At 41.4% G+C, this 72,089-nt stretch overlaps 2 protein-coding genes across 6 annotated transcripts; one reads left to right on the forward strand and one right to left on the reverse strand.

The window, feature by feature from the left end:
• Window positions 1-1,413: 1,413 nt before the first annotated feature.
• On the reverse strand, window positions 1,414-9,206 carry Npy5r (neuropeptide Y receptor Y5). Of its 2 annotated transcripts, none has more exons than XM_021219888.2 (2): window positions 9,083-9,206; window positions 1,414-3,608 (listed from the first exon to the last, which is right to left on the reverse strand). In XM_021219888.2, exon 2 carries the CDS (start codon window positions 3,595-3,597, stop codon window positions 2,197-2,199), a length of 1,401 nt encoding a protein of 466 aa, XP_021075547.1. In that variant the 5' UTR covers window positions 3,598-3,608; window positions 9,083-9,206; the 3' UTR covers window positions 1,414-2,196. The 2 variants fall into 2 exon arrangements, with proteins under 2 accessions (XP_021075547.1, XP_029388011.1); XM_029532151.1 differs by having other exon boundaries at window positions 2,158-3,605; window positions 8,999-9,127.
• An 8,790-nt stretch (window positions 9,207-17,996) lies between these two features.
• Window positions 17,997-27,257, forward strand: Npy1r (neuropeptide Y receptor Y1). Of its 4 annotated transcripts, none has more exons than XM_029531972.1 (6): window positions 17,997-18,026; window positions 18,248-18,339; window positions 20,203-20,338; window positions 22,105-22,274; window positions 24,528-25,369; window positions 25,480-27,257. In XM_029531972.1, the coding sequence occupies exons 5-6, from the start codon at window positions 24,674-24,676 to the stop codon at window positions 25,930-25,932; spliced, it is 1,149 nt and encodes a 382-aa protein (XP_029387832.1). In that variant the 5' UTR covers window positions 17,997-18,026; window positions 18,248-18,339; window positions 20,203-20,338; window positions 22,105-22,274; window positions 24,528-24,673; the 3' UTR covers window positions 25,933-27,257. The 4 variants fall into 4 exon arrangements, with proteins under 4 accessions (XP_029387832.1, XP_029387831.1, XP_029387833.1 ...); XM_029531971.1 differs by lacking the exon at window positions 17,997-18,026 and adding an exon at window positions 18,045-18,112; XM_029531973.1 differs by lacking the exons at window positions 17,997-18,026; window positions 22,105-22,274 and adding an exon at window positions 18,045-18,112.
• Window positions 27,258-72,089: the final 44,832 nt, after the last annotated feature.

The following is a 72,089-nucleotide window of genomic DNA, read 5'->3' on the forward strand; positions in this document are numbered from 1 at the left end:
TGCCTGTGTATTTATTTTTGTCCTTTGCTGGTGTTGCTTTGCGTCTCACCTAGCAGCAAACCTTGAACTTGGTTGCCCTGGAGAAAGCGAGAATGCTTACTGCCTTAAACGAGCTCATTGTCTTGCCAAGACTCTTCTTTGTCCACAATGAGACCTTAGTTTGATCCAAACACTGCAAGATGGTTTGCCCAATAAAAGCCTGACTTGCAAAGATAAAGCTGGTTGCCCTAAACATAGCTGTACTGTAAGCTACATACAGGGGGAGAGAAGCAGGAAGATATGGTGAAAGACATCTTACGAGGAAAAACAATTAAGCAGAAGCCCTTAGTGTTAAAAATCAGGAGGGGAAGGAAATCCAAACCAAAGGTAAATTTCTCCCCTTTTCAGTAGTGATATAAACACATGGGGTAGAGGGGAGGAGATTCACGTAACTCCAGCTAGAGGGGCATTCGTGTAAATCCAGATGGATTGCAGGGAAACTAAAAGCACATGGGCTTTGGTCGTATTGGAAAGTGTACAAAGGGAAAAGAGAGGAGAATGCTCATGTGCAGATACAAGTCAGATACTGAAGGGTGGTGTAGAGGACATGCTGGTAGTATGTGTCCTTTAAGACCCATATGAGTGTTTCATTAGTTCTCATGAATCTCAGGGATGATTGTAAAGTATCCAACAGTTCCCAGGCGTGACCAAAGATGATGTCCCAGTCTCTTGGAAAATATGGTTAAGTGTGAAGAAGACTCAATACTAAAATTCTACTCTGGCTTGCTCTAAGGCTCTGACTTCACTAAGAGATTATACATTACACACCAGAAAAGAGGGCGGTGTGACCTCAGCTGAAGCCCATCAGAGACTACCTTGGGACCAAGTACCATTTTTCCCACCAGAGAAAGCACAGCAATTTCTTCTGTGCATCTGCATCTTCAAGGAATGAATAACAGTGCAGAAAGAAGCCCCTTGTAAAGATTTGGGGCTTTTAATTGAGTAAACATAAGGATTACCTGTTCCTTGTCAACCTAAAGGTAGGTTTCCTTGTAAACCTTTTAGGTAGGTGGGTTGTTTATTTTATTGTTTTGCCTTGTGGTTAGCAGGAATCAATGCAGGGGAGTACTTAAACCAGTTATAAGACTGAAGACATCAATATTATTTGTGCATCTGGCTTATATGTGCCAGTTATCAATTATTTTTATAGGAGAACTTAGCCCTGGAAAAGAGCTGGAGACAGGGACAGAGCATTTGCTAGAATGCACACAGCCTTCAGTTCCATCTCCAGTTCTGCAAATAAAACCAAACAAACAAATAACTGAAAAAACAAGCATGCTCAAATGAAGAAAAACATCAGATAGATACATTTGTTTTCACTTTCGTCAGGCAACATGATACCTAATATGCATATGACACAGATACAACACGAAGTTAGTTGTCTCTTTATTTTATGTTAACAAATGGTTTGCTATTCATACCATCTATGGACTTTTAAAAATAGTCTTACAAGTTATTTAGTAATTGGAAATACACTCACCATTTAGACTTCACATTTTAGAACATCAAAGATGTATATGAAAAACAGCCTTTATTTGACAGTGTTTAATGTGATATAAATCTGAACAAAAGCTAAAACCTTTTTGTATTTGATAAGTTAAATATTAGTAGTAGAACAGCTGGATTAATCTGACAGTTTTACCAGTCTTCAATAATAGGAGTGGATCTTTCTCCTATAAATTTATAATCATGTTTTATTCTTACATCTGTAATAGAGTTCTGACTTTTGAATATTTTTGTACTTTTACAAAAAATGTGAAGAAGCCTGTGAAATAGAAATGAAGATATCTAGATAACAGAAATTCCTTAAATTTGTGGTTAAATATTCTTTGGGACAACCTTTTCACTTCTTACATTTTTGTACAAAATAACAATTGGGATAGCTATAACTTTTACACGAAACCAAAGACACTCAACTTATTACCAATGACATGAAATGGATGGTAATGTAACTACTTCAAAACAGAAATTTTATTAGATCAACATTGACTCTGCACAAGTGACTGAATTAACCATATTATAACATTGAAATGATCTTACAGAGATTACAAACTGGCATTCAGAGCCAGAACACTTTTATGCAAATTATGTATCAATTAGCACAGATGTATTGTGGGCAGTCTCCACATTTCTTCTCTCCTCGGTGCATGGAGAGAATCATGACATGTGTAGGCAGTGGATAAGGGCTCTCAAGTCTGCTTTGATACCATTATTAAGGAATCCATATAGGATCGGATTAAGACAACAGGACATCATGCCTAACAAGTGACAGATGCAGTACACCAGCTTGAAATGCCTATTGGAAATCAGGTTGTCATTGAAATCGGTCACCACGTGGAAGACGTGGAGTGGCATCCAGCTAACAGCGAACACTAGTATCAATATAGTCAGTCTGTAGAAAACACTGCGAGATCTCTTTTTTATTCTCGTGAGGGAACGCTTGACTCTCATCTCCTGAGCATCTGAGCTTTCTTCAGGTTTCACCTCAAAGCAGATCGGGACCCCTGGAATAACCTTACTGGATGGTGACAGCTGGCTACGGACCGAGCCTGGGTTTTCTGGAACGGTCAGGTGCTTCTCCTGGGAAGGCCCTGCCGGGGCGGGTAAAACGCACGCCGTCTTCTTGCTGTACCTTCTCCTGTGTTTTCTGATGAATGAGTAGCTCCACTTTTGAGTGCTGGGAGGTTTTGCCTGATCCCGGCTCTTTTTGGATGGATGTAGAGTTAAGTTGATCATCTCATTTTCTTCGAGTCTGTTTTCCTTGTGGGACAAACCACAGCTTATACTCCTGCAGACACTAGTATGACTTACTGTTAAACATACTAGAGGCAGGATATACTGAACTAACAATAAAGAGATTGTGAACGCAATTCTGTATGAATCAGAGGGCCATGACTCAACACACAAATACTTGCTGCTTAGCAATGCTGAGCCAAAGGTTTCCTTAAGTTCCACAAGACTGTGAAACACTGGGAGGGGGGAACAGATGGCAAAGCCCAGTGTCCAGACAGTAGCTATCAGGAAGTAGCCATGGTTTGCTGTTAAATTGTTAGATATAGGGTGCTTTATCATATGATACCTGACAATGGCAATTGATATTAAAATCAGAGTTGAAACCAGAACTGACACACACTGAAGGAATGGCATGATATGGCACATGGCTTTGCCGAACATCCACTGATCCAACAAGACAGAGGTCAGGGTGAAAGGGGAGCAAAAGAGGACAACCAGAATGTCGGAGAAGGCCAGGTTGCCTATGAGAAAGTTCACTGTAGTCTTCTGACTGCGCTTTTTCATAACAGCCATTAAAATAAGTAGATTTCCCATAAAACCGAGAAGACTTACAAATGTATAGAGCCCAATCAGAAAGTATTGCAAATCGTCTACGCTGCCTCTATAGTCCTCCCAGACAGGAAAGGCAGTGTTCCGAGCAGCAGAACTATTGTTCTCTGTGCCTCTGTAGTCCTCCCAGGCAGGGGAGGCCGTGTTCTGACCGGCAGCGGTATTGTTCTCCGTGACAAATGTCTTGTTAAAATGCTCTTCAAGTTTAACCTCCATACTAGAGTCTGCTTGGAAGAAGACAGTGTCCATTAGCAGCTTGAAGAACAATCGCACACTATGACTATAACGTACTCAGAACAAAGCTAAAGTCTAGACCTTGCCCCCATTTCCTTACAAACCTCTAGGGTCATAAAGGGCCAGTAATTCGGTTCTATGTTTGGTACAAATTGAGCAATAATAATGACAGAAGACTTAACCCTATCACCAGTTTCACACACAGTTAGCTCTACACAAGTCACAAACTTTGTTTCTCAATTTTATTTCAGAAATAACATAAGGAATGGCAAAGAAAAATGCACAGAAAAACTTCATGGTATATAATTTATAACAGCCTAATGCTATTATTCTCTAGTCAAAGTGTCTAAAATATGATATTAGCCTATAATCTTACCTTTTAAAATTCTTTTCCTTCTTATCAAGATCAAACCTAAAAGTCGGAATCCTGAATTCTTGTTTTTTCTTACTCTGAATCTCAGAGAATATTGTAACTTAGAGACAGAAAGAGCACAAGGGCCAGTGTACGTCGGGGAGTGGAGTGCTGACATCAGAGCATGACATGCTTGCTGCTCTCTTGAACTCTTAGCAATTACAATTATCTGCATGAATTCGCTTCAAGAATAGGCCCGCCCACATCCCACTGAAGAATGAAGAGAGGTTTGTAGAGCACCAACAGTATCTTAGGATTGATAGGCAGTTAATGGTTGATGGGAGATGGAGAAACATTTTCTTCAACTGTAGCCATTAGTAATATGCCCTTTATCCTGCAAACAAATCTTCTCTAATGCCTTTGAAAACTCACTGGGACACACACACACAGACGTGTGTGTGTGTGTGTGTGTGTGTGTATGTGTGTGTGTTTGTGCGCGCGCGCACGCACACACTGTAGGAAACTAGAATGGGAGTAACTGAGTAAAAGGAAGAGAGGAGAGAAAAGGTATTGGGGTAACATATTCAAAATTTGGTGTGTGTGTGTGTGTGTGTGTGTGTATTTACATATATATGAAAATGTTAAAATGAAACTTATTGTTATGAATAATTACTATATAATAATAAAAACATCCATGAAGTTACCCATCCTAAAGTGTCCCGTGCCTGCTAAGTTGGATATGCTCTCTTTAGAACTCCTGTGATAGAGACATTACGGATATCTGACACTGGTGTTGTAGTCTACTTCACGTAACCGTTGTCATGCCTCCAGCTTACTGTATTTGCTTCTAAGCAATGCAAAGGACAAGACGCCCCTTACTCTCCCCACCACTTACCACAGAACATGGTACAGTAGATTTATCACTGAATATCAAATATTTGAGTATATAAAAATTCAAACAAAAATCTAGTGATCAAAATGTGATCTAGTTCATGCAGTGTTTAAATTTAAGCTCCCCGTATGTACAGCATGATCCCAGAACCTAAGTGAATACTAAATTCATTCTGACTTCCAGTTTTCAAATAATTTCCTAGTGAAAACTCAACACAGCAATAATTCATTAACTCTGGTAAGTATATATTGCTATAGAACTCTAGATAGATAGATAGATAGATAGATGTCAGATAGACAAATAGATGATTGATAGGTTATATATTGATGGAAATGTGATGATTGATGATAGATAGATGGTGATGAAAAGAAATAAATAGATGGTAGACAAAGGCTACATTGATAGATGATTGATTGATAGTAGAAAATTGATAGATGATAGATATATTCAACACATAATTAAGAAAGACTTTTATTACATATCAACATATATTTACCTACTTATTCCTGCAGCCATAATTGAATGTTAATAAAATACTAGTAAACAATGTTCTCATTTTCTGAGGGTCCTGATACAAAATGTTTCCAAGCTAAGAATGCTTTTTTTTAAATAGATATTCATTTTAAACTAAAACTAACTTTGTAGCCTAGCAATATTCACAGTTATTATTGTATGAGCAAAGTTGGACCATTTTTCCAACAAATTTCCATCACCAACTCCACACTACTGAGATAACTTTCTAAAGCTAACACACACCTCCAAAAATAAATTAAACTAAAAGCTCCAGACCCCGTTCATTTCTTCCTAGACACTAACCTATAATTTCCATTGTTTCTGACTCAAGGGAAAGAGGCTAGCTGGTATGAAAGTGACTCCCATAGTCCCTGGATCATTCCGGTCACCATATGAGTAGGCAACCCCCTTCAGCGTTGGGGTAAGTCAGTGAGCTTTTCTAGTGAAAGCCATTTGGACTCCTGCTTCAGCCGTTTCCTGAGTTCTGATAAGCGCTGGCCTCTGTGTGCCTTGTTTATGATCCTACTTTTCTTTGGGATGTGAGTGGTCTGTTTGTAAGGATGCTCCAGCTTAGCTGGGCACTCACTTTTTTTTGAATCAACCCTTTTCTCTTAAACTTGTGTGGTAGGTCCAGTAGCCGCTAATTGGATTTTTTTTTTCTGTGACCAAAGCAAGGATAAGCAACAAATTGGACAGAGACATCTACGATGGCTTTGTGCTTTCTTACTATATGACATTCAGAATAAAATTGCTGTCAATTTTTTAGAGAATAAAGAAATGCAGCAAGGTTTTTTTCCTGCAATAAAAAAAAAAGTGATTTTGAAGGGCTGAGGCTTTAGTTCTGCTTCTGTAGCATGTGTGAGGATTGGGTTCAGGATGCAACATAAACACACACATAAGACTATACATGTATATAGTTTAGGGTCAAAAGACATACCATCCCCACAAAAAAGGGTCACATATCTTTATTAGTTTAAATTAAGTTTAGGTTAGACTAGATTAAATTCGATTTGATATAGAGAAAGGTATTCATTATTATGATAGTGAGAAGCTTAATAAAGCATATCAGACATATTAGCTCCTGATAAATATTTGCTACTAATCATTTTTGAAAGGTAGCTTACTGTTCCCAGATTTAAAATAACTGAAATGAATGGCTCTGGGAGATTCTCAGGATACAGTATGACTATGTGTGTGTATATCTATGTGCATGAGTATATAATATATTATATATATATTTCATATATATATATTATATCCTCAGATATCAGAACTTTATATAGCCTGCAATGAATTATCTATATAGGCAATAATGATAGTTTAGCACTTCAACTACTTAGATGCAGTATCTTCATTGATAAAGACACATAGTCAACAGGAAACTAAAGCTGCAGAAGACATTTTTAGTTAAGTAAAGATGTATGCCAGACTGCATATTTTTTACTAGAACATCTCTATTTTAGATGTGTGAGAATTAATGTTGAATTTATTAAATAACAAAAAGCTATCCAGTTTTTGGTTTTTTTTTTTTTTTTTTGGCTGATCAAAGAAATAATGTCTGAAGAATTCATTGGACAGCGACAAAAAATGGATGATAGTGTTTCTTTTATAAATTATTTCTGTACTTTAGGAAAGTAAAACCATAGGTAATTTAAATTGGAGACCACTTTAATGGATATCTGTGTAAGACGAGTTACACCTTGCCATTAAGCAAGTGTTTACTGAGCACCTAATATGCTCAGCCTGCTGTTCTGTGTGTGAAGGTGGCTACATCATCTGCCTGTCACTCATGCACATCCACACACATGTCGGCTATGGTACTCTCAACACGAGGTACCTTCTACAGACCTTAGCTCCCTTGAAGACATCTCACCAACAAATTATAGGCACTTCAATGTGTGTGGGAGGACACATTAACTGCTTTCTTTAAAACTGCCTCCTTACAGTTACAGGACAGTTTAACCACTAAGAAGCAGTTTTGCCCAATAAGACAGACATAAATCATCTGGTTTCCAGTTGAAAACGTGAAGTAGAGGAGCTGCTTGAAATCTAAATAAACAACAAATCCAAGGATTGCCTAGCTTACACTTACCCCTCACTTCTTCCTCTAACAACCAAATGGGTCACAGAACCCTCAGTCTATCCCATCACCGCAATAACCGACTCCCACAAGTTCTATCCAGCATAAATACTTCATAGGTGATGAAAACAATGCCATAAGAGGTTTTAAATTCACCCTAGCTAACTTTAGAAGGTGTGAAGGAGGGGGTGCTTTAACAATTACATAAAGCAATATTTATTATTGCAGAATGTTGCAAGCCACGGGAGTTCTTCGTTTCTACCCAGCTCATATCCTGTTCTCTTTCTTAGATGTCAACCTTTCTCACTGTCACAAGTTCCACATGGAATGCTGGAATGTTCCTGAGGAACACTGTGTGTGTGTGTGTGTGTGTGTGTGTGTGTGTGTGTGTGTGTGCGCGCGCGCGCGCGCGCTCGCGTGGTCATTGTAAGAATTTATTGTAATTTTCTTATAAATTGGTCTGTATGGAACACCAAGACAAGTGAAGTCTGAGTAAACTTTAAAGGTTTTGAGAGCGGAGCTGAGTTAAGTTCTTTAAAGTACTAATGGGAGAAAGGAGAGCGAGCCAAGCTTAAAGAGAGACTGATCTTCGCACTTAAATAAGGTTTCACTCTCAGGTTAATTCCCTGCTTAATAAAAATGTGTATCATTCTCGCAAAAGAAGCCAATCACTCAGAAGAATCGGACACATGTAGTTCTGCCTGTTTGCTGTGGCTTTGCAGCGATGGCACAATTCCGTGACTCCACGTAGTGTGTGTTGTTCTGCAAGGCAAAATTCTGCAAAAGATGGCCCTGGACAAATAAACACAGTTCTCTTCAGCTAGCAAGCATGCAAGTACCCACCTCCCTTCTTATTCTCTCTCTCTCTCTCTCTCTCTCTCTCTCTCTCTCTCTCTCTCTCTCTCCTTGAGACATCTGGAATTTGAAATGCACCTTCATTTTCTTTTTTTTTTCTTCTTCTTCTTTTGGCTTCCATCTAACAACATGTCCTTTGAATAGCGAAACTATAGGTCTGGAAACTTACAGATAAGAATTCCTTTTTCTTTCCCTTGGAACCCAGGTGTGTGGATGGCTATTTCCTGCTAGCAGTTGACTTACAAGCCACCTTGCAAAACCCAAGTGCACAGCTGTCTCCCTGTGTGTGGCCAGCTGTGGGACAAGAAGGCAGCTGAATCGCTGCATCCTAGGCATCGCCAGAGCTCAGGTAGAGCTGATAACCTGCATGGGCACCCCAGTCGGCTGTGGTTCCCTTACCTCAGACGCCCACCGAACTGTACCCGGGGTTCCCCTAAGCCAAAGCCAGGACTGAGCTTCGTCCATCCCTCCTTCCCATACTAGGGACCCTGCCGGGATAATCCGATAGGGTCTGGCAAGAGCCTGCTCCACCGTGAGTTTGGCACCGGAGGGACCTGCCGGGCGAAGAAGGATTCAGCTGCAACCGCTCCCCCCCCCCCCCGCTCGCTCTCCCTTCCCGCCGCCTGACAACTGCGGTTTCTCCACCTCCATCCCCTTTCTCAATCTGGCTGCCTCCCGGTCCGCAACCCACCCTCTTGGAAACCACAAGATGCTCCAGAACCCAGGATAGGGACGTGGGCTTCTCGTAGGGACAGGCGAGGCCTGGAGTGGGTACCTCGGGATGCCCTGGCCGCTGCGGGTGCCTGGACTCCGGGGTACGCGGCTGAGTGCGGTCGCTTCTGCTTGAGATGGAAGCGGTGGCGGCAGGAGCAGGACCTGGAGGCGGCAGTGGGAAGGAGGGGCCCCGGAGCCGCCAGGGTTTTAGAAGAGCCTCGGGAACACGTGACAGTCCCTGAGACCCTGGACACCCGGCTCAAGATCGTTTGTTTCTGGTCTTCATAGTCCAATTTAGGTACATCCCGGTGCCCCTGTGTCTGTTTGGAGGCCCCAGGCAGCTGCTCTTGGGCTACAGGATGTATCCCCACTACCTTGTGCTCTAGTTGCGGGAGTTAACTTAGGGGTCCCATGAATGTTTGTCCGTCCTATCCTCAACCCCATAGAGGCTTGTGTGCGAGTAGGCGTTCCCCCCCACCCCCACCCCGATAGCTTTTGTGAGAAAAGCCTTCAAGGTCCATGTTTTCTTTATGAGAGGGGGAAAATAACACAAAATTCCAAACAGAACATCTTCTTGGCTTTCTGACATAAAGAAGTCTAGGCGAGAAGTTGACCTAAACCTTCAGGGAACAGGCTGTGATGCAGCGTGCAAAATAGACAATAAGATCAACTCCTACTCTAAGGGGTAGTATTGTGTGGGTGTGAGTGAGGGACATGGAGCAGAGGGAGCTGGGAAGTGGGGGTGAAAACGGAGTCAATCCTTCTCGGGAGCTTTCCATATCAAAACGCATGAGTGTGAATGGGGATAGGGGCAGGGAGGCGGCGGTGTTTTATCATCTTTTAAAAACATAAAGACAACCTAAAGAAATGAACAAATAGGAACAAATAAAACCCTATCCTGTTGCACCAAAGCTTATCATTTTTAAGGTTGACAGATCTGTATCCTTTTGTGCAAGATTGTCACAGTGTTTGGCCAATCCTCAGTTGGCCTGTTGTAACAACAGTGTATTTCCTGCACCATCACGATTACAGTCCTCAGCATTGCCTGCTATAGGCAGGACTGTAACCCCAAAGGCACTATGTCAACTCAAGAGGACCTTTGTCCCTTGACTTTTATCCCATGCTAATCTAACCCCCAGGGCAGCACTTGGTGTGTCTCAAAGGAAAGAAGATATTTGCTCATTTCTGCTAATTTAACAGTCAGGACTCGAGGAAACTGTAGTGTATGCCATTCCCTCAGTCCAAGGAAACGAAGAAGTTCAAAATGGCTTCAAGAAAATATGATCTGATTCTGCTGGGTCTCATTTCAGAATCACAATAGATGAACACAGGAGGTACCTTGCAGGGCCTTGGGGTCCTGCAGTGAGGGAAGTGACTGGCTTTTTATAAACAAAAGCGTGGCAAACAAGGGCTTGGTCCTAGGCTTTCTTAATGTCAGCTATTGTGCAATTCACATACTACATGTTACCAGGTGAGTGTGTGTTCTCCCATCCCTTGCAGTCTGACACACATCCTTCCAAATGCACAGTGGGTTTTCAAACAGATTCTTAGAGACATCCGTGGTGGACACCTTCCCAAAAATATAGCCGTGCTACATGCTCTTGCCTATCCCATGTCAAAAATACAGTTTTTTCCTTTTCCACACATTTACTATTAGCATATTGAAAAGAAAGGCTCACGGGGCACTGAGATGGTTCTGAACTTGCCTGTTTTCATTTCCAGGATGTCCATAAACACACGAGTCCCAAAAGAAAAGGTCACCAGTAAAGTGCTTGCCTCGAAAGCGTGACAACCCGAGGTTAAAGCTGAGTGTGTCACATCACCCACAAGAACACAGGGCTCTGGGGATTCTCTGGTCAGAAGGCAAAACTAAAACAGCGGGCTCCTCGTTCATTGACAGGTCCTGTATCAAACGCTAAGGAGGAGATTGGCCACCTCTGGTGTTTACACATATATGTGCAGGTAAGCATGCACATGTATACATCTTACACAATGCACACACGAGTGCACACACATGCACACACACACACAAAGAAAGCAAGAGTCAAGAATTTTTTTCTAAAAAAAAAATCTATTATACAATTTTAAGGATATGTGGAAGAGACAAATTATAAAGGATTGTTTAGAAGAGTGTGTCGAGTTGGAAATGTCAGACATGTGCTCTATAAAAAAGGCGAGCATAAATGTGAGCTTTTATCTCCAGACCCCAGAGGAGCTGGAGACTAATCATCATTACTTTTGTAATACATAATAGAGTAAATTTGTTTCTATTTTATTGAGTACCTTTCAGGCAGAGGAAGTACAGCCTCTGGGGGCAGAAACCGTAACGTCCACTTCTGCTGTAGGCATTTTTATAAAATGCGCACCTGGGAAATTAAGTTGGGTTTTTATGCACATTACAAAATGAGACTGGCTAATTCCCAGTTTCCGAGATTCGTTATCAGCTACAAAAGAAAGCTTATCCAAAGAGAAGAGAGTTATGGATCATTTGGGACTAGTAGGGCAAATTATCGAACAACCGTGCCAGGGTAACATTTTGCTGAGGAACATGTCTGCGGCTTCTGTGAGGTTAGCACTCCAGTTTAATAACAGCTTCCGTTTGTGGAGTATGGTCCCTGAAAGTCTTTGACATGCTCTCTCCTGATGCACGGGTCTGGTGAGTTAGGTTCAGGAGTTGTGGGGTGAGCAAGACAGGAAAATAATATTTTACTAGGTGAGTTGTGCTTCTGCTAAAATTCTATCACATTGATTAAGCATGTCTATGGTAAATTGTGGTACATTTCAGTTCTGAATACTTAAAAGATGTGGAAAGGGCAAATTCCTGTATGTTGTGGAGCTTTTTACCATGTGACTTCTATGAAATAGTATCACTGTCCTATCACTTGACATTTAGGGTTTAAAAGAAGGCGCTAGCATAGTATTGTGAAACAATGCAATTGTTTTTACGGGAGATGTTTTTAAGATATCGGCCTGCAGTAGTGTATACAGTCACTTTTGTCAAACAATTCGGTGATGATCCTAAGTGTCTAAAGAGGCCCACCACAAATAATTTCATTGACTTCTAGTAAGTACTGTTCTCCTCAAGCAACACTTATAGGCATTAAATATGTGACTCATTTTCAGATAGACTGTTCAACTCATCTTTACAAGTTAATTTTCCACTTTAAAACTGCAGATACATATTGTGTGTGTGTGTGTAGATAGATAGATAGATAGATAGATAGATAGATAGATACCGTATATATTTACAGATAGATGCTTAGAATACCTGAATTGTAGCCACATTTTTCTTAATTTATTAATTCACTTTACACCCCCATTTCAGATATCAGCCCCCTTTCCCTTCTCTCCCCCCAGTCCAGCCACCCATTCTCTCTCCACTTCTCCTCTGAGAAGGGAACCCCCCGCCCCCTCCCATAGGTACCAACTCACCCTGGCACATCAAGTCAAAGCAGGCCTAGGTGCATCCTCTCCCACTGAGGCCAGACATAGGCAGCCCAGCTAGGGGGAAGGGATACAAAGGGAGGCAACAGAGTCAGAATTAGCCCCTGCTCCATTTGTTAGGAGACCCACGTGGAGAACATGCTGCGCATCCTTGTAGCAGCATTTTATACCAAGCTGATGGTGTGGCTTTTGACATGTAACATGATCTATTAGTGTTTCTCTAGCCTGTGCAGAAAAGTGTCTTCAACTTGTAGCTCTGAAGTCCCTTTTAAATACTGAATAGCTATGACTTCATCCCATTAAAAGCACACATCATAGATGTGTAGAAATGCATGCTTTTTTGCATCTTCAGAAACTGACAGGCATAAATACTATCTCTCCTGCATTTTAGAAGAAAAAAAAAATAAAGACACAAAGGTACAAGATACATTGATTTTTTTTTGTCCTTACAGATATATATTCCTCTTTCTGCAGCTAAGAATTTACAATTGTATTTTATTCTTTTTCTGAAGTATTGGTGTCATGCATCAACAAATCATCCCCTGTATTATTATACTATTTTAAAAGTTTGTGGCAATACTTATCTATATATGGTGTGTAAGGATCTTTTAGGAGACATATTTTATCGTATAATTCTACATAAAAACTCTACAAGTCTTCTCTTTGCAAAACTCATGCTCTTAATTAGTATCCTCTAAAACTGACTCTTTTTCAATAAGTTTTTCATTTGCTATCTATGTTTCCAATGGTTTGTATTTTAATACTTGTTTGAAGTCTAAATATAACTTGACTATATTTAAGTGGAATGAGAGAAAAACTATTTATTTATGTGGGTTTTTTTTTCTATGTCGGTTTGTTTTGAATTCTCTTTTAAAAGAATGTTTGTAGAAGTGTTCAAAGCATTAGCCCAGAATCAAAAGTTAGCATGGGTTAAATCACGTGCTCTTCCAAAAAGTATGCCACCACACTGAATTCTTACCGTTCTTGCTGGTATTTCAGCCTTTTAAAGTAGGTCATGCAGTGGGTAGGAAAACAGAAAACAAACTGTGAGACATTTCACCTAAGAGACGTTGTAAACGTTTTCCAAGTCAGTAGCATCCATCATTTAAGCTTATACATATCAAGGAAAAAAGAATCAACACATTTTCTCTATTTCAGGTATTATTCTATGCTCTAAGCTTGAGGAGGTAACAGGGAGAGGGAATCATTGCCTCTGCGACATCCCAGTATATTTGTAGATCTGTGCAAACAGTCATGGGAAAACAATGTAAGTCCTGCATCAAACTAACCCTAGTGTGCTCTAAGAATGTATTTTATTCTTTTTCTGAAGTATGGGTGTCTTACATGTTGACAGATCACTCCTTGTGTTATATTATTTTAAAAATTTGTGGCAAATTACCAAATTGATTTTAACATTGTCATGGTCAGTTCTCATTGTCAACTTGACTGGATCAAGAAAGACCATTGATAAGGTACACCTGAGTGTGCCTGTGTATTTCCAGAGAGAATTCACTGAGTAAGCAAAGCCCCTCCTGAGTATGGGAGGCACCACTCCACTGGCTGGGATTCCAGACTGAATAATAAGGGAATAAGGATGGAGCTATCTCAGCGCTGACTTTCCCTTTTTCTGCTCTTTGATGGACACCGCAGAGCTACTTCCACTGCCCTGTCTTCTCTGATCTGAAGGTCTATACTTATCTGAACTGTGGGCACAAAATAAACTTTTCCTCCAGTAAGTTACTTCCATGAGCTATGAGAAACATAACTATGATGGTTTGTTTGTGCTCGGCCCAGGAAGTGGCACTATTAGAATTTGTGGCCTTGATAGAGTGGGTGTGTCACTGTGGGTGTGAACTATAAGGCCCTCATCCTAGCTACCTGGAAACCAGTATTCTTATAGCAGCCTTCAGGTGGAGATGTAGAACTCTCAGCTGTACCTGCTTCATGCCTGCCTGGATGCTGCCATGTTCCCGCCTTGATGATAATGAACTGAACCTCTGAACCTGTAAGCCAGGCCCAGTTAAATGTTGTCTTTATAAGAGTTGCCTTGGTCGTGGTGTCTGTTCACAGTGATAAATTCCTAATTAAGACAATAACTAATACAGATACTATCCCAGTTAGCTTTAATGTTCAGCTTGACACAGCCTAGAGTCACCCGAGAGGGGAGTTTCAGTGGAGAGAAAGATCAGATCTGATTGGTCTGTGGACATTGTCTTGTCAAGTGATAAAGGAAAGCCTAGCCTTGTGTGGACAACACAATTCCTTGGCTGCTGGTCCTGGGCTATATAAAAAGCTAGTCAAGGATAATGCCTTTGAGTGAGCCTTAAATCAGCATCCCTCCCTGGTTTCTGCTTCAAGTTCTGGCTTGAGTGCCTTAGTTTCCTTCCCTCAATGGTAAGCTGAGAAATTTAACTTTCCTCCTGAATGTCACCCTTAGTCACAGTGTTTACCACTGCCACAGAGATGAAACTAGAACAGATATCATCTACACCGCGGAGATCTTTAACTGCTGGCCTTGGTACACGTGTATGCGTATTGTAAATAAATTCATTGTTGCTTCCACTAGTTAATGTTCTCAAAAAGAGAAATAAGATGATATGGGATATTTGACTGTAATAAAGAGTTTGGTCAAACTGCCTATCTGTTGAATTTAATTACTAAAATGTGAACTCAAAAAGAAAAAAAAAAAATCCCAAGACAGGGTTTCTCTGTGTAGTCCTGACCGTCCCAGAACTCACTCTGTAGACCAGGCTGGTCATGAACTCAGAGAGCTCCTTGCTTCTGCTGGGATTGAAGGCATGCACCTGCATGCTCATCTCAACATTAATACTCTCAACTTCAAGTTTCATTTGCTGAAGGCACTTCTCCCTGTGTTTTCCTAGATACAAGACTATTTAATAAAGCGGCATGGCACCTTGCATTGTTTGGCAGCACTGCTCAGACTTATGTACTCAATGGATACCACCAGAAGGGAAAACTTGACACATAATCAAGTCGTACAATATGAACTGGCTCAGCAGTGGATTCCATTGGAAGTTCAACCTTGTGGACAGAATTTCCCATCAATACCCTTCATCTGCACCTTAGTTTCACATGGAGTATTAATGCCTGTCAAGATTTATCTGATTGATCAATGTGGAAAAATAATCTGTGTCAGGGCCTAGAAGCATTTCAGGAATATGTAGATTACAGTAACATTCCTTTGCATCCCCAGCCCTGTGTCATGGGATTTTAAAGCTAGGCAGTACATTAATATGTTGCATTTTATAAGTGATAGAACTGATGTTTAATCGGATTTGATGATCAAAGCTCATCTTTTTGTTTATATGGCATGGAGAAACATTGACCAGAGAACAGTAGAACATGGCATTAATGTTCTTAATCAAAGGCCCTGCGTTAGTCTGTTACAAAATTTCAGAAGGAAATAAACAGAGTCATCTCTTCCAGGAAAAGTTGGGATTTCTATCAAATCCCGAATAATGAAGTTGGCAGCGTGTTGTTCATTGAGGTATGGGAAAGAAGACTGGAGGTGTAGCTCAGTCGACAGTGCTTCCCTAGCACACTCGAAGCCTTGGCTTCATTTCCCAGCCCCACACAAGCCAAGTGTGATAGCCTGGGGCTGTAATGACACTGCATAGGATGCAGAGGCAGGGGTATCACAAATTCAAAACTATCAAGTTTGAAGCCAGCCTGGGGTCCACAGACACCGTGTCAAAAGAGACTGGAGAAAGAAAACATCCTAAAATTTAGCACATTATCTTCACAGGAATAGGAATTGTTTCTCTTATTGTAAATCTCTCGGAAGACTACATTAAAAGGGTTTGTAATCTCTCTACCTTATGCACTGAAGATGGTCTTCAATAAATAGTCATTCTAGAGTTATATAATTATGCCATTGATGAGCATTTTCAAACTTTATACAATAAAGTTTGCCATAAAAATCTTTGGAGAGCAATAATCCTCGAAAGACTGAGTTGTGAAGTTAATGTCTCAGAAACCCAGCTTTATAAATGTGCCTTAAGGGGGCGCTTCATAGAAACTAAGGTAATAAAACCAACAGCAATTGGTCATATTAATGCAGACCTTTTAGAGAAACTTTGCTAGTATTCTTGGAAAACACTTAAGTACCCAAGTCCAAATTATATTCTCAAATTCAAAATAGTTCCTGGCATGAATGATGCCCCGTGAAGACATATTCTTGGTAAAGAATTGAACCATTTCCCCTGTGGTTCTCATGGCAGACTAAAACTAACAACTGTGATGATCTAATGTAGGAGAAAAAAAAAAAAAAAAAAACACTTAAGACCAGTGTGACTTAGAGGAGCGGAGTAGACCAGTGAGCAGGAGCGTGTTCCTAAAGGAGGACAGGAGAGCACTTTAAAGAATCTGTAATCCCTGAATTCTTCCTATCTCCGTTCTCATGGGTAATCAGTTGTGTGACACTTTGCTTTTAACGTACATGCACATCTACTGTCCTACAAACACTGTACATTTTAAATCAGATCATAATCCTCTTCCAGAGCAATGTGCCCAGAAACAAATATGTTAGCTTTCCCACAGACACACACACACAAAAATCCCAGAGATCCTATCAACTACATCGCTATGTGTGAATCCAACCAAACTTTTATTGGTAAATAATTCTTATTCAAGCTAACCGTTTTTTTTTTCCTTAATAGTACAAGTTTCATGGGATTTCATGTCATGGAATTTCATTGGTATTTCACTTTGAAGTCAAATAATCTTTGTTATTTTGTAATAAAATGTGTGCATCCTAGGCGGCATCTGTAGAATTTGTACTTGTGAACAGTTTGAATTAAAACAAGTTGTAGTTCCTAGATAAGTAAATTGTATGTGCATGCACATGTGTGTGTGTGCATGTGTGTATGTGTTCATGTGTGTACATTACTCAGCCTTGACTTTTCAAAGTGAAATGAAACCATGTGAGTTATGAAATCAGTGTATCAATAATTTGCCTGAACCATCAAGTACCAAGGACAAGGTTTACAAGGATCTTGTCTTTTGAGCACACCCACAATGTTCCATACTGTAGCAGATAAATCACCGGGGAAATTGCATTGACTTTTTCTGACCAACAGGGAAATGCTGGGTTCATCGTGCCCCTGGTCCGGTTTCTTGCTCCCTTGAAAAAGGAACTAGTCACTGAGAACAAATCTGACTCAAATGCATTTTCTTAGTGAAGAGGAAAAAGGTTCAAAGGCTCTCAACGGAGATCCGCTACTTTGGCTTTTTAAAGGACTTCTTTTTGTTCTCTTAGACTGGGGAAAATAACTTCTCGGTACTGGCGTGCGGAATATTTGAGCGTCACAAAAGCAGCGGCAAACCCATTAGCCGAGGCTTTGCGATGAAGTGCATCCTTCCGCCTTCCCGTAAATACGCTCTCCCCTCCATTCTTAACTCCGGCTTAAAGCTCGGACTCTCTCGGAGGAAAAGGACTTCGCCACAAGATGGCACTGACCTGCAGACAAAGGAAATAGCGGTGGCATTGACTTTTAAAACAGGCTTGTAAATGCGCCTTGCTTGAGTCAAGGACTAGTGGGGTGAGAGCTCCATGCGTACGGGTCTCAAGCATAGCTTACATTTAACTGCTTTTCTTTCCAGAATTCCTAGGCAACGCACCTCCGAGGTTTGCATCCGAGGGGTTGGGAGGAGGCTTTGGGGGAAACCTTGGGTGATCCTCGTGGGGTGCCGTCACATGATCCTGGATGAGGTGGAGTTCGGCTTTAAGGGGGCGTCTCTTCCTATCTTCCTCAATCTTTAGGGTTTGAGCAGGAGAAATACCAACAGATCTTTTCTCCCTCCAGTGACACTCGTCCCGCTTCAACACAGGTGAACAGACGCATTCTTTAAAAGGTAAGTTGCCAGTTAGTGTTTTTAAGGGACTTTTGAGAAATCTCTTATTGATGGGGTGAGGTATGAAAGGAAAGATGCCGGTGTCTGATCCGGTTGTGGGAACGGAGCGGGAGTGGAGTCAGCTTTTCGGTTTGACTCCCCGCGGGAGCAGGAGGTAGGATAATCTAGATTGTGGGACAGGTCTGGGACATTATGGATGAGAGACCTCAAATGGAGAGTACCTCTCCCAGAGTTCGTGCATCCTGGCGTCTTACACTTGGGGTTCCGGAAGGAAATAAGTTTTCCTTTCCTCCTACTCTCTTAGAAGGCAGGGGAGGTGCCCCTGTTGGTCTTTCCTGAACCAAGATAGTCTTCCTCGTTTTCTCTGTAGCAGGCTGGAGCCTCTGCCCAGATGGAGATCCAGGAGTTTTCCTGGGTAACCAAAGGAGATACACTGGGCAGGGGTCGGGGCGCCAGCTTTCTCCGATGAATTTGTCCTGCTTCCCACCACTTGAGAAAATGTGGGGTGCCCAGAGACACGGAGCCCAGAATGGGAGACCCCCTGCCCCACTCCCCTGTATACCCCCCTTTCAGGTTGTATAGTACACCTTGAAAGACTTGAGCCTTGTCTTCTTGTTTAGTAGTTTTAACCACCCAGCTCCTCAGCTCTTTTTTAAAAAGGCAATTAACTGTGCTGGTTAGCAGGTTAAGGATGAACTAAAAGCGGGAGAAGGAGAAGGGGGGTTTTAGTGGTTAGTAGACTATTCTGCCGCTCCCCAGGTAGATTGCAGAGATGCTAATGTTGGAAGGACCCTTAGTGGGCTCATGAGAAAGACGGACTGGCCTCCGATAAGAGCCTTGCTTGTTCAATTGGGATCCTTCTTTTCTGCTCTGTTCTCTCATTCGGGTAGAGGCGCCCTGATAAATTAGTTCTTTTCCCCCATTCCTTCTTCCTCCCCATCTCCGTGTGTGTGTGTGTGTGTGTGTGTGTGTGTGTGTGTGTGTGTGTGTGNGTGTGTGTGTGTGTGTGTGTGTGTGTGTGTGTACTCTCGCGAGCGTGCAGGGAGGGGGGTAGGAATGTGGATAACCAAGGAGAGTCACATAGTTATACAATACAAAAAAAGGGTGGTGAAAACAGGAGTTTTGATCGAATGTACCCAATTTCCCTCTGGTAACTCCTAGACTCTAGGATCTAAAGCATGAAAAGCCTGGAAAGGGGAGGGGAGGAGATGGGAGGGGGAGGGGAGGGGTGTCTTCTACTTCCACTGTTCTTTTCATTGGAGTGCTCTGTGATTTGCACACAACAGAGGACTACTTCTGCAGAAAGCCCAATTCTTTGCCCATCCAAGAGACAGTGTTCTTCCTCGATATCATTTCCTAGGCTTTCCTTATAATTGTCAATAGGCAGCTAACTGTTGAACAAGCCCTTCCCCCATTCCCCAGAAGGAACAGGGGATTATGTAAGTCATTTAGATAAGCTAGCAGTAACTTTGGCTGTGTACATCACGGTTTATCTTTTTTACCCAAACAAATGAGGGAATTTGAAGAAAACCATACACACACACACACACACACACACACACACACACAAACACACATACACACATACACACATACACACACACACATACATACACATACATACACACACACACACACACACACACACGGCAGGTTATGCCCCAAGAGCTGTATTTTATGGTAGAAACAGCACTGTGAACATCGATCAGGAAGGGCCAGCATTCCAAGAGGGAAGAAAAGGAACTGCCCTGGAAGGGTGGGAAAGGGAATCAATCTGCCAACTACTGTTAATGTATATAATGTCTTGGAAGGTCCATGGCAGCTGTACTGAAATTTGGTCTTTAATTCTTGTAATACTTACAGGTGTAAGACGTACATATCTGAGATATACTGAAGAGCAAACACCAGCTTGTTTCCTTTTACAGTGAGATGCAAACTCTCTCTGTAGAAAAGTACTGCTACTTTCCTGACCTTTATTCTTTCTCAGAGATTTACTAAGGTAAACAAAACATGGCTTGTATCTAACACACAACTGTTTTCCATAACTGGAATGAGTATTGCTCCCATACTTAGCAAAATAAGGGAATTCTGCATTGTCTGTATAGGTAAGTGATAAGTTATCGCTCCACTGGTGAAATGAGGACATTCAAGCCAGATTAGATGATATTAAAGACAGGTTTATTGGGACGCTGTTTCCAGTTCACAGGCCCCAGGGGAAGAGGCCAGGGAAGCCACCATGAGAAGGGAGAGAGGGGAGAGGGAGGAGGGAACGGAAGAGTGTATGCAAAGAGAGAAGGAGAGGGGTGGAGGCTAGTAGAGACCAAAATGTCTGCATTATATATTGGTTTTGTGAATTCCTATAGTTGTCAAAACAGGCCCTAGATAAACTTTCTCTCTTCTTCCTCTCCACAGTGAGTGTTGCCCTATGTCCCATGTCCCTCTCCCTGAACCACTGCAAAGCCTCCTAAAGCGTCTCCTTAATTCACCTTCCCTTTTTAAACTCTAAGCAAGCAGAACATAGACTAAAGGAGTCTTTTGCTTATTCATTTACTTAGTGGTGGGGGACAGGCCCCGCACCACGCATGTCCTCAGAGGCCCACTGGCAAGAGGCAGCCCCTTCTTTCCACCATGTGAGAAATGGGGAGCAAACTCAAGTCATCAGGCTTGGCAGCAAATGCCTTTACAAATATCAAAGTTACAACATATTACCTCACGTGTTTTACCAAAGGCGCCTTCCGTCCGAGGGTTATAGGTGAAGACTGTCCCATTAGAGCCCTGCACTGTCCGCTTCTCACTCGGCCTTCCCCATGAGCTCCTTCTAGTCTGCCTTCATTTCCCCTCTGTCTTCCTGGCACAGCAGCTGCGCTCCAGCCTTAGAAGTGTTCTATTTGGTTTGGTTTGGTTTCCACCAGGGCCAGCCCCAGGAGCCTCCATGGCTTTCTAACGCTGCATTCCTGGATGGTGGCTGTCACTCCAGGATGGTGGCTGTCACTCCTGGATGGTGGCAATCACTCCTGGATGGTGGCTGTCACTCCTAGATGGTGGCAGTCACTCCTGGATGGTGGCTGTCACTCCTGGATGGTGGCTGTCACTCCTGGATGGTGGCAGTCACTCCTGGATGGTGGCTGTCCTCCAGGCTGCTCAGCTGCCTCTGCTCACCACCCAGGATTAAGCTGCAATTCCCAGGAATCCCAGTCCCCTTCCTTGGCTATCACACTGGGCCTTTAACTAATTTTTTTTCTTTTCTTTCTCCACCCATAAGACTAGAAACTCAGAGAAAAGGTCATTGCTCTTTCTACTGAAACCACACCTGACAAGAAACAAGTGTCAAGTAAATATGTGTTCCTTCAGAAAACAGTTCATTTTTAATATGCAAAATGCAGTGGTTTCTCCTAGGTGCCTGTAAAAGAATGACTACTGTAATTGGCACCGTTTTTGCATTTAATCATAGACTGTACCATTAATGTTAGCACAGACTCATACCAAACATGATTCCTATTGAGACCTATTATAGTGGTCAAGGTATTTTAATTCTAAATCTAATATTTTCAAGGTACCATGAAGTTTTCACAGTGCCTAACTTAAGGTATTGTACTGAAATCAGTAGAGGCCGATAAGGCTGGGGATTAAACGTGATTTGGATGAGGGGGAAGATTCGGATTGCTGTTAGGATATAACACCCCAAAACTAGGATGTGGAATTAGGATTTGGAAGTATTATAGGCAAGGATAGATGAGGAGTTTGTTTGTTTGTTTGTTTGTTTAGAACATAAGGACCATACTGCGGCTATTAAAGAGTTGAAGACACAGCCTAGAGCATCTTTAAGTTCCAGGATGAAGCCTGGTAACTGAACACACTTCCTGTGTCTCACAAGAATCCACATATGAGCACACACTCAGTGGAGCTCAGTGGTAGGGCACCAAGAGAAGCCACAGGTAATAAGAATGCACTTTGCTATTCTGCTACTGTTAGTTTGAATAACGAAAAACTTTGTAGCTGTTAGCCTGAAGAGAAAGTACGGCACTAAGTTTGCCTGGCTGACTTAAGGAAATTAGAGCTTTCCAAAACTGTAAAGCCACTACCCACTCCATCTAGGTTTGCTTTCCCACCCTGCACTCGCCCTGGCTTTGAGATTCTTGAGGGTAAAACAATGTGTGATTATCCCAGAAGTCATTTCAGGTGAGAGGACAGAAGAGAGGCTTGGATTCTAATAACGTCCACACTTGGAGTAGGCCCTAGGTAGGGTTTCTTTTGCTGTGAGGAAACACCAAGTTGGGGAAGACAGGGTTTATTTGGCTTACTCTTCCACCCTACTGTTCATCATCAAAGGAAGTTGGGGCAGAAACTCAAACAGGCAGGAGCTGATGAAGAGACATGGAGGGGGTGCTGATTACTAGCTTGCTCCCCATGGCTTGCTCAGCCTGCTTTTTAGTAGAACTCAGAAACACCACTACCCTAGTAGTGGCCCCACCCACAATGGGCGGGGCCCTCCTCACTAATCACTATGGAGACATTTTCTCCATCGAAGTTCCCTCTGTTCAGATGACTCTGCCATGTCAGGTTGACATAAAACTAGCCAGCACACAGCCATTTCACCCCTGTGCTTTAATGCTATATAGTCTGATTATATGATGGCAACTCTTAGATTTATCAGGCCAAATTGTGATTTCACAATAGAAAAGACCTCATATTCTAGAAAGCAAAATTGCCAAATAAAAGGTTTGTTAGAAGTGTCACGTAGACAGCAAGTGCATTTCTGCACATTAAGTTTCTCTTTTTCCTTTCAATAGAAGTAAATCCACACAATTTTCTTCACTGTTCTAAGATGGACAGACAAAATTCAGCTTATTAACATGGGCGCGATAGCTGGTTAATTAGCATGAGAGTCCTGTGGACTTCTTTAGCAAGGGGGAAGTGAGGATCAAAGGTTTCTCACTTCTTTCTTTCTCTAAAGCAGCCTCTGACCCGATGTCTGTAATGTATATTGTCAGTAAGAGAAGGTAGGTTTACACTCCACAGTGGGGTGAAAATGTAAGCTTATAACTGAAATCACGCCCTTGCATTGGACACTCACATAGCTGAGTGAGGAAAGAGGAGATTCCCTTGGATAAAGCGTTAGAAAGTCTTCTGACCTAATAATCGAAATCAGTGTCCTAAAGTTAGAATCTCCCGTACAACGCAAAACCGTCATGTGACCCCTCATGCAGGGGCTAGCACTTCTGCGTATGAAGCGCTTGCTTCTGTGACAAGTTGTTTCTACCATTTCATTCAGGTTTCCTTCCTCAAAGTGACATCATTTTTCTAAAATAATGTACAGTCTTTGGTCCCATTGCTAATTTCCTTAGACATGCCACTAAACTTGTCCATATACTCTAGACCACCTATTAAAACACGAGAAGTCAGCCCTACAGTCTAAAGCATGGTCTGCATTAAACGTCACATGGTTCTTCAAACGCCGTATCTCAAAAGGCCAAGTTTCTTGATGCTCCATTGTATAGGTCACCTCCTTGTGAAGATTTTTGTCAAATGGCATCTGTCTTTCAAAGCAGCGCAGTGTACAGTGAGCTGTTACTATCTGCACACGAACACTGCCATTACGCATTCTTCTATGTTGTTTTGCTTTGTTACATGTTTCCATCTGTACATTATGCTGTTCTCTGTACATGCACATTCTTGCCATGTCTGAGAGACTGAAGTTGACACCATTTGTCTAGCACTTGGGAGGCACGAGGTTTACAAACACTTTACTGATGTGTAAACCACTGAAAGTCAACATGTGAGCAAGTCCAGTTAAAAACATATCTAGGGGGCTGGGGGATGTAGCTGAGTTGGTAGCCCAGCATGCTTGAATGACTGGGTTCCGTCCTCAGCACTGCCATAAAATCAGATGTGCCTGTAATCCCATCACTCATGAGGCAGAGACAGAAAGAGCAAATGTCTAAGTTCACTATTGGCTACAAAGCGAGTTCAAGGCCAGAGAGACCATGTCTCAAAAACGTTATAGCTGGACTTTTAAATGTTTGAAATGGTTTGTACTGATTGTGGGAATTTTTAAAGGGTATAATTTTATAAAAGATTAAAATCTGTTCATTAAATTCTGTCCCTTAATTTTGTAATTCTGTAAGACACAATTTCTTTTGCCGGCCCTCAATAAACTTAGTAATGCAACTGGCCTCTTTTGTTGACAGAATATTCAGTTCAAGGGAATGAAGAACTGAGAATTGTCTTGGTGAATGGATTCAAATATATGAAATAAGAGTAAACTGAAGATCTGATCCGTTTTGAAGAACTATAACTGTCCATTTATCTAATCGGTAACAACAAAACACAAAAAATGAATTCAACTGTGTTCTCCCTGGTTGAAAATCACTCAGTTCACTATAATGCCTCCGAGAATTCTCCACTTCTGGCTTTTGACAATGATGACTGCCACCTGCCCTTGGCCGTGGTATTCACCTTGGCTCTTGCTTATGGGGCTGTGATTATTCTTGGCATCTCTGGAAACCTGGCATTGATCATAATCATTCTGAAACAGAAGGAGATGAGAAATGTCACCAACATTCTGATCGTGAACCTCTCCTTCTCAGACTTGCTGGTTGCAGTCATGTGTCTCCCGTTCACTTTTGTATATACACTGATGGACCACTGGGTCTTCGGGGAGACCATGTGCAAACTGAATCCCTTTGTACAATGTGTCTCCATCACAGTATCCATTTTCTCGCTGGTTCTCATCGCTGTGGAACGGCATCAGCTAATCATCAACCCAAGAGGGTGGAGACCAAACAATAGACATGCTTACATAGGCATTACTGTCATTTGGGTCCTTGCAGTGGCTTCTTCTCTGCCTTTCGTGATCTATCAAATTCTGACCGACGAGCCCTTCCAAAATGTATCACTTGCGGCGTTCAAGGACAAGTATGTGTGCTTTGACAAATTCCCGTCAGACTCTCACAGGCTGTCTTACACGACTCTCCTTCTGGTGCTGCAGTATTTTGGCCCACTCTGCTTTATATTCATATGCTACTTCAAGGTAAGAAAACCGTGGGTCCCTCCCTCAACCGGCTCCCTTCTTACCTCCTTTGTACAGACTTCCCAGGAGGAGCATGTTATACTTGAACTCACCCTTTCCTTCCTTCATAGATATACATTCGCTTGAAAAGGAGAAACAACATGATGGACAAGATCCGGGACAGTAAGTACAGGTCCAGTGAGACCAAACGAATCAACATCATGCTGCTTTCCATTGTGGTCGCCTTCGCCGTCTGCTGGCTGCCGCTTACCATCTTCAACACTGTGTTCGACTGGAACCACCAGATCATTGCCACCTGCCACCACAATCTGCTGTTTCTGCTCTGTCACCTCACGGCCATGATCTCCACCTGCGTCAACCCCATCTTTTACGGATTCCTGAACAAAAATTTCCAGAGAGACTTGCAGTTCTTCTTCAACTTTTGTGACTTCCGGTCTCGAGACGATGACTACGAGACCATAGCCATGTCTACCATGCACACGGATGTGTCCAAGACGTCTCTGAAGCAGGCTAGCCCAGTCGCATTTAAAAAAATCAGTATGAATGACAATGAAAAAGTCTGAAGCTGCTCAGAGCATATGGTCCCAGGCTATATCTGTGGGAAAACAAGCACAGCCTGCCGCATGCTTTCTTTACCTGTGCTCCGGGGGGACGGAATGAGGCGCGTTTGGAAAGCTTTTAGTGGTTGCCATGATTACTTAGCAATCTAGATTACTCTGTAATCTATCTCTGGCAACAGTTTGGACTAGCACAAAGGAGAGAGAGAGAGAGAGAGAGAGAGAGAGAGAGAGAGAGAGAGAGAGAGAGAGAGAGCCTGCCTGCCTGTCTGTCTGCCTGCCTGTCTGTCTGTCTATCTTTGTGTATGTGTTTGAAATTATGCATATGACAAGGAATTTTACAGTGTGTTTATTGAAGTGAATTTCTCTGAAGTAGTGTCATGAGTTCATTTCAAAAGCAGTATCCACCTGATATTCTCAAGATACTGACTTTTCAAGATCAGATGAGATTTCCAAGACCCTGGACTACCTTCGTTCCTTGCTAGGCATCATCTTAGTCTGTTACAAGGGTGACAGTATAAAAAAGTCACCTTTTAAAATGTGCCTGAGTCAAAAGAGTGTCTGATGTTATTTGGCAGCATCTTTTTCTTTTCCTCTCTATTTTTGTAAGGACTGGATTTCTTACTCCTAATTGAGTTTTGCCTAAGTTAAAGATAAGTAAAGAACATGTTTTCAGCTGTAAAAAATCACCGGGAGTTAGGCCACCCACAAGAATGAAGTGGCAAAGCAGGTCCCTGATTTCAAAATTCTTCTGACCACCAAAGCATTTCAGGGTAATTAGTTTAATATGTAAACTAGTCTTGCTGCAGACAGGTAAGTTGCATCCAAAGGACTTGATCATCGAAAGGTTTTGCATCGTTCATAAGAGCACTGAGCTCTATCAAGCTTTTTGGCACACGCATGCAACTCAGAGCATTTCTAACTCATACTGCACAGAAACATAAGATGCATTTTCTCCACAGCCGTGCCTGCATAGTAATTAGTGTTTAACTCTCACCATTTATCCTTCATTACAGAGGACACAGGGACAATGTTAATGTATCTACCCTTCAGCTAGCAGGTGCCTGTACCTAAAACTTTCATGCAACCAGCCCATCCTAACTTGTATAAACTGTATAATGTGTGGAGTTTTATAATCATATACTATTATATCATAGAATACTGAGTAGCGCTGTCATATTAATATATTTACTTTCATATATCTTGTAATCATGATTTAGACTCAGAAAAGATACTTTGAAGAACAAGACGGTTTCAATGTATTGTACAAAATGTTGCCTGTGTATGATTTTAGAAGGGCAAACACTTTCTGAATTAAAACTGAGCTTTTTCATAGGAGTCTGTTCTGTGATTTTCCTGAGCTTCATTTCTTCCTGTCTCAAGACTTGCTTTCCATGATATGATACCTCCACCATACCCATTACCAATTGGCTAGAGAGTTGCTGTTTATTCTGTAACCACTGGGGGATGGTACACTTTAATTTTCTAGATTTGAGAGCTTCTTAAGGCAGAGACTATGTAATAATGATGGACCCACAGTGTATTTCTCACAGCAACAAGTAATTAAGATGTTATTTTGCATGTATTCCAGAGGCTGAGGAGATGGCCCAGAAAATAAAAGAAAAACTTGCTGTACAAGCATGTTGCCTGGGGCTGGATCCCTAGTCCCGTGTATGTAACTGCTGGGTGGGTGTAATCCTAGTGTTCCAGCGAGGAGGAAACCAAAGATTCTTGAGGCAAGCTGTTTAGCTCGATTAACTGATCCAGCCTGGGCTGAGTTCAGTGAAGTGAAAAGCAACTGGGAAAGACTCAGCATCAGACACAAACACATGGATATCCCTTTGCCCAGTACAAAACTGCATGTGCACACTCATGAACACACATACACAACACATGTACATGAACAGCTAGATCCATATACATGTGGACATTTAATTTCTGGAACAAGTGAATGAATGAAGGTGAAATTCCTCCTTTCCACTGTGTCATGTGGAATTCACATCATGGTGTATTTTTGGATTCTCTTCCCACTGTCCCTCTTTAGCAAGTGAACATTTTCTCTTGTACTGCATTATTTCCACCCCTAAATGAAACAGTAATGACTTTTTAAATTGTAAGATCTTGTACCATCAGCTTTGTGAATGTTAGCATGAAATCACATGACAGCTAAGAATGTCCTTTAGTTGACCAGAGGGCGGGAGAGAGGCAATTCTAGAGCCAATTTTTAAGATTCAATGAAAAAGATGATCTTTAAAGATCTCAAACCTGGCATTCTTATGACTTGGAATTTTCCTGCTCCCTAGAACTAATTGGAAACTCCCTTTCTCTACATAGGTGCCCTAGAAAGCAAGTATTATTGGGCAGCACTCTTGACACACAGCTATTTCTCCATCAGAGCATTTGCTAAGACCATCTCTAGGAACCTTAGACAGTTATACTCATAGACAACTGAACATCAAATTCTTCTAGTTCATCCAAAGATGTAGACGAACTAATAATAGTTCAGTCCAAGGCCAGGGCGCAAGTGCTAGAGTTGAGGTAGGAACAAACGACCGCATGAAAGGCAAATAGTGACATTTTACAAGAAACTATTAAGACTCACAGCACAATTAATATAGCTTCTGTGAACTTTGAGGAATTGATAATCACTAGACTTTTTAGACCTCTAATGTGGAAAGCACTGGGTTAAATGTGGAAGTCCTGATTAACGCTGTTGCCACCCCACACAAAAGGAGATCAAAGCTCAGAAGTACAAGTAACGAAGAAGCCCAATCCAAGCACAACTCACACAACTAAACTCATCACAGAGCTCTAATTGCAGTTCCATAAAATGACTTTGAAGGATTGAAGTATAGCTCTGTTGGTAAAGGGCTTGCCTGGCACGCATGAATCCCTGGACTCAGTCTCTAGCACCTCATCAACTAGGTGTGGTGGCACAGGCCAATGATCACAACACTCAAAAGGTGGAGGCAAAGAAGTGGGATGTCAGAGGTTCAAGGTCATCTTCAGCTTTATAGTGAGTTTGATGGCAGTCTTGTCTTCTTGAGATCTTTTCTTGGAAAAAAAATTACTTTTCTCATCTTCTTGAATTTCACCTGATAATAACATCAATGATGCCAAAATTTTCAGAAAAGAATAGAATGAAATAGAAGAGTGGAGAGGTGGCAATGGTGGCTCTATGTGTCTATTGTCCCCTATGGAATTAGAGAAGTCCACCTAGAGTATCATTAGATTATATACTTCTACTTCCTTTGTTTTCATTGACTGGATATTCTCATCCCCTATTTTATCTCACATATTCCTAGTGAAGTTTGGCTACACATTATACTTTATTTCCAACTAGACACATTATGTATTATGAAAATACATATATACTCTGTGGCATATTGGAAGCACCCACTCATTGCTGGTGAGAATATAGACTCATGCAACCACCAGGGAAATCAGTGCGGTGGTTCCTTAAGAAGATGGAAATTGATGAACTTCAAGATCAGCTCTACCCCTCTTGGACACTTCTTCCTACTAGAGGGACACTTGCTCTGCCATGTCCGATGCTGCTCTAGTCATAAAAACCAGAAATTGGAAATAAACATACAGTTTCCTCAACAGATAAATTCATTTTAAAAACATACATTTACACAATAGAATATTGCTAGACCATTTAAAAAAGTGACATCATGAAATTTGCAGAAAAATGGATGGAACTAGAAAAATCATCCTGAGTGAGGTAACCCATACCCAAGAAAGACAAATAATGTTATGTATTTGCTTATATGGGATATTAGCTGTGAAGCCAATGATAAACGACAATTCATAGAACCACAGAGGGCAGGTATAGAGTAAGGGACTAGAGGGAACAGAAAGTCCTCCTTAGAAAAGGGAAATAGAAAAGTTAGGGATGGAGGGAGGGGGTGGTTGTAGCAGAACAGAAGCATCACATAAGGTGGGGAGGAAGGTGAGGTGAGGGAGGGAATGCAGGGAGAGACAGCTAAAATTAAGGGCATTTGAGCAGCAGTATGGACACCTAAAACAGTACAACCTTCTTAAATAACGTGTACGAATGCTAAGTGAAATGGTCAAATAATGGAGGAGATGAGTGCAAACTGCCCATCTCTTGTCACCAAATGAAGCTTCCAATACTGGGATAGTGTTATATCTAATTCAGTTGTTGGCTAAAGGAGTCCCATGGGAATCCCCAACAACCTTGTCCCTCTTATTCCCTTATTCTTACTCTCTCACTGGTGCTTCCTGCTTGCTTCTCTTTTGCCCTCTTGCTCCCCCTCTCTCCCCATATCCCTTCCCACTCTCTCCACATGGCCAGCTTCTACTTCTCTATTCTCTTCCTCTCTCTGCCTTTCTCTGCCTCTACTACCCTGTTAGCTCCCCTTCCTGTCATGACAATAAACGCCTTAAAACCGTAAAAGAAGAAAAAAAAAGTTGCCATTGTCATGGTGTCTGTTCACAGCAGTAACACCCTAACCAAGACACCCGCCATCCCAGATCTGAATCCACACAAACCCCTACCAACAAATAGTGTCTTCTCTATCGCTACTGTCATTACCTCTCTTGTAGTTCTCCCCTTCTTCATCTTCTTTGTCTTTCTCCTCTTTTTCTCCCTCCTTCTTTTCATTTTTGTGGTAATGGTGATTGAACCTAAAGCCTCATTATATACTATGCAAATACTTTACCTGTGTGCTATATCCCTAGTCCTTTTGTGAACAAAAATTTGGAGACAAAATTCTCATTGAGTTAGTTAGGGTGGATTTCAAGTTATATACCAGAGTAGGCTGACCTTGAACTTGTGATCTCCCTGCCCCAGCCTCCCGAATAGCTAGGACTGCAGGCCTGCGTCACCGAGCTCAGCTCTTCGACAACCTTGAGTGGTCTCAGAAACATTTTTAATAGTAAATATCTTTCACAGCTCACCTTCGGTAATGGAGACAAACTCAGCCATGGCCACTTAGGTGCAGCTCCAGGACTGAGACAGGAATCTGGTCCACATACAGATGTTACTATGAATGTCTGTCCATGTCTGTTGGTCTCTCATTTTCTCAGATCTTGCTGTCTAGCTTCCTAGGCAGAGCTTTAGTAATCTTCTGGGGACATTTTCCCAGTGAGCCTCTGGATCTTTGAAACTTAATTAGTGCTAATCTTCTTCTCTGTGAGGTTGGGGATGGGAGAGAATATTATCCTACAAAGTCCCATATTCTAGTCCAAAGTCTTGGGACTTGACATCTCTGAGTACAGAACAGTAATTGATGCCCAACAGATTCTAGAATCTTGAATCTTACCTAGGAGGGGAAGGAAAAAGGTTATCAGTTAAAACTGGTAACTAAGGATGAATAGTATTTAACTCAAGACAAAAAAACAAATCAAACCAACAGCTATAGAACCCTGAAACAGTGTATCGGATTAAATAGTACACCTGGCTTGTCAACCAGCACCCTTATAATATTGTCTACATTTCATTTTGTAAAATTAAAAAAATTGATTTATGTGTATGACTGTTTTGTCTATGTATGTCTGCACACCACGTGTGTGTAGTACCTGAAGAGGTCAGAAGGGGGCGACAGATTTCCCCTGGAACTTATGTTATAGAGGATGGTGAACTATCATGTGGGTGCTGGGAATCAAATTCAAGTACCCTGGAAGAGTAGCCAGTAAATCATGATTCTAGCTTTATTGTCCATATTTTCTAGTGTAAAAACAAACAAACAAACAAATAAATAAAAAATAGTTATGTGTTATTACAGGTCTGTGTTGTCAATATAATTTTGTAGAAGTTAAGGTCTGGTTCTTCCCCTCAGCTGAATGCTCTCAGAAATAAGATTCAGACTCAAAATATAATTACCAGTACCTTGGCCATATAGCTAGGACTAGATCATAACTAAAATAATCCAACTATTTTAACTTACATTCTGCTACACGACTGGTCACCATGCCTCCATCTCCTCACACCTCCCTGGGCAGATCCTCCCACATGGCTGGTTACCATGCTCAGGTACCATGCCTCTGTCTGCTCACACAGATCCTGCCACATGGATCTTCTCACTCTAGGCTCTCTCCCAGAATTCTTTCTGCCTCCTGGATGTTCCACCTCCTATTTCCTGCCTAAGCAATAGGCCTTAGGCTTTTTAATTGACAGGTGTGCATATCCATACAATACACAGGATATATTCTCTCTACATAATGCCTCAAGTCCTATTTGCTTCGTAGTTAGTTATGAAAATTAGGAAGAATTTATATTTCTGGATATTTTTATTATTTTATTATTGGAAATAAATATACTATGATATTATCTTTTTTTTCTCCTTGAAATGGTATAATTCAGAGACATTTAGTTTGTTCAGACTGTCTTACACTCATCTCTGTCTAGTTCTGGCACATTTTCATCATCCTGAAAAGAAACCTGGAACTACTCAGCATGATTGCAAAGATGTCAATTTGTCCCAACAAGGAAAGAAACTGGATGAACTGAGAAATTAACAACTCTTCTTCAGAGGCCCCTTGGTCTTGCAAATTTTATATGCCCCATACAGAAGGCCAGGGCCAAGAAGTGAGAGTGGGTGGGTAGGGGAGCAGGGCCGGGGGAGAGTCTAGGGGACATTTGGGATAGCATTTGAAATGTAAATGAAGAAATATCTAATAAAATAAATTTTTAAAAAACTGAAAAAAAAAAAAAAAAACCTCTTCTTCATTTCAGAGAGCTATCCACATGCTTCCCGTGGGAGAAATAACCAACTCAGAGACTCAGCAGGTCAAAGGAAGGTAGACAGAAAGGATGGGAGAGCCAGAGAACAGTGGTGCTGTGTTCTGCATCAGCCCTGCCAGGCAGTGTGGGATCCTTACTATTGTGACTTCTACCTGCAGAAGGTGGACCACATTCCCACAATGACTGGCAGGAAAAAGAAAATCCCTTTGTGGCAGGATCCAGGAAAATGAGGCAGATGTAAACAGAATGCTAAACCAACCTGTTCACTATAAGGCCCGATTTCAAAAGAAATGGTTAACACAGAAAATCATATCTGATCGAAGCTCAAGGATTAAAGTCTGATGAAACTCAATCATAAATGAAACATTGTACCCACCACCATTTCAGGGCATGGGGATATCACAGAAGAAAAGACAGGAAGACTTTAAGAGATATGAGACAAGAGTGTCGGGGAACTCAGATGACACTGCCATTATAACCATGAACACAACAGTAGCTTCTATGCCCTCTTCCCATCCTGCTCCTGCTCCTCCCCATTCTCTTCCCTCTTCTTTGTCATCTTTTCCCCTTTTGTAGTCACGGAGACGGACCTAGAGCTGTATATATGCTAAGCACAATACACAAGATTGGGTCTTCCATCCTTTCTCCATGGGTATAGATGTTGATGAGAACCCATTCTTTCTGGAGAGCTAGTGATTGTTAATGAAGGAGAGTTTGCTGTTTTCTCTAAAGATGTAGTTGCCAGAAGAGTAGGTGGGACGAAGTGAATCAGAGGAAACGGAAGAGGGATAGCAGAGGGTAATGGGGTAAATAGAATCACAATGCATGTAACCGTCAACAAGAAAACTACTTACCCCGGTGCACATCATGAGACAAGGAGTGTTGCCTCTTCTCACCACCCTGTTCCACTTGAGAGGGAGACAGCCAGGGAAGCACTTGTGAAGTTCACTGTCCAATCAAATTTGGGGACTAAATAAAGAATGTCTCCACACACCTCACCTGTCACCAGCATCATCGGGGATGCTGGAATTATCATACCAGGGTGTGAAGCAGCTTAAGAGCTCTACCTGATAGAGTAAGCCATATGCTGTGCCTGTCAGGGATGCAAACAGAAAAGTACACCAACAAAAGCTGTCGAGAGTAAAGTCACTGTCAAATCAACAAGCAGTTACTTCTCTGGGGTCTCCACTAGGACAAATGTGAATGGGTGAACAATTGCTAAGCTTGATTATCTGTCAATAAGAACATTACAACAGAGAAATGGAGTGAAAAGAAAAATAAGAACATGATATCTAAGAAATGTGAGACAATTGGAAAAGCTATTGTGAAGGTAGGATGAGAAATCCAAGAGATTAGAAAAGAACACTGCTGCCAGGAATAGTTATCTCCTGAATCCATGTACCTACTGGAAACAACATTGCAATGTGTGTATGGATTCATTGTATTTCCTTCATTCATTCATATGTCGCTGGACAACTGGGCTGTTCTCACTTCCAGAGGAGCTCTTTTAAATATCCATGTATGTTTTCATGTGAATGTACACATGTATGTTTTCATGTGAATATACACTCTCCAACCTCTTGTGTGTATACCTAAGAGTGGAATTTCCTGGTTAACTCCATGTTTAACTCTGTAAGAATCTGCCCAGTGGCTTCCCAAGGCCCCTTTATTCCACATTCCTACCAGCAGTGAATGGGTGTTCCAGCTTCTCAATTGTTTGTCCCTTAGATGGTACTCACTATAGTAGATGTGATGGAGAACCTCATTGTAACTTTGGTGGACCTTTCTCTGTGACCATGTCATCGTATAGCTTTATGGGCTTCATGGGGACCTTTATATCATTCAGAAGAAGTGTCTATTCAAATCCTTTGCCCATCTTTAAACCAGGTAATTTCTCTTTAATTTTAGATGAAGAAATTCCTTAGCTAGTCTGGGTAGTAGTTTCTTATTAGATAAATCCTTTGCAAATTTTTTTCTCATTCTATGGGTGGTCTTTTGTAATTAATTTTTAAAATGTGCTTCTAGGAGAAAAGGACACAAGAGAGAGGCATTTAAATTATGCAGATTTAACTTAATTTTTATAGTGATTTCTACAGAGGAGAAAAAGGCAGGCAGCAAAAGAAAAAATGTGAACAACTCCAGTGCTCCTCAAGCTTTACATATATTTACTTTCTCTGGTCCTCAAAGATTTCTGCAAAGTTCCGTGTTTAAATCTTTATTGAAGACTAGTGAGTGGAGGCTTCACCAACTATAAATTCACTGAGTTCTCAAAGTGCAAAACGAAGACAGGGTTGACTATATCTGGCTGTGAGGCTTGCTCGTTCTAATCTTCCAAATTTCCTCCCTCACTTTCTAAACATTCCTAAACTTGGTCAGGATAAAATTATTCTAATGAGTACTAGTTGTCTTTAATGGGCGAATTCTGTGCTGCACTTCACCTTCCCAGAAGAGCCATTGTGCTGTGATGTATATGCATCTGTCTGCTTGGCATTCAGCATCCCTAGAGATAACATAACACAGCCACACACTTGTGTTCCTAGTAGACTTTGCATTTGCATTTTTACATTCCTATGAGATGCAAAAGAGAAGTATTTGTTCATGAAAATTGTCTCTTGGGAACATTGTGATAAATATGTATCTGGATCAAGGATTCTCAGGATGCAACATTTGTACTGCTGTACCATCTTATGATATTCAAAGATGAGATAAAATGCAAATTTAGGTCTGCTCAACTATACAAGTCCAAAAATGTTTCTACTATGCCTAAATTCGAGTGTGAAACTGAGTAATATTCTATAAGTTTAATAATTTCCTCTATTTTTTCATGTAATCAAAACAACTAGTGGGAAATGAGTGAGGACAGTTGTGTTAAACCCTGCTGAATGTGGGGATCATGTTTATCTTTGACCAGTCAATATATTGGACTGATAGATGGCAGAAGCATTCACACACATGGCACAAGCAAAAGTTCAAAGTCACATCCCACTGAATTTGAACACTATCAGCACCATTTATTGTAAAACATGTTACATGTGTCTTTTGCGTGTCTGTAGGTCACAGCCCAGATCTTAGAAATTAGTTTTTCTTTCCACCATGTGGGTTCTAGAAATCGAGATCAGGTCATCCAGGCAGGCATGGTGCTGGAGAAGGAACAAGAGATCTACATTTTGATCCAAAGGCATCAAGGAGGAGAATGTGAGACTAGCTGTCTGTCCCCCACACTTTCTGGCAAGTACCCTCACCTACTGAGCCATCCTGCCAGTGCCCAGGATTGTTATGAACATAACATTTTGATATCTAACTTCTAAAATTACATAAATATATTTTACAGAATTCTCTTCAGCACCAAAAACATATTTAGGCTGTGTAGACAAACAAAACTATCTATACCAATGGAATCTTTGCTCTCGAGGACTAGTTGTGGCCAGAAAGAAAGGACAGGAGGTCCTGACTATGCACTAGTGTGTCTAGGCCTTGGCACCTTCATTTGCAAAATGAAGAAATTATATGAAGTGATATCTAAGATCAATATTAGCTTTACAATGCCAGGAGTGAGCTACCAGAAAGGAGAGACCAGCCCAAGAACTGTCTGTAGGTGAATGTTCTACCTACGAGTTCAGGAAATGAGGAGTGATCTAGTAGAGGAAAGACAGAATCCTGTGCTGTCTGCAAGGGCAGGGGATGAGGTGGAAATGTGACAAACAGAAGCAACCTTGGCTGGAAGAGCTGAGGCAGGCGAGGCAGGGAGGAGCTGCTGTGTGGAGCAGCTCCTTTGGAAAACAAACTTAATTTTTAAAATGTAAAATGACCTTCAAGTACATAAGGCATTTTGCAATTTGAAAACAGAATGAGACATTCAGAAATGTATATAGACATGTTGAAGCGGGGAATGAAAATTGGTCAAAGCAACCAACTTGATGTGCAAGGTAAAATTCAGATTTAAGGAGGACCATAAAAATTAGCTCACAGAGGCCAGGGGACTGAGATGAAATGGAAAGAAACAAAATAATTAAAGAGGGGGGAAACATTAAGAAAAAAATGTAAAAAAAAATAGTAAGTATTAGAAAGAAAATTTAACTTGTCTTTCCTTTAAAAAATTTAAAATTAAATACTTAATTAGATGCTATTAAAGCAAATGACAACAAGCAAAATAACAGCAGTGGTATCTTAAGAGTTTTACTGCTGTGGAGAGAAGCCGAGACCCGAGACCGAGGCAACTCTTACAAAACATTTAACTGGGACTGGTTTACAGTTTCAGAGGTTTAGTCCATTATCATGGCGGGGAGCACGGCAGCATTCAGGAAGACAAGGTGTTAGAGGAGGAGCTGAGAGTTCTACATCTTGATCAGAAGTAAGCAATGGGTGACTGTAAGACATAGGCTGAGCATCTGTAAAACCTCAAAGCCTACCCCCACAATAGCACGCGTCCTCCAACAAGGCACACCTGCTCCAACACATCCTAATAGTGCTGTTCCCTATGGACCAGCATTCAAGCGCAGCAGTCTATGGGAGCCATCTCAATTCTAATCACCACAAGTGGTAAAAACAACCTCATTCAGGTTAGAGGAAAGAGGCTGTGAAGAAATAAACTCTTAATTCATCAAGGAAATGGCAATCAAGTTCCTTCATAGAGAGCCTTGGTAGCCACCAGGAGAGAAGTTAGCACAACACAAGACGGAAAGCGCGCAGTGTGATTGTTTCGCAGTTGAGACGCCACAATTCAATGAAATTATGTAACATCCCCAATGTTGGGTTAGCAATTTGTGAGGCAGAAGTGGGATTTCACCTCTTATCTGGTAACTCACGAGCTCATCTCCTTAATCCCTGCACTGTTGTGATCATAAAAAGAGAAAGAACTATAAGAATATGTTCTGGCAGGGTGTGGGGCAAGGGGGTCCCTCGGCGGCCCCATGCCGAGGCATCCCTTCCCCCTGAGAGACCAGCTACACATACTGGTATAGTATAGAATAGAGTTTATTTAGGGTCTGAGGAGGGACGTTAAGAGAATAGTAGAGGTAAAGAAAGGCCGAGAGGAGAGAGCAGATAAGTGGGGGGGCAGCCATGGCCACATGAAGAGAGGGGTGAAGGGACAGGGAGCAAGGAGCAGAGAGGCAAGAGAGAGGCAAGAGAGCAAGAGAGAGAGGCGGGGCCAAGCAGCCCCTTTTATAGCCAGGCCTACCTGGCTACTGCCAGGAGCTGCGGGGGTGGAGTTAGACACGAACTGTTGCAATATCCACGAACACAAGACCGACAGCAGTTTTAGAAAGTGCGCAAATGGCTGTAAGCTTGAGCCCATCTGAACAATCATTTAATTAATGTAATGATCTAAAGTTATCGCACTTAGCCTGTGTGCTGCGCTAGATATAAATACAACATCATTATGTCGGTAAAAATCCACGAGCCTTCTAGGATATGTTGTTTCTCATTGAGGTGTTTCTATTTTTAACTGTAATTCTTTATTTAGTCTTTAAGAATTTCATACGTGTACACAATGTATTATGTATGATCCTATCCACTCCTATTTCTTCATAGAACAATATGTATGAATATAATTAATGTATTAATACTTGAAGTATCATTTCCTAAAAAAAAAAAAAAAAAAAAAAAATTATGTAAGATGGTAAATAGCCACAATAGCATTCTAAATATTTCAACTTTCACTAGTCTTCACATGTCAGTCCAGTGAACAACAGCAGCAGCCACCATCACCACCAGCAATAACAACAACAACCACCAACCAATCCAGGATAATAATAAAATTTGAAAACATATTACAAGGTAGCATACAACTCAGAGTCTTTACTGAAATATTTTCTCTGTTGAACACATCATAGTCTTGGTGCTTAAAAACAGATAAAAGAAACTTTAATTGTTGCCTAGTTTCCACTTTTAACTTATACCTTCGAAGGCATTCTAGGTCTTTCTCATGCTGTAATTTGGACATAATGTTCCCTTTGCAGATAGATTTGCTGGTCCCTCCAGCGTTTTAACAGCATTCTTGGCTGGAGCTGAGGTGGGGGAGAAGTTGAGAACTCCTGTCCAATCTTTATGAAGCAGAACATGCTCGTCCCACCATCAGTTTATCAGAACAGCTGAAGGCTGGGGTTCGGCAAAATGTAGTGTAAGTTCACTGTCATCAATTAACCGGACGGAGAAGCTGCTGCCACAGCCTGGCAGAGGGGGAGGCTAGGAGAGGCTGCCACTGCTACTGCGCAGGGACAGACATGCAGAAATATATCACTTTGCAGGCAGGACAGGTATGTTGACCCTCAGTACATGTCCATAATGTGCTGGGTGGCACGTAGGAACAATTGAATATTCTTGAAGATGGTCAGAAGAGGTCAGGACCAAGCCTTGAAAGTGAGTTACAGTTTCAAGGGAAGAGTCAAGAGAATTCTAATTTAGTTATGTATATAACATGCTTCAAAACTAGTGGTTTCTGTTGTTATTCTTTTTCTTTGTCTATGTTATATATAATGAATGCACTCAAAATAAAAGCATTCATTCATTTATTCTGCTGGTGATGAAGCCCAAGGCTTTGTGAATTCTAGACAAGGATTTTATCACTGAGCTCAACCCTCAACCTCTAAAGTTATTTTTAGACACTTAAGAAGAATGGCAAATATTTTAACTGATAGAGAAGCTAACATTAATCAAATATATCCGTAAACAGAATGTTGGAAGATGTTCATAGTTTGAAAAAATAATTAGCACACTCAAATTCGGGCTTCTTTTCAATTATGTTAGTTACAAGCCTAATAATCTGTGGAATGGTTCTTCTTGAATGTGGCTGTTGGCTCATGCACATCACTTTGGTCAAGCTTGTTAGATTGACTTGGAGACAGTGTCCATTATGGACATTACCTATGTACATCAGGCACTTGAAAGTGACATTTATACACTTTGATTTCCCGAAGAACGAATTCCTTCCTACACAGACCACTGGCTCTGGGTTCACAGGCTGGTTTATTGGGAAGAAGAGCCTTTCTCGGGACCTATGTAGAGGCTGCTGGTGGTATTTGTCGCCTATCTGCACCGATCTCTGCTCATTGGATTTTCTGTCCATGCTGCTGCTTGTCAAACGAGAGCAAAGTAACCTGGGAAACCAAGAAGAGCGCAGAGTCTGTCAGTCCAGATCTATGGCACACTTGACCCTAACACCAGAGAAATAGCCCCGCCCTCCCACCTGCCCCCTGTCGTTTATGTCATTTGGCCAATGGCTACAAAGAAAACAAGTTGCCTGATGAAAGTAAGAAAGGTCCTTTCCAGTCTTCTTGCCCATGTGATTCAATCCCTTCACATTTGCCCTCATGTCTTATGTTAATTAAATTCATCCATCCTTGTTCCCTAACTTCTTCTTCTTAACAGGGTAATAAATTTAAAACTCTGAGCCTGTACTACTCTTCCAGAGGACCTGAATTTATTTCCCAGCACCTGTAACCCCTTCTCAAGGCAGGTTCACTCTCTATTGCCTCCTTGGGAACCTGTATTCACATGATATAACACACAGAGACACAGACACATACATTAAAAATAATAAAACAGATCATAATTAAAATAAGAAATTGTATTTAAATTTTTACTTTAACATGTCTTGTATTTAAATGTTTTCTATTTCATAAACATTTGTATATAACTTGCTATAATTAGATACTTTCAATGCATCTTCAAACCAGAAAGTTATTAGCTTCCTATTTATACTTAGTAAACCAAGATTATAGAAGAGAAATGAAATGAGATTTATCATTTAATGAGTCCTTAAAACCCATTAAACCATATGCTATCTATTCCATTTTGTAATTGAGGACATTGAAAATTTAAGAAGTATATGCAAAGTTATCAGTAAATTGATGCTGGATAGGGAAATTAAAATTAACTTCTTGGCTCTGGGTCATGCATAAATTATGACTGGAACCACATATAAATATCCACGTCTGGCCCATATTTTAAACAAATTTGCCACTAAACAACCTTTTGTGTGAATATTGAAAGATTTCAAAATGTATTTGCTTAAGAACCTCTTTCCCACTGTTTCCCAGTCTGATTCTTTGGGGGAGGGGGCAGGGTCTCTAGGCCAGGTGTAGTGCTTTGAATAAAAGTACCGCCCCACCCCCACCCACCACAGTAGCCTTATTTATTTGAATTCTCACTCATCAGGGAATGGCACTACTTGAGAAGAGTGAAAAGATGTGGCCTGCCCGGCAGTGCTGGTGCATGACTTTAATGGACTTGGGACCCAGAGGCAGACAGATTTCTGAGTTAGAGGCCAGCCTGTTCTACAAAGTGAGTTCCAGGACAGCCAGGGCTGCCTTGAATAACAAAAAAACAACCAAACAAACAAAAAAAAGATGTGGCTTTCTTAAGAGGAGACTCATAGGGGAATGGAAGAGGGGTGTGTGTGTGAGGGCAATGAGGTGGGAGTGGGTGGGTAGGTAAGGGAGCACCCTCACAGAAGCAGGGGGAAAGGGGGGAGGAGTTTGTGGAGGGGAAATAACATTTGGAAGGGAGATAACATTTGAAATGTAAATAAATAAAAGAACGAAAAAGAAAAAAAAAGATAGATGTGGGCCTCATTTGGAAAATGTGTTTCACTGAGAGAGGACTTAGTCTCTCTCTCTCTCTCTCTCTCTCTCTCTCTCTCTCTCTCTCTCTCTCTCCCTCCCTCCCTCCCTCCCTCCCTCCCTCTTTCCCGCCCCCCACTGTGTCCTGCCAGTAGATACATATGTAGAACTCTCAGCTTCTCTAGCACTATGTCTGCCTGTGTGCCTCCAGGACTCCCACCATGATGATGGACTAAACCTCTGGAACCGAAAGCCAGCCGCAATGCAATGCTTTCTCTTACCAGAGTGGCCTGGGTTATCGTGTTTCTTCACAGCCATAGCATATTGACAGCAGACTAAGAATGATCTTGAACTTCAGAGTTTTCCTTCCCAAAATTTCCTTCTCAATGCTAGGATTATAGGCATGCCCAACCATATTCTTTTCATGCATTGCTGGGGAACAAATTCAGGCTTCATGAATGCTGGGTGTTAGGGTTTGAATTTGTGAAACAATCCCCATAAATTTATGCATTTGAAAACTTCATTCCACTCCTCCATTGCTGGTGGGATTGCAAGCTTGTACAACCACTCAGGAAATCAGTCTGGCGGTTCCTCAGAAAATTGGACATAGTACTACCAGAGGACCCAACAATACCTCTTCTGGGCATATACCCAGAAGATCTTCCAACGGGTAATAAAGACACATGCTCCACTATGTTCATAGCAGCTTTATTTATAATAGCCAGAAGCTGGAAAGAACCCAGATGTCCCTCAATAGAGGAATGGATACAGAAAATGTGGTACATTTACACGATGGAGTACTACTCAGCTATTAAAAACAATGAATTTATGAAATTCTTGGCCAAATGGGTGTATCTGGAGGATATCATCCTTAGTGAGGTAACCCAATCACAAAAGAAGTCACTAGATATGCACTCACTAATAAGCGGATATTAGCCCAGAAACTTAGAATACCCAAGATACATTATGGAAAACAGAAGAAAACCAAGAAGGATGACCATTGTGTGGATACTTCATTCCTCCTTAGAATAAGGAACAAAATACTCATGAAAGGATATAGGTACAGAGACAAAATTTAGAGCTAAGATGAAAGGATGGACTATCCAGAGACTACCCTATTCGGGAATCCATCCCATCATCAGCCACCAAACCTAGATACTAATGCTCATGCCAGCAAGATTCTGCTGAAGGGACCCTGATGTTGCGGCCTCTTGTGAGGCTATGCCAGTGCCTGCAAACAACGAAGTGGATGCTCACAGCCAGCTATTGGATGGAACACAGGGTCCCCAATGGAGGAGCTAGAGAAAGTACCCAAGTACCTGAAGGGGGCTGCAACCCTGTAGGTGGAACAACAATATGAACTAACCAGTACCCCCTGAGCTCATGTCTCTAGCTACATATGTAGCAGAAGATGACCTAATGGGCCATCACTGGGAAGAGAGGCCCCTTGGTCTTGCAAACTTTATATGACCCAGCACAGGGGAAGGCCTGGGCCAAGTAGTGGGAGTGGGTGGGTAGGGGAACAGGGGTGGGGGGGTATAGGGAACTTTCGGGATAGCATTTGTAATGTAAATAAAGAAAATAATAATAATTTAAATAAATAATAAATAAATAAATAAATAAATAAATAAATAAATAAATAAATAAATAAAAGAAAACTTCGTTCCCAACTGGGGGAGTTGGTGTGGAAGGTAATGAACATTTGGGTTGGTACAGAGCCTTGCTGGAGGAAGTGGGTCACCTGGGGTGGGTGGGCCTTGCAGGTTTTATTATCCTAGCTTTCCTTTCTTTCTACTGTTCCCTGTCTGCAGAATCAATGTCATGCTTTCTCTGTTATGATGAGTTATATCTCTGCCTAAACTGTATTCCAACTTCTTCTAGCTGTGATCCAACTGTACTCCCGTCTTCGTGTCAGGTGTTTGGTTACAATAATGAGAAAGTACCTGATTTGCTGGGCAATCAGTCTACTGACTGAGCGATATTGCCACACCTCACCTTTTGATTATTATAAATTATCTTCTCAAACTAGAGAATTATCAAGACATGTTTGTCACATTTTAACAGAACAACATGGCTTATCTACACTTAAAAATGTATCATCAATTTGATCATTATTAAATATGAACCTGAGGAAAACCCAGCACTAGATTTTGCTTTCTTGCAATACTTCTAATATGTTTATATCATTCTTACTTAAAACAGTTTAAGCAGTCTAAACCATGGAGACCTAAGATAATATTGGTGCATAAATAGAAAAAACAAACACCTGAGACCAATACACAGGCAGAGTCGAAAAGCCAATACATGTTTCCAGTGAGTATATCTGAACCTATAAAACAAAAAAAATTAAAATATTACATTTCTGCCATTATTATTGACATATTATAGAAAATGAGGAAGAAGCAATCTTTAAATGCAAGTGCCTATGAGAAATCATGGAGACAGAAAAATAAAAAGAAATAAGTTACGTCCTTAGATTATCAAGGTTTCAAGTAGACTATAAATTTAAACATAAAAGGCAAAATAGTAAAAAATTTTTGTAGCACTGTTGGAAATTGTATTCAGAAACTTGGAGTCAGGAAGGGACTTCTTTATTATATGCTAAATAATGTTTCATGGTTTTAAAAGTGCTTCCAGCTTGGCGATGGTGGTAAAGGCCTTTAATCCAGGCACTTGGGAGGCATAGGGAAGCCTCATCTACAGAGTGAGTTGCAGAACATTCACAGCTACACAGAGAAACCAAAACTAAAAACAAATAAACAAAAATAAAGTACTTCCATTTTACGATGGTTAGTCACTATGGAGACAAACCTCTGGGCTTGTTTGTAAGAGAGTTTCTAGATTAGATCAGCTATGTGGGGAAGACATTCCCTGCAGGCAGACCAAACCATTCTATGGGCTGGAGTTTGGGACAGAGTGGAAAGGTGCAAAGAGGCTGAGTGTCAACATTCTGACACAAGGAGTCTCTAACTCCTGACAGAAGATGGCTGTGACTAACTGCTTCAAGGTCCTGCAGCCAAACAGTCCTCAAACTGTGAACCAAAATCAGGCCACCCTTTCTTGTCTGGTCCTTTGTCACAATAACAGGACAAGTAGCTGATGTGCATATTTAAGACACAAAATGGTAAATGTGAACACACTGAAATAACTGCAATAAGGACACATTTATCCAAAGACCTCAAGTTACAATAAACATGTGAGTCACAGACCTGGGGGAACAAGTTTTAAAGTTGCATGCCAATGTCATAAGAAATAGATTATTCAAATACTAGCACAAGAAAGGAAGGAACTCCAGTGGCAAAGTATATGGAATATTTGAGCTGGAATTTTGCAAAAATGAAAAAGAACTCAAAAACTCAAACTGTTTCCACGTATGTGTGACAAATCACAAGCATAATAGACCCGTTACAGATCAGTAAAGGTCCAGGCAAATGGAGAATAGTGTGTGTTGAACACACAGCTAGGAGTGTAAATTGTCTGAGCCATTTGGGAAAGCAGCTTGGAATCAGCTGGCGAAGCTGAAGACATGCACATCTTGTCATCCCACAATTTAAACCCCAAAATAGAACTCATTGAGTTTGTGCATGCGGACCAGAATGTATTATGTAGAAGAGAATGTCTGTAGCCTGTTATTCCTAATTATCCCAAACTATAAATGATGCAAATATCCAGAGATAGTAAAAAGGATAAATAATTTATGACACTTCATACATTGAAACATTTAATAGCCATAAAACAAAATAAACCCTGGCTCTACTCCAAAATCTTCCACAGATGCCATTAAACAAAATAAGTTCGGACATTTAGTGATATTCTATAGGATTCCACTCATAAATTTCACACACATACAAAATGACAAAATTAAGTAGGGATGTGACCAAATCTGGGAGACCATGTAGAAAATTACTATTGTGAAATCAAGACCTTTCCTGAAGCAAGAAGTGAAGAGACATTTGGGGTGAAGGGCAGTGGGAGTGAATCTGCCCATGGTGTAGCAACATAATTAGGTGTTCTTTCACAAACATTTACTATAATTTTTATTGACGGTTGCACACTTTTCTATTTGCATCTTTATAACTCATGATATTGAAAAGCTTACTTGAGCAGAAAATCTTCCCTGAAGTTTGTTATTACTACTAAATTAGACTATAACAAGAATCTGAGGTTAGTAATTGAAAAAGATGGCATATACATTTGGTTTCCTGATGTGTGTTTGTGTGGGGGAGGGTGTATACATATGTGCATGTGAGTATGTATACATGAGTGTAAACGTATATGAACATATATGTGTGCATGTGTGTGCAAACCTATGTGTGTGTATATGACTGTATGTGTGTGTGTGTGTGTGTGTGTGTGTGTGTGTATACATGTGTGTGTTTAGGACCCATGTTTTTTATGTTGTCACAAGGTAAGGAATAGTTAGCAAAATGAACCATTTCATACAATAACACCTAGAAATGGGAAGGTGGCAAGAACAGCTGTTGGAATAACAATGGAGACTGTTCAGACATGGCATGGCAATCAGGATTTTAATTAACTAGCATGTTTATTTTAGTATGAATTGCCTCCTACCACTTCCTGTGTTGGCTGCCTATTATTATTTCTGTGGACAGCATGTCTGCCTTTCTAGGACCTTGCTCCTTTCTTTGCTGCCTCTCTTATTCAGCCAAGCACTGTTACTTAGCTCTGGCTGGTTCTCATGAGTCTTTTCACAAGAAGAGGCTGATTCAAGGATAAACCAATAGACTCATATTAAAATATAAAAAAGAAATTAGATTACGGGCAGCATGGCAACAGGTTTGGTCATAAAGCCTAGAACACATTATGCCAGAACTAAAACATATTTACACACCAAATGAGAGTATTATGACTGAGCACACAGAAAATAAAGCTGTTCTAACAAGGTAAGTGGAAACCAGCCTCTCATTTCATCTGACACAAGATCACTCACCTTTCACCATCCAGGAAAGAGAAAACAACTAAATAACAAGCAGGTGTTCTTCCCAACACTTCCACTTGTCCTTTTCTACCAAGAGATATAAGTGTGCTCTTCTGGGGACATGGGTCACCAAGCAGAACAGAAAGCTAACTTTGCAGGAAGAAGAGAGGCCTGGAATCTCTTCAGATGTCTGCAGCAGCAGCTCATGTTCTTTTATCCACTGACAGCTGTCAAATACCTTACATGTACTCTCTCTCTCTCTCTTTCACTCTTCATGATTTTCTATAAAATGAACTGTGTTTTGTTCCTTTCTTCCCATCTGGGAAGAAACTGATGTATTGAAAAGCCCAGTGCTTGGGCCAAGCATAGTGATGCATGCCTTTAATTCCAGCAGATTGGGAGACAGAGGCAGGAGGCAGGTCTCTGTGAGTTCAAGGCCAGCCAGGGCTATAGAGTGACAGCCAGAGCTACATAGTGAGACCCTGACTCAAAGAAAGAAAGAAAGAAAGAAAGAAAGAAAGAAAGAGAGAGAGAGAGAGAGAGAGAGAGANTCAAGGCCAGCCAGGGCTATAGAGTGACAGCCAGAGCTACATAGTGAGACCCTGACTCAAAGAAAGAAAGAAAGAAAGAAAGAAAGAAAGAAAGAGAGAGAGAGAGAGAGAGAGAGAGAGAGAGAGAGAGAGAGAAGAAGAAGAAGGAGGAGGAGGAGGAAGAGGAAGAGGAAGAGGAAGAGAAAGAGAAAGAGAAAAAGAAAAAGAATGGGAAGGAAGAAGGAAGGAAGAAGAAAGAAGGGAAGGGAGGAAGAAAGACCCAGTATTTTGCACATGGTAATCTTATTATGCCTGTGGAAGAATGAGAATTCAACCCTAAGGGCCAGATCCTACAGGACACATCAAAACTGCTTGAACTTAAGGGGATAGAACCTCCCAGGACCCCTTAAAATGTCCTAGCAGTTCTGGAAATGAGTTAAGTTCTCTGATTCCAAGAGAAGAGCTAAAATAATTCTTAGACAGCACCCTCAAAAGCCTGAAGAAATCACAGAAGATTTTAGAAGCATATAATCTATTCTTAGATACCTTACTACAGGGAGTCTGATATAGGTTTTTAAAAAGATCAGGAAAAATTTCTGCAGTGCTGTAACAGTGGAAGAAATTTCAGCTATACAGCCACCTAAACAATCAATACTGTCTGTCTCGACTGTCTGGACTGGACATTCTACTGTTATGATTTCAAGTTACAGATATCCATCCCTACACACAGGTTTGCAAGCCACACTTTTCAGTTAAACTCTAACTCCAAGCTATAAAATAGTGGAATTGAATGTGCTAGAATAATTCATAAATTTTATATTGCATGGCATTTGACACCAAACCCTGACACTATTGCTGACTGCCAAGAAGTGATTGCTGACAGGAGCCTGGTATGGCTGTCCTCTGAGAGGCTTTGCCAGCATAGGACTAATATCTATGCAGATCCTCATAGCCAACCATTAGACTGAGCCCAGGGATGACAACGATGATGGAAATGGCAGTGGAAGGACTGAAGGAGCTGAAAGGGATTACAACCCCACAGGAAGAACTACACTATCAACCAACCAGACCCCCCAGAGCTCCCAGGGACCAAACCACCAACCAAGGAGTACACATGGAGGGACCCATGGCTTAAGCTGCATATGTAGCCAAGGACTGCCTTATTTGGCATCAATGGAAGGGGAGACCCTTGGTCCTATGGAGGCTTGATACTCCAGCACAGGGGGATGCTAGAGCAGTGAGGTTGGAGTGGATGGGTGGTGGGGGAACATCCTCTTAGAGACAAAGGGGAAGGGGGATGGGAAGAAGGGTTGTGGAGGGAAAGGGGGACAACGTTTGAAGTGTAAATAAAATAACCAATTGAAAATAGATAGATAGATAGATAGATAGATAGATAGATAGATAGATAGATAGATAGATAGATAGATAAAGCATGATGAAGTCTCATGCTATCCCCAATGTGTCCCACTAGGATGTGAAGAATCTGCTTATCCCTTGTGTTCACATTACACATGCCACCTGCACGTTAGTCATTTAATACCCATTTAATTAGGTTATAAAATCAACTATCACCGTCTCAGAACTTACTACAAATTTTTATCAAGTATTATTTGATAATGGCCCCAAAGTTCAAGAGCAATAACGCAGAGACTCATAATGTAGCAAGTGACATCATCAAGTGCTTTTTGTAAGTAAAAAGGTAAAAGCTGTCCACTTACAGGAAATAAATGGAGGCGAGGTCACTAAGAAAAAATGTCCCCATCCAGGAAACTATAGAAGAAAAAAAATTCATGATATTTGGCTGTCATATACCCCAAAGCATATAAATACATAAAATGGGTATTAAAATGGAAGAAGTGCAAATTTTCTGTAAGCATGTATAAAGTATACACTGTGCCAAACATGGTGATATACACCTTTAATCCTAGCACTCTAGAGGCAGAGGCAAGAGGATCTTTAAGTTGGAATCCTGCCTACATAGAAACTTACATAAAGATGGGCAGTGGTGGTGCACGCCTTTCATCCCAGCACTTGGGAGGCAAAGGCAGGGGGATTTCTGAGTTCAAGGCCAGCCTGGTCTACAGAGTGAGTTCCAGAACAGCCAGGAAACCCTGTCTCAAAAAAAAAAAAGAAAGAAAGAAACTTACATAGAAAGTTCCAAGGCAGGCAGGACTGCATAGAGAGACCCTGTTTCAAACAACTAAACAATACATTATGGAGATATGGCTCAGTACTATTTTAAGATGTGAGGTTTTTAGCATCTAGTGGGCATTTGTGACTTCCAGTGAGACATGGGGAAGGGAGTGTCTCTGAGGATGGAAGACACTTCTTTCAGTGTGCAAAACACAGGAGTTAGCGCCAAGATCTCATCTCATGAACTTGAATTAAATTCACAGACTTTGAAAGAGGAATTTTATTACTAGAGAAAGAAAACAAAGGCAGATTAAAAGATCTAGTAAAAAAAAAAAAATAATAAATCAGAAACCCAGGAGGTAAGCGCAGCTCCAGATGGGAAGGAAAACAAAACCCCATAGAGTAGGGCCTGGTGTCAGCGTTCGGTCTAGGCCCCGCCCAACGGTTACCTGGCAATAGTCAGGTAGGCCTGGCTGGAGCTGTTTGGCCTCTCTCTCTCTCTCTCTCTCTCTCTCTCTCTCTCTCTCTCTCTCTCTCTCTCCCTCCCCCTTCTCTCTCTGTGTCTTCTCTCCATGACCTCTTTCTCCCCCCTCCTCCCCTTCTCTCCACATGTTCCTGGCTGGCCCCTTCTCTCTTATTCTCTCTTTCTCTCTCTGCCTCTACTTCCTTCTCAATTTCCCTATCCATGTCTTAAATAAACTCTACTCTATATTATATTCTATTCTGTATGGCTGGTACCTTGTGTGTGTGGGGGGGGATGCCTCAGCATCGGCCCACCGAGGGACAGACACCTCCCACCTCATCATACCATGTTCCATGTATCCAGGCTCCCTTTACAGCTCGTCATCTAGAGTCTTTTCTTATAGGCTTTATGGGAGGAACCATATAAGTACTGAGCTAATTTCTGTGTGAGTGGTTGATTCTTTAAATGGCTCAGTGGTTCAGACACTTGGGAAGACCCACACAATGAATATTCCTTATACCTGATCAGGGAGATGATCATGCACTCTTCACACACTCTCTCTCCAGTTAGGGTAGTTGATAACTCCCTTTGCCCATCTCTGGATAATGCTTTGCTAGCTGTTGAGCCTGTGTGCGAGCTATTTGCCCACAGCATTGCAGGTATCTTGTTGGCTGTTCATTGAACTACGTTTCCTTTGCTCTCACACGTTATGTGTCTAGCTTGTAACTTTAACATGGCAGAAAGCTAACTCTGTCATAACTTCCAGGATATAGATGGGGGTCTTCCTTGCTTACCTCATAGCTCCTAGGAAAGTGGTGTAGGGTAATCTCCCTTATGAGATATGTGGAGGCTTCTAGAAGCTTCCAGAAGCTGCACATCTGTTACATCCTTTCCACAACTGAGTGTGCTGCCATTGCTGCACTGGAAATAAGAATGTATGGAAGAACGTCAATATTTGCATATGTTCCTAAAGGAAAACAATCTTGGGGAAACCAGCTGGCCTACCACCAATCATCCGAGCTCTCGCCTTCCTTGTGACTTGGTCGGCTTGAATAGGTCATCTCCAACTGTTCCCTAGTACTCAAAATCTTGCTATTCTCAACCTAAACCTCTTCCTAACTGTAATGTCTGTCCTCCCCACCTCCTGGAGAGACAGGAATGAAAGTTTACTCATCCCCAAATAAGGCCCCAATGGCAGATCTAGGAAATCATTCTGACCAACCCAAATCTAATTTGGTGGATTGTCTTAGGGTTTCTACTGCTATGAAGGGACCCCATGACCATGGCAACTCTTATGAAGAAAAACATTTAATTGGCACTGGCTTACACATTCAGAGGTTTAGTCTATTACCATCATGGCGAGAAGCATTCCAGCATGCTGGCAGACAGGGTGCTTTGAGCAGGAGCTGAGTGTTCCACATTTCTATCAGTAGGCAACAGGAAGAGAGAAAGATGGGGGGTGGGGGTGGGGCTGAGGGGTGTGGAGGGAGAGGGGAGAAGGTGGAGACTGAATCTGGCTTGAGCATCTGAAACCTCAAAGACCTCCCCCTGTGACACACTTCCTCTAACAAGGCCACACACACTCCAACAAGGTCACACTTCCTAATAGTGCTGAAGGGACTCTGGCCAGCTTGAACATGGAGAACATGGCTCTGACAACCTTGACCTTATCCCCATTCCCTCTGCCTTGCTAAAAAAAAAAAAAAAAAAAAAAAAGCCCAAAAAGTTAGATTACATTTCTAAAGCTACCTACCCACCAAGGTCTTTTCCCTTACATGCCTACTTCCTCCTTCTGAGGCTGTCAAAGTCCAGCTATCAAAATATTGAAGTCCAGCAATCAAAAGACCCCTTTGCTTCACCGAATTAACATGCCCGACAAAATAAACCATCAACACTGCGTGATAGCCCATTCTCACACAGACCTCCCGGGTTTTTTTCTTAAAAATTGCACCCACAGGGACATTTGCTGCTACTCTTCTGCCTGAGTCAGAAAGCAGCCGCTCACTTTTCTTCCCTGATTAGTAAAGGATCTCTCCGTGACAGGAGGTGTTTGAACGCAGTTCGTGCCTAATCGGAATTTGAAAGGGAACCCCTGCTGTACCACCTAACAAATGCCGCTTCCTGTGAGCCAATCGGAACCATTTCATTCAAACCACCACGTGAACCAAGGAGATTCTAAGGGTTAGTTACAGAAGTATGGGTGAAAGGTTACCTAAAGGAGCTTGGGTGACTCAAAGGCAGCTAGCTGCTTCACTCAAAAGTCTACCCCAGCATGGGTGACATCCCATGATCCCATTCAACTGCATCCCTCAGTGGGCATCGTGACTCCTCTGAACTTAGGAGCTCCCTGAAACTTACAAATTTTGCTTACTTTCCGAACCTTCTAAGTTTTATTTACTTACGGAATCTTTTGGAGGCTTTTCATTAATTTACTTATTCACTTTACATCCAGATCGTAACCACTCCCCTCTCTTCCCGCCCACCCCACCCCCCATCCGCCTCACAGAGCCCCTCTCTTAACTCCCTCCCCTTCTATTCTGAGAAGGGGATTTCCCAGCATCCCTCAGTCCCTACCTGGCATACCCTGCCCCCACCCCTGAACTTTCTAGCCCAGTGGCTTCCCTTCCCCCAGAGGCGTCTCCCTATATAATCTAGACATTTTCTTCTCTCCCTGCCTACTCCCCCTTTTCTCGCCTTCTCTCTCCCTCCCCAATGCCCTCCCCACCAAGTCTCTGCTGCAGTTCAATAAATATTAAAATAAAATAACGGCAGTGCGAGTCAGACATTATTTTTCTGAAATAGAGTCAGTAAATTTTTTAACTAGCTCTGACCATACTCAAACACATAAACTCTGTTTATTTGGGAAAACAGAGAACAATGCAAAATAATGGTCCGTTTTGGGAAATGTATAGATTTCCATTAACCATATTAGAGGGCCTAGAAATATTATCTAGAAGCTGTATCAAAGATGGGCTATTTTTACTAAAGTTAGCTTTTCCCATGCAGTAGATTTTGTATATTTTTTGTTTTAATAAAAATTTTAAGAAGCATTACCAGGACTGTAGGAACAATTTCACACTTTAAGCAAGAGCTTGAGAAAAACATCAAACAATATGTTGAAATGGCTTTTTTCAATGATACCACTGATTTCCACTTGGGAAACAAAATTTTTTCCAAAACTTTGTTACAATAATGTAAAATTTTGAGAACTATGAGATAGTTTTCTCTACAGTAATAAAAGTCAAAATAAGACCAAAGGGAAATGCTTGCTATACATGATCACCAAGAACTGCTTAAGGAAAGCAGTTGATAATTTCTGGGGCTAAATTATTCCAGGAAACACACACACACACACACACACACTAGCCTGTGAGGATACTCAGCCATTAAGACACTGTTTAGCAGGAGATGCTCTTGATTTTCTGTCTTTCTTTTCTTGATTTTCTCTTTAAACAGTGCCATAAAAAAATATAAAAAAAGAAATTAAGAATAGTTTACAGGCAGCAATACAATTAGGAAAGGAGAAAATTAAAAAATTTGCACTCTGCATTAGCTATGTTATTGCAGCCAGAATACTTGACAAAAGCAAGGGAGGGCAGAACCGTTTTTTTTTTGCCTCAGACTTAGGGCATAGCCAAGGTGGCTAGAATGGCAGCCAGAGCATAGGCTGCGTAACATCTGCAGTCAGGCTGGCAGGGTGCATGCGGACTCAGGTTCTTATCTCTTCTCACACTATCCAGAGATGCCAGCTCACGGAAGTGTGCTGCCTACCTGCAGGGTCGATCTTCCCACCTCAATTAACCTCGCCTCAAAAATCCCTTTAAAGGAACATCCAGAGGCTTGCCTCTAAGGTGCATGTAGGTCTTGCCAAGTAGGCCATCCATGTTAACCGCCCTACACTGAGGCATGTTACAGTACCCATCACAAATTGCACTGACATAAAGAATAGACAACTACTGGTCAACACGTCACAGCCTATTAAAGACTAGGTCACCAACTGTTTCAGAATAGATGGCGACCGCCTATTTCAGAATCTGAAGATCTGTGATTCTGATCGTTTTCGTTCACTGCTTTTCTCAACCTACATTGAAGTCGCCCATCCTCTCCTAACTTCTCTTTCATTCGGGTAGGTAGGATTTACTGCCTGGTCTCCGGACACCAACACCTGTCTGGCTGGAAATGGCGCCTTTGGGGATAGCAGGATAGTAGCATGTTTATTCACAAGGAATTTTAAAATGGAGACGAGAGAGAAAAACCTGTGCTGCTTCTTAGACTCTTGCCCCAGTCCTCCACCGCACCCCACCCCACCGCTCCTAGCCTTTTTGGGTTCTGATCTATCAAAGCAAGCTAGTAAAAGGTGTTCTGCCTCCAAAGCGCGTGTTCCTCCTGCAGCACACACCTTCTGCTCGTCTAGGCTTTCAGCAAAAGGACAGTGGAACTGCGGTTTGTCGCTACTCGTTTCCCAGCATACATCGGGCCTCAGCAAAGTCTGCCTAGGCTGGGGAGTGCATAGGTCAGAGGTGCAGTCAGGCCAGGCTGTTAACCCCTGAAAGGACTGTCTTGTGAGTCAGACTAGTGACAAAGCCTCTCCTGTCAGTCACATTTTCTCAAGGAAATGAGGCTGTGTCGTTGATGATAACAACCTCCAATAAGGACTGCTGGCTTGGCGACTGAGTTTGCATGCCTGACTGGATTGGAGAATCGGAGAAATACTCAGTTACAAGAACAAATCTTTGAAGTCCTCGAATTTATAACTTACATTTGTAGGGCTAGAAAACAGACTCAGCAAAGTAAAGATGACACAGAGCAGCCCAGCACTGATGCTGAAATTGCAGGTCAAGCTGGAGTCGTTCTGCAACCCACTCCATCCCATGACCCTGTGGGAGAGCCTTGGATCAGCGCCAGGAACTCGAGCTTGGCAGGGAGTCGTAAGCCTTGCCTTTTCCTTTAGGCTCAAGACCAACAACAATAAGAAAGTAAGCTCAATTGACTAGTCTCATCAGGGTGTGCAGAGAAGAGTGCTCAAAGAAAATGAGATCAAAGAACAGCTTAGAAGATAAAGAAAAACCACATAGATTTAGACTGAGTAAACTCAGAATACCCGTTCCGATCTAAGTGCGCAAATTTTCAAGTACGAATTTTAAAGGTTTTTTTGTTTTGTTTTGTTTTTGTATGTTTTAATGGCTTTCTGAAGTGTTCTTTATTTCACAGCAACTTTACCTATAAAAAAAGAATATAAGTTTCTGGCCGTTGGACAAATGAGGACGAAACGCAACTAAAGCTGAAAATATCTTAAGCAAAGTTAAATATGGCAACAGGAGCATGAAGTAAGCCCATTATTTCAGAACAGCTTCATCTTGTTAAAATTTCAATCCAAAGAGAAAAATTTCTGTCAAAAGCACAGGTGGAAAGGGGTTTAATTATGAAGAATTGGCAGCATATTTTCTATGATTTAAGGCAAGAGCTATAAACACACACTGTCAAATACCCAGGTTTGATCAAATAGCTGTATAAGACAGAGAGAGAGGACAAGTTTATGACACTTTATCAACTTTAAAATTTATTTTTTAATTAGTTTACAAAGTGAAAGGTTTCTGCATGTTTTTAGAACTGATCAACATTTTTGTTTTTATGATCGTCATTGTATAAGCCACCACTTTGCATAAATACATAATACAAAATGAAATGAGCAGAAATATGTTTAGAGTCATTTCAGAAATTACTGGAAATTCTGCTTAATCCCAATTCAAAATTCATTTAACAATTTTTAATGAAACAGAGTCAGCGACTAGCAATTTTTTGTGTGTGTTTATGATACAAATGATTTGTATTCATTTTGTTTGTTTGTTGGCTTGTTTTATTAGCTTTAAATCCCAATCACAGGCCCCCACTGTCTCCTCAAGTTCTCTGCAGGGGATTCCCCTTTGGGTATCACCCCACTATAGACCATCTAGTCCCAGCAGGACTAGTCACCTCCTCTCCCACTGAGGCCCAACCAGCAGTCTAGGTAGGGAAAGGCATAACAGGCATCAGAGATGGAGATAGTCCCTGTTTCATTTGTTAGGGCACCACATGAAAACCAAGCTGCACGTTTGCACCAACTGTGTGTGGGTCTAGGTTCCGCTCCCGAATGTTCCCTGGTTGATGGTCCAGGTTCTCTGAACCCACACCACATGGGATTTTTATCCGTATTTCATTTTTGCGTGGTTATTAACGTTCATATCCTTGCTCTGCCCACTGCACCCAGTCACACCCAACATTCCTTCTTTTATATCGTTCTGTTGTCTTCCCCCAGTCCTCTTCTGGAGTCTCTTTTTGTCTAACCCCATGAAGCACTTCCTAGTTCCCCGGACTTTATCTATGTTTACTATCCCTAGATACAAATGTCAAACAGTTAAACAGTTAGCCCAGCCCACAATGGGTGGCACCATCCCTGAGCAAGTGGGTTTGGGCTGTATAAGAAATCTAGAGCAAGCCAGGTGAAACAAGTCAGTTAGCAGTATTCTTTCAAGGCCTCTGCTTCAGTTCCCACCTCTACATTCCTGCCTCCAGACCCTTGGCTTTCTATAACCTGTAAGACAAATAAATAGACACTTTGTTCTCCAAGTTGCTTTGGGTCACTTTTTGTTTTTGTTTTGTTTTTAATCACAGAAACAAAGAAGCAAAGTAGGACCCACACTAAGAGAGAATATGTGGTATTTGTCTGTTTGAACCCAGGTTATCTCACTTCAAACCATGTCTTCAGGTTCTGTCCATTTTCAATTATTTCGAAGTTAAAAGTTCATTTTTTTTTCCTGTGGTAGCAGATGTTGCATACAGTACCACTGTTCTGCCAGGCAAGTGTTCTAGCACTGAGCTACTTCTCCAACATAAAGAAGCTAACTGTGTGCTCAGGATTTCTGACTCAGGATACTGAGGGGAGATCTCAAGTTTAAGACCTGCCTAGGCTAAATAGTGAGTTCAAGGCCAGCCTGGACAACTCGGTGAGACCATAGGGGGCTTGGCTTGTACTTTGCTGGTAGAGCACTAGTCTAGCATCATGCTCATTAATGTCACCAGATGTTACTGTTAGCACGTGGTTAGTCTTTTACTTATGTAATCTTTATCCTATGTTTGGGATATCAGAAATCCTATATCAGTGTCATAAGAGATTTATCAAATGCTAGGGATAGACTTATGGCAACATCTATTCCATTTAGATACTTAAAACTTTCTCCACACTGTGGGGAGGTGGAAAGAGTGTGGAGGAAGTGAGAGACAAAAAGGATATAATCAAATGCCAAAGAATAAATGAACTATTTTAAAACCCTTTACACTGAGTTTTACATTGTCAAATAACTTTAATACTGTTCATTTTCTTTAAAAAGTATACAAGTGTGCTGCTCCAAAGGAACTTAAATTTTTAAAATTACACAACATTTTTCAGTGGTATATATTATAGCTAAAATGGTGTTCTTCAATGAGAAAGCAGCATACCAGGTTGAGAACATTTTAATTTCATTGCATCTGTCAAACATGAGTTATGACATTCATGGCAAAGATAGAAAAAAGGACAGATACACAGATCCTGAAAGGGATACAAAATGAACTTCTCTTCCACCTTCACCTCCATCAGAGTTTGTTTTCCCTGTGGTGGACCTGTGACTTCCACTTTCTGGGTATTAAAGTATCCAGAACAATTTTTGCATTTACAAAGAATGCAATATGTGTCACTTCTTCAAGGCAGTGGTTATACCCACTGATGATCAGAAAAATAGGAGTTGGATGTGAGTAGTCACTTAAGTTCAAACATTGCTGTGTTAGTCAGGGTTTCTATTCCTGCACAGACGTCATGACCAAGAAGCAAGTTGGGGAGGAAAGGGTTTATTCGGCTTACATTTCCATACTGCTGTTGATCACCAAAGAATGCAGGACTGGAACTCAAGTGGGTCAGGGAGCAGGAGCTGATGCAGAAGCCATGGAGGGATGTTCTTTACTGGCTTGCTTCCCCTGGCTTGCTCAGTCCACTCTCTTATAGAACCCAAGACTACCAGCCCAGAGATGGCACCACCCACAAGGGNNCCTCCCCANNTGATCACTAATTGAGAAAATGCCTTACAGCTGGATCTCATGGAGGCATTTCCCCAACTGAAGCTCCTTTCTCTGTGATAACTCCAGCTGTGTCAAGTTGACACAAAGCTAGCCAGTACAATTGCCTTGACTGCTTTAGAAAAAAAAATGATATTTTTAAAAATTTTGCTTAAGACTATATGAAAACATTCTATAGTAGTATTTTTTAATATGCAAATTGGGTTAATCTTCAGAAAATAAAGTATTTGATAAAAAATGCCTGTGTATTTGTGGATATTAGCTTCTCATGGAAGGTTGGAAGTAGAAGAAACCATAAGATCTTGCACTCTGTGCACTGTGCTTCCAGGATGACCCACAGCAGGCCTAGAGAGCCAGAGACTTGCTTCCTAAGCCCAGGTACCAGAGAGCAACCTGAGCTTTGTACGCGCTATGCTGCTCAGCTCTTTTGTTTGGCTTGAGTTTAAATATCCATCTCACTTTGTAGTAGCCATTGGACTTTGGGCAGCTTCTTTGCTCTCTATACCTTGTATTTTGTATCTGCAATGTGGTGGTACTCGTAGGGTCCTTGGTGAGGTCTGGCTGACACTCATAATGATACCTTTTAAAACTCTTCATTCTTTGACTAAATAACTCTGTACTTCTCATCCTAGATAATCTTGATTTTGCTAGTCTCTTCTGTTATGTCTTACTAATTGTTATCATATAACATTATTAACCCAAAATGCAATCAGTATGTTTCAAGACTGACTGCTAAAGCAGACCCGACTTTCTGTAAATCAAACCAGCACTCTTCCTTCCGGGCTCTTAGACTGCGAGTACTCTGCACACCACAGATTCTCCCTTCAGAGGTGGGACAGGCCTTCAAGCCCCCCATACAAGCAACCTTCCTCTTGCTCTGGGTGCTGATAGGGTGGTTCACAGCTCTTTCCTTTCTTCTTGGTCCTTTCCAAACGCTTCCAGTCTTGTGTTTCTTATCAACCCAGAAGGGGAAAAAAACCCAGGCTGCTCTCACCCTCAAGATCCCAGCAGGGCCAGGCCTGGCTGCCATTCTCCACTCCTGTCAAGACCTGACCATTCCAGGCTGTGAATTAATTAGCATCAGAGGATATCCAAAGAGTCATCTTCAAATCAGAATCTTTCTAGAATCTTTCAGTTACTCTAAACAAATGTATAACATTCTCTCTCTCTCTCTCTCTCTCTCTCTCTCTCTCTCTCTCTCTCTCTCTCTCTGTGTGTGTGTGTGTGTATGTGTGTGTGTGTGCGCATAGAGCTAGTATGTGTGAACCAAAGGACAACTCTTGGGAGTCTTGCAAAATCTGGAGACTAGTTCAATCTTGAGGCTTGCACATAGTATATCTACCCACTGAGATGTCTAGTTGGTGTAGTCACTCTATATGATACTGGGTTTCATAAGGACATTTCATACAAGCACATTATTTACTGAGAAATGTTTCTCTCCTGCCCTCCCCCATGAACCTCCTCTGTTCCTCAAGGTGGTTTTACATCAACCTTCATGTCACATACAGATGCATGGCTTTTTTTTTATATGCCTATGCAAAACCTAGGATCCACAAATGAAACCAAAACGCAGTTACATTTCCCAGTTCAGTTTGCTTAATATGATTATCTACAGTTGTATCCATTTCCTTATAGCCAAGAAATACCCCATGGTTTATGCAATTCACACTTTTTTTTTTTTTACCTGTTCCTGTGCTGACAGACACTGGATCAATTCTCTAGCTTAGCTTTTCTGAATAGTGCTGCAGTAAACACTGAGGTGCGTTTATCCTTGTTATGTGTTGCTTTAAAATACTTCAAGGTAAATACTCAGGAGTGGTACAGCTGGGTCATCAGGTAGATCTATTTCCACAGTGGCTGGACTGGTTTACCTTCCCACAGACATGTGAAAGGATCCCTTTTCTTTGTATCCTCATTAGCACTTGCTTTTATTTGGGTTTGTTTGTTTTTAATGATCGCAGATGTGGCTGGGCTGAGAAGGAATCTCAATGCAGTTTTAATTCGCATCTCTCCGATTCATTTTGACTGCCACTAAGAATGAACATTTGTTTGTTGTCGTTTGTACTTTATCCTTTCAGAACTGTTTCACTAGTTAATTTATTAATGGCATTGTTTGCTTCCTCGGTTTCAGTTTTTTCACTTCTCTGTGTATTGTAGATATTAATCCTGTGTGTTCTACGTCATTACCAAAGGCTTTCTCCCATTTAGCAAGCTACCTCGTAACGTGATTGTTACTTTGTCAGTGATGAGCTTTTTAAGTTCATGAAATTAAATTCATCAACTCTTTGTGGTATTTTATGTGCTGTTGGAGTTCTTCTCAGAAAGTCCTTGTCCGTGCTGACGCTTGACCTGTTTCTCCTTTGGTCCCTCCAACCGTTTCACAGTTTTGGGTCTTACAGTAAGGTCTTTCATCAATCTGGAGTTGAGTATCATACCAAAGGAGAGAGCATTCAGCTTCATTCTTCTGCCTGGAAACTCAGTTTTCCCAGTATTGTTTGTTGAAGTTTTCTTTTTTGTTATATGTCTCTTTTTGATGTCTTTATGGGCAGTCGGTGTCCACTGCTGCATGGGATTGGCTATGCGTCCTTCACTCCATCCCATTGGCCATGTACTTTGGGATCAGGTCTACGCTTCGTTTCCTTGCTATTACTCTGTAGTATAGGTGGCAATCAGCTATGGCACTTATATATCCAGCTTTGTTCCTTTTGTTCAGGATTGCTTTGGCCTCCATATGAATTGTAATATTGCATTTTCTATTTCTGATATACATTTTGAAGAAAAATCGTCTGTAACTTTTATCAGAAATCCCAAAGCAATCTCTAATTCCAAAACTATGTAGATACTTCGTCCTGACATTTTTTTAACAGGGGATATCTAGAGATCTTTAACCATTATCTGAGTCTTTATTTTTTCATAGTTTTGCATGTGTCCATGTGTGCACTTATATATGTATATCTGTACATGTGTACATGTGCACACTTATACTTGTAAGTGGTAGCCCAGTATTATACATTGAGTACAGTTTTTGTTGTTGTTGTTGTTTTTCTGGTATACTTTCTGCCTATTCATTGAGCAGGGTTTCTCACTTGAATTGATTCAGTCATTGTAGCTAGCCACTTTCCTCAAGGGAGCCTTTGTCTCAGTTTCCTAAGCACTGGGATTATAGGAAGGCCACAATGCCTACATGTAAGCACAAGGGACCTGGACCACAGTCTTCATGCTTCCATGAGCAGTGCTTCATCCAGTGATCCTACCCCTCAGTCTCCAGTCCTTCTTCCTGCTCTGTTGAATCATTTGGAAGGCTAACTATTCCATCCAAATAAGTTTATGCCATGACATCAAGTGAACACTGTCCTAACCTACTCCACTTATGTTTATAATTTTCCATTCAGAGGGGTTGAAAAAAAATGATCTCAGTTTTTTTGATGATGAACCACAGCTAAGCACGTGTAGTTGATGGACTGTGTATGCCCTGTGGCCCTTTTAAACTAACAGTCATTTAACCTTATTATAATTGTTTGTTCCATCTATCTAACACAAATGACCTCGTATTGGCTCTTAAATCCACATTATTTTCCTACCACTTAAATCAATGAGTCAAAAGACAGATTTGTAAGCAAGCGGAGGAAGACTTCAGCTGTGTTCACAGAGGCCCATTATGCTGGGCATGCAGCTCCGAGGTAGCATGCTTGCCTCAGGTTCCACCCCTCAGAAAGAAGCAAAACAGCAACAGCAAAACAAACATTATTTACCTTCTGCCAGGTGCCAAGAGTTGTTTATGTCCCAGTAAAGAAAATCTGAAATCAAGTAAGGGTTTTGCCATGGTTTTCCTAAAGCACAGGAAACGTGTTTTCTCCGAGACTGAAGACATTTTAGAGATGTAGCTATTAGCTTGCTTCCACAGTGCCTGATGTGGCACACCACTCAGACAATGACTCCTGCAGGGCTGAGGGGCTCATTATTCTTGGCTGCTGGTCTCTGACTGCTCCTAATCTTGCCCTGACAGATAAGAAACTAACCATACTGTAGTCAGAGTGTGACAAGTCTAGAGGCCAAATGGCCATGCTCACACAGAATTATGTCTGTCCTTTGACACCTTTGTCTGAAAAAATGAGGGCTGGGAAATCCTCCCCAAACAGAATCAATCTTCTTTGCTTGGGAGAAAGTCATATAATTATTAAAATTATTCTGCAAAACCTCTACATTTGACAGAAGGGGCATAAGGTGTCACCAGGAATAAAAATATGTTGTGACTCGGAGCCCATCAAAAGAAATAACTATTATTTTAGAGAAACTCCCTTATTGTACTGAGACCAGTTTAAATTTTCACTTGTGTATGGAGGCATGATGGGCTCATATGTATGGGGCAAAATCTTACCCTTTGACATGTGTATGTAATGTGTAAGGATCAAGCCAACGTGACAGTTACTTTGTTCTCCCCCAACAGTAATTATTTCTGTGTTGGAAGATTTTGTACACTGAGTTGTTGTGAAACAGGTCATCAACCATTCATCATTAGCTCTCCTATTGCACTATGGGACCAGGAAAACTCCTCTCCAGCTGTGCTTGTGTCCTCATGCGTAATGTCTCTCTCCATACATTGTCCCCAACACACTCTTTCCAAGATCTGCAGACCATCATTCTTCTCCACTCTATGTGGTCCACAAATGAGTGAGAGGGAATTTTATATCTTGTAGAAAACAACAGTTGACCGTCCTCATAATGGTTTATCAGGGAAGTTTTCTTTGCTTTATCGCAGCACAGAGAACTGTGTAAGTAACTGTGCAAGCCCTCTAGACTGAGCTAGTTGCCAATCCTATCGTAAACCTTAAAGGGCTGTCCCTTAACGTGCATATTACAGCGTTGGCAGGATATAAAATAACAATAAACAGGGGTCAGCTTGCAAATGCTTTTGCGCTGTGGTTCAAGCATACGCCATTTTGTTGGTCTCGTGTGCAAAAATAAAATCCTTAGAGTGCTAAGTAAAATAGGAATTCTTTAAACCTATTCAACCAATACTATCTTTAGCATGGTATTCTCAAGATTTCCTGCTTTTAATATCCTTAAATGAAGCCAAAAGTAACATATGAGAACAGCGATATTGGGCAGGCAGTGGTGATGCATGCCCTTAATATCAGCACTGTGGAGTCAGGAAGACACATCTCTGAGGTTGAGGTCAGCCTGGTGTACAGAGCGAGTTCCAGGACCGCCAAGGCTACAGAGATAGACCCTGTCTAAGGGCGGGGTGGGGAAGGAACATTGGTATGAAAAGCAGAGGTTAAAAGCTAGAACCACTGCAGAAATTTGCAAAGTTCTGAAAAGATTTCTTTTCATGTAACTCGTAACAAAAAAAAGATGTCGATTTGAGACCCAAGTTAAACTATTTCTAAATATCTCTAAGTACAGAAGTCTTATTGCCTATTTCTATATCATTTCAATCTCAGGGTTATTCAGAAGTATTTACACTTGCTGTGGCCTTTCCCCCTCTGTTTATCACCCAAATTCAGGTAGCTTGATTTTTTTTTTCTAAAGATACATATTTAATGGGGATGGAGACATGCTCTTGCAGAGGACCTGGGGTTCCAAGGTGCCTCACAATATTCTGAAATTCTAGTGCCAGGGTCTATCACCTTTCTCTGGACTGCTTTGGTACTACATGTACATGGTGTATACAGGAAGGCAAAACACGCATTCACATGAAGCAAAAAATAAATAAGATATTTTAAAATTCATATTTTAATGTCAGGCTGTCCTAAAGTGCCCTCGCACTACCCAGTATCCATCTGAACCCTGTGCCTTCTATATCCTCTACACACCACAGCACAAAATCACCAATGCCTCAGTTCCACGAACTGTGTTCCCATGGTTTCCTCAGTCTCTAAAGGAGAATAATTCTATGAATTTGTCTCTGCCCTGCACTTTTAAGCCCTTCTCTCTCTTTTGCGCTCCACTTTTGACCCAAGAAATTGGAATATAGGTTTAAGGCAGAGTTTCTCATTCCCCCACGTAAAACAAAAATAACTCCTAAGGAATCGAGATAAAGCTTTGAGAGCAATATTGCTTCAAGAGGCTTCTCACAAATGCTTCTGGATTTCAAAGAACAAATGTCCATCACAAGTTAGTTACATGGAAACATGAAGAGGCAGGCCCATCAATTGGCCAATATTTTTATTATTAACCCTTTATCTGGTGCAAAACTCTGAAACTAAGTGAGAGGTAAAGTTTATTCCATCGTCTGTGAAAATCTCACATAATCACAAGTTATAGGGATTTACATCATTGTGTGGCCTGGAGTATAACTGGATTAAAATGGAGCCTTTTTTTTTTAGATCTCCAACAGATGCCATTTCTAAGTTTTAAGTGCCTTACAAAGCTAAGATGTACGTGTTAGGTGCCCATCTGTAAACTGGGCATTATAAAATTGTGCCTTAAGTACAGAATCACACATTAATTCTTGTATGTTATTTTGATATAACAGTGCTATAGATTCTCCTCTTCAGAATGGGTTTAATTTCTAAATATGATTGAGAGATCTGAGATTCACATGTTTCTTTAAGAAATCACATCACACAAATCTTTATTCTGCTTCCCTTTAATGTAAAATTGAGCATAGCTCTTGTACAATGTCACAGTTAGGAGTATAGGATTGAAGCAATCTATTGACACTGTTAAAATTCAGCAGTTTTATGAGCATTTATCTGTGTGCTTTTATTTAGGTATTTAAAATCCATCCTGTGTTAGCACACATAATGGTAACTTTGTTAGCTTTTTTATGACTTCACCCACTTTCCTCTCCATCATTCCAGTTTAAAATTTCACTTCTAATAGCCACCAGTCTATTCTCTAATTCTATTTTTAAAGAATAACGCATACCTAGAATTAATGAGTATATAGCTACCAGGATCCTTTTTTTATTTGTTCAATAAATATTGTTTTAGCTCCAAGAAACAGATGTGAATGTTTATTTCATAACTTATTCATATGTTTTAAAAGTAGGTTAATGTCAAAATACTGCTGTAATTGGTTACATACATTTAAGTGTTTGTGGATGTGGCTCTAATAAAATTACATTCTTTCAAGCATGAGTACTACTCACATGCTCAATTGAGATCTTTTAAACTTAGGCTAATTTCTGGGATAGTCACCCAAAGCGTCACTTTACCATCTCTGATGGTTTAAATGCACTTGGACTAGGGAGTGGTACTATTAGGAGGTGTGGTCTTATTGGAGGAAGTGTGTCATTACAGGGCTGGACTTTGACACCCTCTTCCTAGCTTCCTGGAAGTCAATCTTCTCTTGTTTGTTTTTGGGGCAAGATGTAAAACTCTGAGCCCCCTTTCTAGAACCAGGCCTGCCAAGCTTCCCATCATCATAACCAGTAATCCGGACCCAATTAATTGTTGTTCTTTATAAGAGTTATCTTGGTCGTGGTGTCTCTTCACGACAGTGGAAACCCTAAGACACTATGCTTTTTGCTATTGATAGGGTGTATGTGTGTTGGCGGTGGGTGGGTGGGGGGGTCACAACACATGTAGGGGCCAGAGGAAGACTTTGAGGAGTAAGTTCTCTCCTTCCATATTTGTTCCGGGAATCAAACTCAGACCATACGTCTCCACAGTAAGGACTTCTGCTCCCTAAGCCATTTGCTGGCCAAAGGTTAATTTTTCTTTTTAACCACTGAACTATTTTAAAATACCGGAGGAGTTATGCTGCTATTTTATTATTTATAAGGCGACTTTTTTTAATGGAGCAAATGCCAGTGGTGTAATCCTGAGCACTATAAGTGAGTGCATGATCAGTAGTGAGTGCATGGTCAGTAGTGAGTGCATGATCAGTTCTGTAAACTATAACTGTGGTCCAGACTGACTGCTTTTACCATTTTACAGACACAGCAGTATCAGGCACCTGGATCATCTTCACTGATTGTTGCCAACATTAGGTGTGGTCAGTATTTTAAATTTTTGTCTTCCTGATGCATTAGGAGTGATGTCTCATGATGTTCTTCACTTGCATCTCTGTAATAGCAAAGATTAAACACCTTTTCACAAGACTGCAACTAAGATCTACTAAACATTTCAAACAAATTTGTGTGTGTATAAAGCATCATCTTATACCTAATGCTGCATGAGGAAGACTGGATAGAAAAAAGGACATGTGTGCATATATACTCAGAAAACCACATCAAAACACAGGAGGGCACAGCTGTTTGGGTTTTTTGTTTTTTTGGTTTTTTCTTTTGTTTTCCGAGATAGGGTTTCTCTGTGTAGCCCTGGCTGTCCTGGAACTCACTCTGTAGACCAGGCTGGCCTCGAACTCAGAAATCCGCCTGCCTCTGCCTCCCAAGTGCTGGGATTAAAGGTGTGCGCCACCACCGCCCAGCGGGCACAGTTGTTTAAGACTATCACTTTTATTTTCTTTTTTAAGGTTACAATGCCCTCACAAGAAGTCTGATGCTATCAAAGCTAGTCTACTTTTCCTTGACCTAGAAGACGCTATCGAACTTTCAATCAACACAAGATAGGTTAGGAGATTTTTGGGGTGTGTGTGTGTGTGTGTGTGCATGCGTGTATGTGTGTGTGTGCAGGTGCAGATGAGAGTGCACATGTGTATGTGGAGGTCAAAGGATAACCTTAGTATTCCTCTGGCACTGTTCACTTGGTTTTTAATGTAGGGCCTCTGGCTGTGCTGGAGCTCACTAGTAGGCTAGGGTGGCTGGTGAAAAGCCTAGGTCCCCACCTGTCTCTACCCATCTCCTGAGTTGGGGCTGTAATCAGAGGGAGAGCATGCCTACCCTTTTCCTCATACTTTCTAGGTTTTTAATTATCACAGTACCTTGTCTCTGAAAGTGAAGGGCCATTCAACAATCCGTCTTTGTCTCTTTTTTCAGTCATATCCCAAATCTCACTATCCCAAATGTCCTTGAATCCTTTTTTATTTTGAAGGAGAACATCACATCTTCTGGTGAGAAGTGGTAGGAGATAATACTGGAAGTGCTCGGCCAGTCCCCGACTGCAGCCCTGGAAACCGCCATAGTTTAGTACACAGCCCCCTGACCCTCTGCTTCCCATCCCTAACTATAATCATGATCCTGTCAAACCAAAACAGAGCTCTCACCCCAAGGAAATAATGGATCCCTTGTTCTTGAGGCAAATTTGAGTAACCGTGGTCCCGTAACATGGATCCAGGAATCCCTGAATATGTTGTTCCGACATGGAAATGGTTTCATGAAGATTTTTACAGCTGTAGAATGACAACAACAACAAAAACAAAATACAAATCAAAGTATTTTTAAATAGATTGTTGAGAGCATCAGGGAAGTGAGTTATGGGAAGGATGGGGAAATCGCAGCTACAGATCTCAGATGCTTTCTGATGTCGGTTTACACTTTTGTGTTGGTAGTAGCTTGTGTGTTGATAAGTAATACAGCCCCCAAAGTGTTAGCTCATAGTTACCAAGATATTAGTCAGACACAGATGTGGGCAATGAGGAGCTACTATGCAGACTGAATAGCAGAATATAACTTTGCCTCTGGACCAGCTCTACACGATCATGAAGTTCTAACTGGTCAGCCTTAAAGAGGTCTTTAACAGAAGTGTGCGTGGCTTCTTTTTCTTATGAACTCCAGTTGATAGTTGTAAGTAAATGGACCCAGAAATAAATTCATTGTCTTGGGAGCTTGAAATCCTAGTTAAGACATCTTCCAACCTGAGGGTATAGCTACCCTGGGCTCCAAGCCTGTCAGTGTGAGGGAACCACTAATCAAAACTCTCTCTCTCCCGAATAGGTTCAAACATGGGTTAGAAGAGGGGTGTTTTAGAAGTACAAACTCTCCTGTAAAATGTAGGTAGAGGAGGAGAAAGGAGTTATTTGAACATATGAACATGGACAAGCATAAATTGCATCTGCTAAAAATGCCCTGAATATATATTTCCAAATTGAGAAATGTGGGTGGCTTCCTGAGAGCAAACTGCACTGCCTGGCCGGGATTTCTGTTGTTATTGTTCTCATACAATTTTCTCCACAAGATAAAGCTCTGCTCTGCATTACATAGGGCATGATACTAAACAGGTTTTTCAATGTGACCCATATTGGAGAAGTTTCAATGATGCCTTTATTGTTTTCATGTATTCATCCTTGTCCATGTCCTCTATTGAGCCCCCTGTCACTTTTTTTTTTAAAGATTTATTTATTTATTATATGTAAGTACACTGTAGTTGTCTTCAGACACTCCAGAAGAGGGCGTCAGATCTTGTTAGGATGGTTATGAGCCACCATGTGGTTGCTGGGATTTGAACTCCGGACCTTCGGAAGAGCAGTCGGGTGCTCTTACCCACTGAGCCATCTCACCAGCCCCCCAACCATCACTTTTATCCTTCTTTTGTGTACATGTGAAAAAGCACTTTCTGATATTTTATTGGGTTCTTCTCCCTACCACCCCCTCATCCCTTCCAACCCCTGCTAACACTAGGTTGGAGAGAAAGATTAGAGGGGAAAGGGGATATCGATCTCGTTAAAAGACTTGCTGCTTATTAGTGGTGTCCTCTGCCTCTCTTGGGGCACAGGTATTTTTACAGCCTCTCAAGAGGCCCTGGAATTCTAAACATAAACTATCTTCACCTGGCAGAATCATGCCCCTGCCAGAGCATGAGAGAAATCACAGTTAACTTCTGTGGACAGTCTGAAGCAGCCGCATCTCCCACACCTGGTTTAAAAAAAAAAAAACACATTCATATAACAGAACTGGGATTTCTTAAAAGAAACCAAAATCCCCCTACATATGTGACTGCAAAGCATCCATTAGGGATGAATCTATCAAATGCATGATGTGCATATACATAGAAAAGTTAGAGGGGCTGCCTTGATTCTTTTTGAAACATGGAATTTTAACAGTGCTCTTGTCAGGGATACAATGATCTAAAATGAAAAGCTATAAGAAAAAAATGATTGACAATTCAGAAGGAGGCATATGAGTATCTAGACAGCCAAGAAATACTGGAATTGTTTTTATGGTCTAGGAACTCAGAAGGCAAGTCTGTCCCTGTAATCTCACAGGTTTCTCTTTCCTTTAACTCAAGCTATACAGGCAGCAAAAACTATTTGATGGGGTAGAGAGGCAAGGGTCAGGACGCTATTTCTCAGGTTTTTGTTTGTTTGTTTGTTTGTTTTTTACTTGAAAAAATCTTTTGTTTCTGTTTGTTTGCTCTTAATTTCTCTTCTCCCCCCTCACACTTTGAGGTTCAGGCTCACATGCTCTCCCATACTTGATGAAATGAATCCCAAGCCATTTTGTTCTAGTTAGGAAAATATTAGAATTCCCCATACCTACCCTAAAACTAGTACTTCCCTCCGCTCCTAGGCTAGAGTGAGTGTCATGACAGCAGGACCATACTCATGAACTCACAACATCTAAGGTTGCCTCCACAAGGCTTACACATTTTGGCTTGGAGAGGGTCATGAACCCCTGACTCTACATGAGGAGCAATTGATAGCTGTTGGCTTCTGGAGGAGTGAGAGTCAGATTTCATTAAGAGAATGGCCCCTGGTAGATCAACTGAACTCCAGTGAATGCAGCCACATTCATGATTATATGAGCAACATAAATTGGACTCTGGGGTATTTAAGAATAGAAACAGGATGCAAAGTTGGGCGGTGTAAAAGTCGGGGGTGGATCTGGAAGGAGTTAGCAGGGAGAGTGGAAGGTAAATATGGTCAAAATCTCTTGTGTGAAATCATCAGATCTAATAAAATAATATATTAAAATAGGGACATGCATAGTATGAACTCACTGATAAGTGGATATTAGTCATAAAGTACAGAATTCCTAGGATACAACCCACAGACCCAAAGAAATTTAACTTGTAGAAAGGCCCAAGTGAGGATGAATTCAATCTCACTTAGACCTGGGTGGTGGAGGGGGAGGAAGGGGGAAAAGGGCAACAGAACCAGGTGTGGGGGGGGGGGAGCAGAGTAGCAGTCCAGAAGGCCAAGAAAATTAATGGAAATATGTAGCCTTGGGAGGTGTCGGGGGGCTCTAGAATGTACCAGTGAGAGAATCACAGGGCTCAATGGGGTTGACCTTAGCCAAAATGCCCAACAATGGAGAGAGGGAACTCAAAGAGTCCACCTCCAGTAGATAGACAGGGCATCAAATGGAGGAACTGGGTTACCAACCCACAGTCAAAATTTCTGACCCAGAATTGTTCCTGTCTAAAAGAACTACAGGGACAAAAATGGAGAAGAGACTTAAGGAAAGGCAGTCCAATGATTGGCCCAAGTTGAGATCCATCTCATGGGGGAATGGGTACCAAGGTCTGACACTAATATTGATGCTATGATGTGTTTATAGACAGGAGCCTAGCATGGCTGTCCTCGGAGAGGCCCTACCAGCAGCAAAGACAGATGCAGACACTTACACCTGACCATTGGATTGAAGTTGGGGACCCCTGTGGTTGAATTAGGGGAAAAATTGAAGAAGTTGAGGGGGAGGGCTACCCCATAGGATGTCCAGCATCTCAACTAAACCAGACACCAGGGAGCTCCCAGAGACTGAGCCACCAACCAGGCAGCACATACCAGCTGATATGAGGCCCCCCGGCACATATGTAGCAAAGGACTGCCTGGTCTGGCCTCAGTGGGAGCTGTGTCTAATCCTCAAGAGACTTGAGGTCCCAGGGAGGGGGAAGGTCTGCTGGAGGGGAAGCATCCTCTTGGAGGCAAGGGGGAGGAGGAATCGAATGAGGAACTGTGGAAGGGGGGTCTGGAAGGAGGGATGGCTGAAATGTAAATAAATAAAGTAATTTAAAAAAAAAAACCTACTAAACTTTTAAGAGGATATTTATTGACCATGTGCCAAACTCTCTTAACTACTTAAAGATCACATTTAATCTTATGAAAAATACTTCATAGGTTTTTATGCTCAAATAAATGTTTACTCTTATAGAAGATATGAGGGGGCATGATAAAACTTAACTGAATTGTGGTCAAACGTGGAATAAAACATTCATCTCTATTTTTAGAAACAACTTTTTTGCATTTTTTGAGAATTTTATGCATTAATACTGTATTTACATCATTTCACGCCACCCTTCCTCCCAATTCCTCTGTTAACTACCCCTCCCACTCTTTCAAAATCTGTTCTTTATGGTTTTACACACACACACACACACACACACACACACACACCACTGAGTCTATTTAGTGTACCTCATGTGTATATGTGTTTAAGGCTGACCCCCCTCACACACACACACCACTGAGTCCATTTAGTGTACCTCATGTGTATATGTGTTTAAAGCACACACACACACACACACACACACACACACACACACCACTGAGTCCATTTAGTGTACCTCATGTGTATATGTGTTTAAGGGTGACCACTTGGGATCAGATAATTGATGAAGAGGGTTATTCCTGGAGAAGACATAGTAGCCACTAATTACCTGTAGCTCTTGATATAGGGGTGGGGTCTTGTGATGTTTCTGCCTTCCATGTTGGAATGTTAACTGGTGTTGTTGTTCCCCAGTGGGTACACATACTATGCAGCCCCTATGTTTAAGGCTCAGAGAACTCTTAGGAAAAGAAAGCACAGTGACCTAAAGATCCGGAGGACCAGGGCATTTGCTGTGAAAGAGTGTCTTCGGTATATGATAGAGACACATTCTTAGCCTCAACTCCATTATTCCTTTCAGCAAGATGTGTGTAGGAAATTACTCTGGTAAGAAAATATTGGGTTTAGGGGCTGAAGAGATGGCTAGGCAGTTGAAAGCACTTACTGATTATCCAGAGAGCCAGTGTTCAGTTCCCATACCCATATTGAGTGACTTACAATCTTCCATAACTCCAACTCCATAGAGATGTGATACCTCTGGCATCTGCACTCACCTGCAATGATGCGCACACACCCACATGCATATATTCATCTAGACAATTAAAAATCATAAAAATAAATCTTTAGAAATCTTCTAGAAAAGAAAATGTTGGGTTTTAAATATGGCCATTAAATAATTCATTCTCAGCTGTTTCTCTACATTGACTTCCAAAACACTCTTTCATTATAGATTGTTACAGTCTGAGTCAAAAATGTCCTCTGGAGGCTCATGTGCAAGCCAATGATGCTTGTGATTGACTATACATTCTCACTGTGAGGGTTTGGAAGGCAGAAGGTATGCACTGTGTTTGTATCCCAATTATTCTTAACCCATTGTAGTTTATAGTTGCCTGTACAACTGAATTAAAATATTATACATGGCATAAAATCATGATTAATGGATGGTTCTTCATGTGAAGGCAAGTACCACCAAACCTGAAGACCCATGTGATGGGAGGAAACTGATTCTTACTAGTTCTCCTCTGACCTTTACATGTGCACCGTAGCATGCATGCATGCATGCACACACAGAAAAAATAATATTAAAATTATGATTAATAATAAACAAAATTGTTGACTTCCTTGAATAATAAGAATAACAGATTCTGAAAATTTAAATGGAAAATAACTCTCACAGTAGTGGGGCACTGGGAGGCCTCTGACAGGTTCTCATGTGCCTTGGTTTCTCTTGCTGTGAGAGAGCACCATGGTCATAAACAACTTGAGGAGGATGGGGATTATTTCAATTTACAACTGTCAGGTCCTATTCCTGAGTAAAGTCAAAACAGGAACTCCAAGCAGAAAACCTGGAGGCTGATCCTGATGACGAAGCCATGGAGGAGTGCTGCCCACTGGATTACTCAA

This window comes from Mus pahari, chromosome 19 (genome assembly GCF_900095145.1).
Source record: "Mus pahari chromosome 19, PAHARI_EIJ_v1.1, whole genome shotgun sequence".
NCBI lineage: Eukaryota > Metazoa > Chordata > Mammalia > Rodentia > Muridae > Mus > Mus pahari.

Bases quoted from the DNA above. Each gene is read 5' to 3' on its own strand.
- Npy5r (XM_021219888.2), bottom strand. From the start codon at position 3,597: ATGGAGGTTAAACTTGAAGAGCATTTTAACAAGACATTTGTCACGGAG.
- Npy1r (XM_029531972.1), top strand. From the start codon at position 24,674: ATGAATTCAACTGTGTTCTCCCTGGTTGAAAATCACTCAGTTCACTAT. The intron at 25,370-25,479 runs GTAAGAAAACCG...CTTCCTTCATAG, and splicing joins TATTCATATGCTACTTCAAG to ATATACATTCGCTTGAAAAG.